This window comes from Nicotiana tabacum, chromosome 19, assembly GCF_000715075.1.
Source record: "Nicotiana tabacum cultivar K326 chromosome 19, ASM71507v2, whole genome shotgun sequence".
In the NCBI taxonomy this organism is placed as follows: Eukaryota; Viridiplantae; Streptophyta; class Magnoliopsida; order Solanales; family Solanaceae; genus Nicotiana; species Nicotiana tabacum.
Window position 1 is genome coordinate 48,200,176 of NC_134098.1, and position 72,089 is coordinate 48,272,264.

The 72,089-nt window shown below is 38.7% G+C and overlaps 2 protein-coding genes across 3 annotated transcripts; one reads left to right on the forward strand and one right to left on the reverse strand.

Annotated features, from left to right (window-relative positions):
• Window positions 1-37,864: 37,864 nt before the first annotated feature.
• LOC107784910 (tetraspanin-20) lies at window positions 37,865-41,720 on the forward strand. Its single transcript, XM_016606108.2, has 6 exons — window positions 37,865-38,215; window positions 38,298-38,397; window positions 39,205-39,285; window positions 39,388-39,492; window positions 40,230-40,433; window positions 41,297-41,720. The coding sequence occupies exons 1-6, from the start codon at window positions 38,004-38,006 to the stop codon at window positions 41,348-41,350; spliced, it is 756 nt and encodes a 251-aa protein (XP_016461594.1). The 5' UTR covers window positions 37,865-38,003; the 3' UTR covers window positions 41,351-41,720.
• A 1,949-nt stretch (window positions 41,721-43,669) lies between these two features.
• On the reverse strand, window positions 43,670-49,002 carry LOC107784909 (uncharacterized). 2 transcript variants are annotated; one of them, XM_016606107.2, is made up of 6 exons: window positions 48,399-49,002; window positions 47,439-47,585; window positions 47,046-47,116; window positions 45,124-46,962; window positions 44,680-44,827; window positions 43,670-44,572 (listed from the first exon to the last, which is right to left on the reverse strand). In XM_016606107.2, the coding sequence occupies exons 2-6, from the start codon at window positions 47,575-47,577 to the stop codon at window positions 43,851-43,853; spliced, it is 2,919 nt and encodes a 972-aa protein (XP_016461593.1). In that variant the 5' UTR covers window positions 47,578-47,585; window positions 48,399-49,002; the 3' UTR covers window positions 43,670-43,850. The 2 variants fall into 2 exon arrangements, with proteins under 2 accessions (XP_016461593.1, XP_016461592.1); XM_016606106.2 differs by having other exon boundaries at window positions 43,670-44,575; window positions 48,399-48,954.
• Window positions 49,003-72,089: the final 23,087 nt, after the last annotated feature.

A 72,089-nucleotide genomic window follows, 5' to 3' on the forward strand; every position in this document is an offset into this window, starting at 1 on the left:
GCGTCGTTGTGCGGTAACAGCAATCTGGCTGCGTCCTCCTCCGTGAAAGTGATATCATCTTCCCGGAGTCTTTTACTATGAGTTATCGATACTTTCATCTTCTTCACTGCCGAAGAGGTGACCCCGTTAATCTCATTCCCCTCGAAGATCATATTGATCGTTTGGCGTGGGGGTTCTTCTCCTGCTTTCGAAAGTTCCGTGTTGTCTCTATTACAACCATAATTGTTATTAGCTCGGTCACTCAAGAATTATCTGAGGTGAGCATTCTTCAATAGTATTGCCACCTCCTCTCGGAGGTATCGGCAGTCCCCTGTCCGGTGACCGTTCGTCCCATGGTACTCGCACCATAAGTTGGGATCTTTCTCGCTGGAATCGGATATCATAGGTCTCGGGAATCGTGTATCTTTAATGTCTCTCATAACTGACACCAACTCCACTATTCTGACGTTGAAGTTATATTCCAATAACTTGGGGTAAGATGGATCTCGAAACCCCGACGTCTCTTTATCCTGGAGTGATCTATTGTTTTGACCATGATCGGTCCTTCTGTCAATGATGAACTTTTTTGCTGCCCGGAAGTTTCTGCCACGGCCTTCGGTCCGCTCGTAGGGCAAAAATCGGTGCCTCGAAGTCCGTTTGTCCGCGTCGTAGTCGTCCTTTGATTTTTCTTTGTTTTTCTACCGTCCTTTGGCCGATGATATGGAACCGACCCGATCATCTTCGATCCTTATCTTTGACTCGTACCGGTTATGGACATATGCCCAAGTTGTTACTTGGAACTCAAGCAGAACTCTTGCAATAATTCGGATTCTCCCTGTGCGATCTTGAATATGTCGGCCTTCCGGGATTGTATTTTTCTGGCCCCGGCATGAGCCTTGATAAAAAGAATCCACGAGCATCTCAAAGGAATCTATGGAATGCTCGGGTAATAATGAATACCACATTAGGGCTCCCCTCGTGAGAGTTTCTCCAAATTACTTTAGCAGTACAGATTCAATTTCGTGAGGAGCTAGATCATTTCCTTTTACCACCGTTGTGTAGGTGGTAATATGGTCCTGTGGATCTGAAGTCCCGTCATACTTTGGCATTTCAGGCTTTTTGAACTGCTTCGGGATTAGTTTTGGTGTCGCGCTCAGCTTGTACGGAAATTGAGTATACTTCTTGAGTCTGGGCCTTTCAATATTGGTGGCGCACCCGGAATTTGGTCCATGCGGGCGTTTACTTCCCTCAAAAACCATAAAAGTTCATTCTTGAACGAGTCATTCTTGTTGTTGAGACAGGATCTACTCCCCCTAGACCTGTCGGAGCCAACTTCACCCCTGGGAGTGTTGTTTTCGACTCTCTGTGTTGTTTGGTTTGCGGGGACAACAGGAGGAATTGGATCTCGTCTGTTTGCATTATTCGAAGCCCCCGATAGCCTACATCAGTTCTATTATAACTTGATTTTGCCATGTGAGATGACCTAGAATGATTGCTTGTTGCTCTTGCAGGATCCTCACCGCATCCATGACATGCTCTTCATCAGCATCATCGGGAGTTATCTCTCGAACCTGTCGAGGGTTCTGCCTGTCATGTACCAACGTGGCGTCATTTCCCTCATTGCGGGTGTCACTGATTGAATCTTCGAAATGAGGTTGATCCCCTCAAATTTCTGGGTTATACGTGTTGTTAACAGTGTTATCTGCCATTATCTTATGATTTTTTCTAAGACAAAAATAATTAAATCGCGTAAGTAAAAAAGATAAGGATCAATTTAATTGCACGGCTGTCTAGGCCCCACGGTGGGCGCCAAACTGTTTACCCGTAAAACGGTATAGTTGAATTTATACATGATTTCTAGACAAGTAAACTAATTTGATCCTAAAATAATGCAATAATTAAAAAATGTATAATACTTGGACTTGAAATATAGACGAAATAATAGAGATGACAGTTCCGGGAATGAGGTTTCCGAGCACAGCAATGATGAGATCAAAAACCAAAAAAGTAAGATTGTATTAGGATTTGTATAGAATGTAATATATGTTTAGCCAGAAAATTCGTATCCCTTACAATGATAACTGAGCTCACTATTTATAGCTATGTCTAGGGAAGGAGGTCCTAGGATTGTGCCCTCCTTTAATGTCAATTATGGGGGTCATTGATGAAGACGTAACGGTAAGCATAAATGCTAAATTTTCTGTAACGGACTTTTGCTCTTAAAGCTGCAGAATATTCCCTATTAAATGCTACCGGGCGTAGAGCATTTAACACACCTTTATATACGTTATCCTTTTCGGTGACAAGCGAAATGGCTGCGTTCGGTTTTCGACCATCCCCGTCTTGGGTTCTACGTGTCCTCCTTTAGACGACCACGTGTAATATCATATTTCACCCTATACACATAGATTTCTTTCTCTTTAAGAGAGAAGTTTATTGTCTTCACCGAATTTAGTGGAAATTTTCTACTATCCTCATTATATTTGTTCAGTATTCTTCATAAAATGGTGACTAGATGCATTGATTTTCACTCTATCAATTTTCCTCTGGTCTCTTCATTCTTTAAACTAAAGCACCAACTTCCTCAGGAAATTTTGGCATATGCAGGAGTCCTAGTGGACTTGATGTGAAACCATATGATTTTAAAGTTTTATAATGAATGCCTCAAGTATATTTTATGCTCATGCTTTCCAAGTCACAAACGTTGGAGAGATTCAAGTTATGGTTGTTACTAGTGCTACCTTCTTATATTGTGATACATTTAACCCAAATCCTTAACATGAATCTAATGATTTCCTGTGACTCTCTTGATGCTGGTAGAGTTGCAAGAAGTTTTCAACTTATACCTACAGTTATTTACATAGTTTATGTTACTATTTGATATTCGGCTAAAGGCATGTGCATTTGTATGTGTATCGCCTCACATTTTATTTGAATATCATGTATTTTCATAAGTTGTGATTAATTGAGCTTAATTTCGGTGTTGATATGCATAGGAATCAATCAGAGGCGAAACAGAACGAATGTGTACGAGTTGAAGGAGAAAAAGAAGAAAATCGAATGGAGTGCAATATCAACGCCCAAGCTAGCGCTAGGCGCTGCCTGTACACTAGAAATAAATGACCAAAAAGTAGAGGGAGGGTCCAGTGAGCTGAGCGTAACGTGCTGGTCTGGACCCTAGACCTCCTTAATCTTATTCACAACATTTAGTTATTTAGTGATAATTATTTTTGCATTTTATTACTTTCTATTAGTTAGTAAAACAATCAAGAAATTGTTATTTGCTACTTTGAAAGTTGACCGCGCGAATTCTTGTTATAAAAATAATCGTGATTAATAGGTTAATTCTCTATGTGATTTGACTCTAGACTCTTAGACCGGATTATATTTACAACGACCGCTAATTATTTTATTAGGCATAGTTGGGCGTGATCAAATTTTGACGTTGTTATCAGAAAATTAACGGTGTTATTAGTTACAGTTAGAAGAATTTCTAGGATTCTTAGTTTAGTCAATTTTCTTAATTTATTTTTTATCACATTGAAATTCTAATGTTTGAACTCTTATGTATCGTAGGTGTATGCCTAGAAACTCCCCGAGAACTGGTGAAATTATTCAAAGTATTACATGAATTTGAGAAGGCATTCAGGGCATAGAACCGAGCAAAAAAAAAAAGATAAGAAAGTACCTAATCAACAAGAGAAATTCGAAAGTAAAATCAACATGGGTAATAACCTGAACAATAACGATCTGAACAATCAAAACAATTGGGTTGTAGCAGCTCTTGTGCGAGAAGCTTCTCTTTATGACTGGGCACTGCCCACCGTGAATAATCTAGCAACTGCTACTGCAATCCCTCAAATACAAGCGGAGACCTTTCAAGTTGTAAACTACATGTTGCATTTATTGTAGAACAAGGGACTGTTCTTCGGATCTTACTCCGGATCTTACATCGAAGATCCAACGACATTTAAAAAAATTTCTGCCAATTTGTGTCACCTAGAAGCAACCAAATTTAACTCCAGAAGTTATTCAACTACTATTGTTTCCCTTCTCGGTGATTGGAGAAGCACAGACTTAGCTAAATTCTCTTCTCATTAACTCCATAAATACTTGGGAGGAATTAATCAATCAATAGTAAGTTCTATCTACCTAATAAGACTGCAGAGTAAATTGATAAGATATTGGCAAAAACTGATTGATATTTTGCAGGAAACTTGGAAAAGGTTCAAGGGAATGTTAGTAAAGTATTCGCACCATGGTATTCAGTATCAGATATTGGGACAGATATTCTATATGGGGTTGGCTGATAGTCTGAAGGCTAATGTTGATGCTCTAGCAGGTACAGAATTCTTGAGCAAATCATTCACATATTGCAAGATTTTTCTTGATAAAATGGCTCAAAATTCAGGATGGATGAGAGACACCACACTCACTCATGTCGTCCACTCAGTGGCTCTGGATCCAAATAATTTGATAGTTGAGAATATGGTGACCTTGATGACTCAGATGTGCATTCTTACAAAAATAATTGATGAATCAGGCCAGAAACAAGTTCATATGCTAATACTATGAATGGAGGGCTATGCACATCTTGTGTCAACCAACCATATATTTTCTCATGGATCAGTGAACATTACAACTAGAACTATCAAGAGTATATGAACTATGTGAGTAACATTTTCAGAGACAGGTTGGATAGCAATAGGGGCAACAAAATTAACAGTATAGGCCACCCCAACAACAATACAATAAATCATCTTGGGGAGCACGACCACAAGGTCCGATGGTGAAATATCAAAGATAACCTAGTAACTATCAATATCCGCAATAATATATGACTTATCAACAACCGCAGCAACAACAAGTGTCTAGACTGGAAGATAGCAATATGGCAGAAATTAAGGGTATGTACCATCAGATTATTGGAGCAAATAAAAAATTACAAAAAAAAAGATAGCTTCACATGACTTTGACTATTAATGGCATAGAAACTCAACTGGTCCAACTGTCTATGGTCCTAAGCTATTGTCATGATCCAATTCCCATAATAAGTCTTGATGGCGCCCAATGTCGCCGTTAGGAAAGCCAAACAGTGAACTATCAACTTAATTATTCATTTTATTACTTTTAAAATCGTGATATTTTATTAAATAAAGATATTTATGTATTGAAAATCATGGATACATACAGTATTAGTAAGATATAAAATAGAATAGTGATAATATTATGCAAGTCCATAAACATCTACTAGAATATCCCAAAAATCCGGTGTCATAAGTACATAAGCATCTACTAACATATACAGTACTATTACACAACTGTCTGAATAGAATATAGATATAATAGATTAAATGGATAAGACTGGGAATATGTTTGTTGCGGATCGTAACATAAGGAGCATCTCACCACAAAGTCTCCTCAACAACTGCGCTTGCGCGCCCAATTGACCGCCAAATATACCTGTCTCAGTACATGCACAATCAGTACACAAGTGCAGCATTAGTACGTAAATCAACGTGTACCAAGTAAGTATCTAGCCTAACCCCGAAGAAGTAGTGACGAGGAGTCAACATTGACACTTACTAGTGGTCCAATAAATCAAGCACAATAGAAAGTAAACAAGTATGATGCATGGTAAATAAATAGTGTAAGCAAATATAGGTACATGGTACGATCCTCCTCTTAGCGGTAAACATTAGCTCTCCATTATCGGATACCTCCTCTCCCGGAGTATATATATTAAACACCAAATCAACAGTTACATCTCAAGTCAGGAGAACTCATAAGTAAGCTGACTCCTTATCCAATATTTTCCATGATTCTGTCGTGGCGAGCGACCCGATCCCATAAGAGTCAAGGCATGAATTCCTGTCGTGGCGTATGGCCCGATTCCATAATAATGTATATAAAATATCGAGGTCGTACGTCCCGATCCATGGATGCATCCCAAATATACTGCCGAGGCGAATGACCTGATCCCATAATGATACTGCTGAGGCGTTCAGCCCGATCCTATAGGAATAGTGAAGACTTGACAGGTCACTGGCCCTACTCACGAATATATGTATGAGTTGTGAATTCAAGAAACTTTCGGACAAATACGTTCAACACGGGAGAAATCTGTATAAGGAAGTGTAATCTCTACTGCTACTCAAGTAGCTCACCATATATCACAAATCGCAAATCCGATATTTTACGCAAGTATAGTCTCAGGCAAAAACATAAATTAAAGCAATTAAACAGGTGAGAATAACTCAAATATTACAATTAAGGCATGGCGTAAGCCTAAATCTACCCGGACCTAATCAGGAATTCAAGCATACGCACGGACACTCGTCACCTCATACGTGCGTAGCTCCCACAACATGTAGCACATAGCAAATATAACAACTATGTGGTAATTTTCCCCTCACAACGTTAGATAGGAGACTTTCCTCGCTTCAAAATCCGATAACCAGCTTCCAACGCCTCTCCAGTGCCTCAAACAGATGCCAAACGATCTGAAGCTAATCAAACAACGTGCAAACTAATTAAATATACTCCAATACTTGTAATTTAACAATTTATAACAATTCCCAACTCCGCTAGAAAAGTCAACAAAGTCAACCCCCGAGCATATGCGCCCAGATTCCGTAACTTTTAGAAGATAAATACTAACCCATAATACCATGAAATTAAATATATAATTTATTCCTAATTCTATGTCCAATTTCGTGGTCAAAATTCTAGATTACCATGTTTAGGTTTTCTTCAAAAGTTTCACAATTTTCATGTTCAAATCCATGTATAATTCATGTATTTAACTCACAAAGTGTAGAAATTACTTACCTTGTGATGGATGATGAAAAAACTCCTTCAAATTCGCCCCAAAACCGGCTCCAATGGAGGAAATGAGGTGAAATGAACCAAACTCCGATTTGCTAACATATATTCTGCGCCGACAACCCTTCTTTGCGATCGCGAAAGCCAATTAGCCTCGCCCATGAAATTACTCTACGCAAACGTGAGGGCCTTCTCGCGATCACGAAGCATAGCTTGCCCAAGCCTTCGCGAACGCGAGCCCATCTACGCGAACGCGAAGGTCAAACTTAGCCTTAGCAAATTCCTCTTTTGTGATCGCACGATCCCTTCTGCGATCGCATAGAACAACTCTCCCACAACAGGCCAGCTTCAATAACACATCGCGTTCGCGACTCCTCCCACGCGAACGCAAAGAACAACCTGCTCTAACTCCAAAATCGCAACACCTTCACCGCGATCGCGATGAACAAAATCTCTATTAGCTCAGCTAACCCTTTGCGATCGCGATGCACACCAAGCACACCAGAAACCAGCAGCTGCAAAACATAGAGAAATGATCTGAAACCATCCCGAAAAGCACCCGAGGTCCCCAGGACCCTGTCCAATCCTGTCAACTAGTCCTAATACCTTATCTAAACTTATCCAAAGACTCGAAACGCCACGAATAACATCAAAACCAGGAATCGACGATCAAAACCTTCTCTTAACTTTCAATTATTCAAACTTCACTGAATGCGTGCGAATCATACTTAGACATTCCGGATCACAACCAAACTTCATGCACAAGTTCCAATCAATAAAATAAACCTATCCAAGGTCCAGGAACACCGTCCAGAGTTCGATAACACCAAAGTACACGGTAATTCAAACTTAGCAAATTTCAAACCTTCAAAAATGCAAACTTCCAATAATAAATATTGAATTGCTCCCGGTCCATCCGATACTCAACCCGAACATATGTCTAAGTCCGAAATCACCTTACAAACCTATAGGAACCTTCAAATCTTGATACCGAGGTCGTTTACTGAAAAGTCAAACTTTGGTCAACTCTTCTTACTTAAAGCTTCTCAATTGAGAATTATTCTTCCAAATCAACTCCGAACTTCTCGAAAATCAAAACCAACCACACGTGTAATTCATAATACATGAAGGGAAGCAGCTCAAGGTCTCAAACGGCCGAACAATATGCTAGAGCTCATATTGACCGGTCAGGTCATTATATTCTCCCCTACTTAAACATGCGTTCATCCTCGAACGTGCCAAGAACCGTTTCCAAAGTTGCCCAAAATCATTGTTTAACACGTCGTGCACCTACTCGTGCCACCACAACCCATATGAGCACATTATCTCAAGCCATACTGAAGATCCTTCCTGCTACCTTAGCCCGCAAGCCATAGAAACAAATTCCAACATCCGAAATTCTCTACAAGGTCTGATTCCAGCATTCGTACACCATATCAATCTCAACAAGCCATACCCAAACATGATCATACATCCATGTTATAGTCACACCATGCGTCGCATAACTTATTTGCCCATAGTAACTTCCTCCAACCACAATAGCTGCAAATTCACGAATCCGATGCCCTTAATACACCTCATAACACATATCAACCATATTCCAACTCTCGCAATATTGCAACGATGAAAGAGATGTGTAGAAACTCATAACAACCCGCCAAATTAATAACTCAAGAAGTCTCTCTGCTCGACATGAACCCTTGTTGCATTCTAAACTGATTAGTGACATTTTTCTCCAATATACATAATATAAATTTGATTGCATCGATTCGGGTCCAACACCCTTGTCTCACCCAGTACAAGTTGCCCGGGTAATAAGCCACCTCAAATGCCGTCTAAAATCTCTTATGGCGCTATCAATGCGCCAACAAGCCACAACTCGAATATGACCAATAAGGAAAAATGAACTCGGGTAGAGAACTACCCCGCCCGCGTAACATTCAAATCAACCAGACAAACATTATGAACCTATCTCCAAGGTACCAAACATAACACACAAAATAAGTATAAGGGACCGTACTCAACATCTCACTATTACGGCGTGCAACCCGATCCAAGCATCATAACAATCAATATTGAAATATCCATCTAGCCAAAATGCCCATACCACAAAATGCCCGAATATTGACCACAAGCACGCCAAGTGCATAAACACAACCCTGAGGAGACAGATAGCGCCATGCTCTAGAAAATGCCAAGCAAGACCAAGGTGCAATAAACGACCTGCATCTCGTGAGACATCTCGCTCATATAACACTACAAGCTACACTGAATCACAACATACGTGTGAATAATCAAGTTGTCTCACCACTCGTGTGGCATAGAAGAGTAGCACCTGAGAATAGACGAAGGCAGGAATATCATCCATCACGCCCGAAGACCCATCCATAAGCGATGCTATGTCGAATAAACATATTTGATCTGGTATAAAATATACATTCATACTAGGCCTACCAACGGACCTCAAGCCTATTCCGATCATCCCAAAATGGGCCAATAACCTTCCAAAGATCCACAATGACCCTATTCATGACACATACGATCTATCGTCCAATACAGAACAAACTCCCACAGTTAGCAACCAAAGAAATAGAGCGTCCCTCTGACATAAAATCTTACATCAGCGATAGTACCAAAATCCCTACACCTGATTTCAATCTTTGCCCCTTAAATGACTGACACCCCACACTGATACGATCATCCTGTGGGAGATACTCCCACAGCCTTCCGCACCAGATAGCAAAGTTTGCACATCCATGTCCACTAACCGTACTATTTCTGTAATGCCAATCAAGAACCCAAAAATTAACACACAATGCCTTTTCCGCAAGACATCATTCTCAAGCGACACTAAGATAGTGCCAGCATACTCTGGACATCTGAAATTTCTCCCCTGCTCTTCTGAGCTCGTGACATTCTTGTCGAAACTGGACCGCAACCTTGATCCTCAAATTCCAATCTCCACACCGTTCACTATACCTATTATGCTATTACTTGAGAGTGCAAAAATCCCATTATATATACTGAACCACAAGTGGAATAGTCACTTCATCGGCCAAAACCCTTCAACATAACTCATTTCAGAAGAGGAATCGCAAACACTCAACCAATTCCCCATAACCGCAAAATACACAGAACTCAAGTTGTGGTCTAAAATGCCATAACTCTTTCGGGATTCATTCACACATAAAAAAACCATCAGAATTAAATACCTCCAAATCAATCAAACCACGAATACTGCCAAGACCATGAGTATAGCCACGAGCACATGTATAGCCTTACGACATCGAAGGAACCGATCATTTCCTTAACCATGCTGATCCAAACCACTACTAACTGACTCAACTTCTTTCGATTTACTCTTGTCTTGCCTTCGAAGTAATGCCTCTTTTCAAACACATAACGGACCGCATTCAACACTCATCCTAAGTGATCCCAAATCACGAGACCACGTTGTCTCAATACCCATAAGACATTTTATACCCCATTCATGCGCTCAATAGTACTTCTAGCTTCTACACTCATTCCAATGAGACCTTCTGCGAACCCAAAACTATTTCTCCCATTTCTCTAACACTGCACCATAGACCCAGTGAAATTCATAGAAATACTCCAAGTCTCTTACACACCCTGCTGCAAAAATAATTCCTTAGCCACACGACGGACCCGAAAATTCTTAGGCACCGCACTTAATTTCTTGAACCCACTAGAACTGTCATTGAGAGTCGCGCACTCTGACCTGGCCCCGAATATACAGCTAACAACCAATGCTCTGTTAGCACACGAATACTCCAGAAGAAGAAATCGAATGAATCTCTTCTTTGCACATCACCTTCATGGAAAAATATCATAACTGGGTCATTTCACAAGCTTCACACATCAATAAGGTGAAATTTAGTGCACATCCATCAAATTCCTTGCTCGACTTACCCCTGATGTTCCCTCTCTCAATTATAACTAATCCATCAACGTACCGACAACCAGAAACTGCAGAGGCACATAACTAAGTGACCCAATCATAGACGGTAGGCTCCCCCACTTAGCTTTAAACTACAATCACAGAACCCGAGGACCCACAATGACTTTTCCCCTTAGCTACCATGAACTCACACATCCCGAATTAGTAGTCCTAAATCCACACTCAACTTCATAACAGTCACACCATCTTCCTCAAGCGACCCCAACCTACATCGCAGTACATGCCTCATGTTGGATAGAAAGTAGAGCTCTTCATTGGAATTTCATCGGGATCACGCAACCCCTAACTTGCTCATAGGAGATAGCCCTCCTGTGTAATTCCATATCGACATCTTCCAACGACATTTTCATGGTTACAACCACCAAGAAATCAGTAAGTCCTCTTGAACCCATACTCGTCCACCAGTTGTAGGAGTCCGTTCATTTCCATTAACACCAACTGAAGGTCCCACAATGCACTCAACACTCGAGGCTATGTTGCATTCCAAAACGACAATCAAACGTTCTCATTCCTCTGCATTTCTAAGCGAACTCTTTTCGTCACATTCGGACTTCCTGAGTACAGAAGCCACCACCTCAAACAAAATACTAGACTTAGTCATTTGTCTATCATGACCCAAATCATTCTAAGTTTCCTCAAATCCTACCACAAAATTCAAATGATACGCTTCCACTCCCATTCCAGTTATCCCATTTTCCTAAGCAAACTACTCGATCTCTGCTGCTCGTACTTGACCTACTCAAAATTCAACCACCACGAGATATAACCCTCTATGTCCTTCCTCATTCTTCGCTACTAAAATACTGCCTCAAATCATAATCCACCTTTGTAGCATCCGAACTAATAAATTGCCACTAACTCTAAGCCTTCAAAAAGATCATCGTTCTCGAGCCATTAACCCTGGAATCACTGTTTTGACTCTGAAGCCGCCACATACCGTCGTCTCTGATAACTGCTTTGTAGGTACCATTTCACAACACCCTGCCCCGAAGGCAAACCAAACAAGACCATCACACTGATAAGACTTAATGCGTTCAAACAAGGACAATGACACCACATCACAGACATGGACTCCACCACGTTTGGAAATATCCAAGCTTGCGACTCCATCAACCAATGCCTGAACATCCATAGCCTTGTTGCCTCTCCTCCGCTGGAATTAAATGCCAAATCTCCCGATCATGAACCGATTAATCCTCTTCCCAAATCATTCATTGTCGCGACACATAAGCAAGTACCCTACCATTCACACCAACACTGTGGGATAACAACGCATAATCATCACAATACACTGTGTATAACCTTGAAACCATGGGCAACACTAACACTGGGCTGAAATGACATAACACCCCTCCACAAGATGACGATAATTAGCTGCCCTCACAATGCAGGGAAAAATATTATGCGCCACACCTGTAGCACCACCAAAACTTCTCGATGCCTAATTGACATCATATGCCCAAAATCATGTTCAAATGAGTAGGAAGGAACTGAAGACATAAGCTTCAACCGAAATCAAGTCGCACGACAAGGAATCAAGAAAGGGAAGTTCTCCTAAAAGCCATGTAGCAAAGATAAGAACAGACGTCTCTGTACCGGTCCACAAGACTCTACCAGACTTGCTCATGACTTGTGAGACCTAAGTGAACTTAGTGATGTGATACCAAGCTGTCATGACCCAATTTCCACTATAGGTCGCGATGGCGCCCAACGTCGTCGTTAGACAAGCCAACAATGAACTATCAACTTAATTATTCATTTTATTACTTTTAAAATCATGAATTTTTATTAAATAAAGAAACTTATGCATTGAAAATTATGGATACATACAGTATTAGTAAGGTATAAAATAAAAAGGTTACAATATTATGCAAGTCCATAAACATTTACTAGAATATCCCAAAAATCTGGTGTCACAAGTGCATGATCATCTACTAAAATATACAGCACTGTTACACAATTACCTGAACTAGAATATAGATAGAATACAATAAATGGATAAGACGGGGACTCTATGTGCTGCAAATCGTAACATAAGGAGCAGCTCACCACAAAGTCTCCTCAGCAATTGTGCCTGCGCGCCCAATTGACCACCAAATATACCTGTCTCAGTACCTGCACAACCAGTGCAGAAATGTAGCATGAGTACATAAATCAACGCATACCCAGTAAGTATTTAGCCTAACCCGAAGAAGTAGTGGGGTCGACATTGATACTTACTAGTGGTCTAATAAATCAAGTATAATAAAAGTAAACAGGTATGAAGCATGGTTAGTAAACATGAAAACAGATATAGGTACCTAATGCGATTCTCAACTGAACAGTAACACAAGGTCCGCATATACCAAAAACTTCCTCAAATAGAATACGTAATGGTCAACACTAAATCAACAGTTACATCTCAAGTCAAGAGAACTCATAAGTATGCTAACTCCTTATCCAATATTTCGCACGATTCTGCCGAGGCGAGGGGCCCGATCCCATAAGAGTAAAGGCATGAATTCTTGTCGCAGCGTACGGCCCGATCCCATAATAGTCATGTATATACATTGTCGAGGTCGTACGACCCGATCTATGGATGCATCCCAAATATATACTGCTGAGACGAACAACCCGATCCCATAATAATACTGCTGAGGCATTCAACCAGATCCCATAGGAATAGTGAAGACTTGACGAGTCACTGGCCTCACTCACGAATATATGTGTGAGTTGACAGGTCACTGGCCCCACTCACGAATCTACTGCTACTCAAGTAGCTCACCATATATCACAAATCATAAATCTGATACTTCACGCAAGTCTAGTCTGAGGAAAAAACATAAATTAAAGCAATTAAACACGCAGAATAACTCAAATATTACAATTAAGGCATGGCGTCATCCTAAATCTACCCGGACCTAATCAGAAATTCTGGCATACGCACAGACACTCGTCACCTCATACGTGTGTATCCCCCATAACATGTATCACAAACCAAATATAATACATACGGGGTAATTCCCCTCTCACAAGGTTAGACATGAGACTTACCTCACTCCGAAATTCGATAACCGGCTCCAACGTCCAAACCGATGCCAAACGATCTGAGCTAATCAAACAACATGAAAACTAATCAAAATATATTCCAATACTCATTATTTAATAATTTATAATAATTCTCAACTCGGCTAGAAAAGTCAACAAAGTCAACCCTCGAACTCATGCGCCCGGATTCCTAAACTTTTCGAAGATAAATACTAACCCATAACACCACAAACTCAAATATATAATTTATTCCTAATTTCATTTCCAATTTCATGGTCAAAATCCCAGATTACCATGTCTAGGTTTTTTTCAAAAATTCTATAATTGCCACCAATTGCAATGTTCAAATATATGTATAATTCATGTATTTAACTCACAAAGTGTAGAAATCACCTACCTTGCGATGGATGAAGAAAAAGCTCCTTCAAATTCTCCCCAAAATCGGCTCCAATGGAAGAAATAAAGTGAAATGAGCCAAACCTCGATTTGCTAAAATATATTCTGCCCAGATGACCCTTCTTCGCGATCGTGGAAAATACCTCGCGATCGCAAAAGCCAACCAGCCTTGCCCATGAAATTACTCTACTCGAACGCGAGGGCCTATTCGTGATCGCGAAGCATAGCGTGCCCAAGCCTTCGTGAACGCGAGTCCATCTACGCGAACGCGAAGGCCAAACTTAGCATCAGCAAATTCCTCTCCGCGATCGCTTGATCCCATCCGCGATCGCGTAGAACAACTTTCCCACCACATGCCAGCCGCAATAACACATCGTGTTCGCGACTCCTCCCATGCGAACGCGAAGAACAACATGCTCTAGATCCGCGATCGCGATAAACAAAATATCCACCCGCTCAGCTAACCCTTCGCGATCGCGACCCTACTTCCGCGATCGTGATGCACACCAGAAACCAGCAGCTGCAAAACATAGAGAAATGATCTGAAACCATCCCGAAATGTACCCGAGGTCCCGAGGACCCTGTCCATTCCTATCAATTAGTCCTAATACCTTATCTAAACTTATTCAAAGGCTCGAAACGCCACGAAAAATATCAAAATCGCGAATCAACAATCAAAACCTTCTCTTAACTTTCAAACTTCACCGAATGTGTCTGAATCATACTTAGACATTCCGGATCACAGCCAAACTTCACGCACAAGTTCCAATCAATAAAATAAACCTATCTAAGGTCCCGGAATACCGTCCGGAGTCCGATAATATCAAAGTACACTCTAAGTCAAACTTAGCAAATTTCAAACCTTCAAAAATTCTGATAATAAGCGTTGAATCGCTCCCGGTCCATACGATACTCAACCCGAACATGCGTAAGTCCGAAATCACCTTACGAACCTATATGAACCTTCAAATCTCAATTCCGAGGTCGTTTACTTAAAATTCAAACCTTGGTCAACTCTTCCAACTTAAAGCTTCTGAATTGAGAATTATTCTTCTAAATCAACTCTGAACTTCTTGAAAATTGAAACTAACCAAATGTGCAAGTCATAATACATGAAGTGAAGCTGCTCAAGGTTTCAAATCACCGAATGATATGCTAGAGCTCAGATCGACCGATTCGGTCGTTATAACTATCATCCTAAGGGACATTGCCCGCTGGTATAAATATCAACCCGAAGGAGCATGGTCAGAATCAGCTGTTGGGTTGTCAGTTTGAGAAATAGTAGAGATCTTGTTGAAGAGCAAGAAGTTGGTCGAACTAGCCGTCCAACTGCAACACTTGTGCCAACGCTGCTTGAAGTGAACGAATCAACTGATTAAATGAGGTAACAATGCAACAGGCTCAAGAGGAAACAAGTATAGAAAAAGAGGTTGCAAAAGAAACAGGAAAAGTAATTAACTATACCAAGTTCGAAATTGATCAAATATTTATAACTATGATCGAAAATTAACCTCTAAATCGAAATCCCTATTAAAAATAATGACACAAATTAAATAAATATAGCAATGTGCATTAACAATAATGGTATAGCGAATTGTAACTTACCATACACAAGGTCACAATAATAAGAGTTAAGCAAATAATAGTGATCAAGAGAAAATAGTTGTGCAAGAAAGAGAGACATGAAAGAAAACCAAATATCATGCCGTACAATACAAGATAATCAAGTTGTCATTGGAAAAACACTTAGTTGTTGGGCCTCGGAATTTCCTATTTATCAATATCCCCTGGAATATAAAAAACTACAACTCCCTTCGTTTTAATTTATTTGTCTTACTTTCTTTTTTAGTTTGTTTAAAAAAGAATGTTACTTTTTATACTTTGTAGTTCTTTAACTTCAACTCTCCATATGGTATATTTAAGGCCACATTTTTTAATTTAAGGGTGTGCTTGGTACGAAGAAAAATACTCTTCAGAAAAAATGAGTGACTTTATCACTTATTTTTCTATATTTGGTTGGTGAGTGAATTTTTTTTCTTAAAATATTTTTTAGTGTTTGGTTAATGAGTAAAAAATATTTTTCAATTCTTACTTATTTTCTGGTCTTTGGTTACGTAGCAGGAAATATTTTTTGAAAAATATATAATTTAGGCAAACACTAAGGGGTGAGGTGGAGGGGGCGGGATTGGGGGTGGGGAGTTGGGTAGGGGTAGGTTGGTAGGGGGAGGTAGGGGTAGAGGTGGGGCGGCAGGGTAAGGGGTAGAGGTGGGGGTAGGCGGGGGTTAGGGGTGGCATGAAGGGTGAGTGGTGGGGTGATGGGTAGGGGGTACGGTGGGAGTTAATGAGGGTAGAGAATAAGGTGGGGAAGGTTGAATAAGAATATTGAAAATAATTTTCCTCCTCTTAGTAGGGCGAATATTTACCTCCAAAGAAAAATGAGTTCATGAGAAAAATATTTTTCAAAATATTTAACTCAATCAAACATGGAAAAATTGGAAATCATTCATACCAAGCACACCCTAAGACCACAACAATTAAAAAAAAATTATTTTTATAAACTCCGTATCCGATCAAACTAAGATATATAAATTAAAATGGAGAGAGTAGTACGCATGAAAACAGGAAAAACTCAGAAAAGAGAGAGACCAAGATAGGAGATTTCAATAGAACTAAAATCTCACCTTTCAAGGGAGTATTATGCAACACGAAAATAATAGGAGGAAGAAATAATTAGTAGTAATAAATTTTGCATGTTGTCCTTTTTTCTTGTGCTTTTAATTACATCACGCCTCTTGAGAGATCATGGAAGTAATGTTCATGGTGCGCCTATCGCTTGTAGTTCGCTAAAGTTTTACCTAAGTTGGTCAACAAGCTGATCCTTGAGCATACTGGTTTGAAGTTTTCTTAACATGTATGAGTCGTTGTGGATTTTATATGACCACATATTAGAGACTACAATTAGCTAACGTAACGTCTCATTAAATCCACAAAGCCCCACGCAGTAAATAGTCATATTAAATCTACATAGTCCAAAGTAACTGTCAAACACTCATTGTGCTAAGCATAGACTATCAATTTAAACTTACTTCTTTATTCACATATATCAACAAATGCAGCTAGATAATTAGAACAAGAAATAAAGGGGGGAAAATAACCTTAATAGCTTGGCCGTAGAAAAGACATCTCGATCAGGTCCGCCAGTGGTGTTTGCTGCTTGGCCACTTGGTTTGTCCCCTTTTATAGGGGAAAACTTGTGAACTCAAATTTAAAGGAAAATGCTGGAATTTATAACGGCAAATAATTGATAGCATGCGAGCAGCAATTTTGAATGATAAGAGCAGCAATTGGACCGAAAATGTTGCCCAATTGGTGAAGCAACTTTCTGCGGTGTGTAAAAGCAAAATGGAAGAGTATAAAGAATTGAAAATAAAATTGAATGATAAGGTCAGATTTTGGTCAAAAGTGAATCGCTAAAACTTTTTTTAGGGGTTTTTTGTGTTATTTTTGCTTATGTTAAAAATTCTAGAATGAGATAACAATTTGTGATTCATCTACTGGGCTGATTGTTTTGAGCCTGATTGGGTTGATTTGGTCCTATTGTTAAAAATTCACAAATAACCCTGGAAGGACCTTTTTAAAATTACGCGCTCATATTTTCACCTCGGCTAAGAAATATTTTAACAGAATAGCCCCGCATCAGAATTTTAAAGCACATTCCCCAGAATTCTGAAACACCAAAATTTTTGAGGATTACTTAAATTTTTCAATGCCAGAATTTTGAAGCACCAGAAATTCTGACAATCATCAACCAAAATGCTGGAAAATTCTGGTGAACCATCAGAATGTGGTAAAATTCTGAAAATCACCATAATTACTAAAATTTTGTCTAGTATACTTTAAAATTCTGGCGATTGGAGAAAAAAATCTTCCATTGTGTTTTAATTTTGATATGATTTTTTTTTCTTAAAACTTGTTACTAGGGGTATAAAAATTACTAATGGCACAAAAGTATCATATTTTTGTCATTCTCCTAAATTTCACGTTGTACCCTACTTGGACACACCGTTATCTAATATCTAATCTTTTTAAAAAATTTGCACGTCTAACCATTTTGGAACAACTCAGATATGGCGGTGTTTGAAGCCTCTCACGATCCAAAATTCCTCCTTAGGAGTCATGATGGCACCTAGTCCCTAGGACTAGGTAAGCCTAACATATGGAGAGTTATTAATACATCTAAACCAATCAACCATTTAACGTGAACCAGTAATTTCTATACAAAGCCAACAATCATCAATAGATGTACAATATCTCAAAATCGGTATTACAAGTCATAAGTCTTTCTAAGAGTAACAAAGATTATCAAATACAACACTATTTGGAATAGTAATAAATAGTACAAAGTAAAACTTCAGTAGGTGACTCCAAGGCCTGTGAACGCGATGGCAGATATACCTTAAAGTCTCCACAATAATACACGATTAGCTATCTAATGACCAGCACGCTTCGAGATACCTGGATCTGCAAAAAAATGTGCAGTAAGTGTAGCATAAGTACACCACAGCGGTACCCAATAAGTATCAAGACTAACCTCGGTGGAGTAGTGACGAGGTACAGTTAAGATACCCACTAGATATAATAACATGTACACGTATGAATATAAAGTTAACTGAGGAATGAATATTAATACAAGGCTAAACATGGTAAAAACAACAATGAAACACTAGTAAACGGAAAGTAGAAGCAACGATTAGCAACAAGGAGTAAATAGGTGATGACGTCGCAAAGTAATCAGAACGCAGTTAAGGTACCAGTGAAATCAAGTAAGGAAAACAAGTAACAACCAAGTAATCAACTGTTCTTACAAAAGGTTTACACAGGAATCACCCCAAGGTACCACACCTCATAATCACGATCACGGGTCCCAAATCACGAATCACAATCATTTGGCATCTCGTGCCCACATTATCAATCACAACTGTACGGACATCTCATATGCCAATACCATTAATACCTCAGACCTGTACGAACAACTCACATGCCAACAGTAAAAATACCTCATATTCGCACGGACAACTCACGTGCCAACAGTCTAATCCACGCACAGAAGGAAGGTGTACGAGGATATGTGTACAGGATCAATAAACAACAAGATTCATACTCCTAGACTGATATAAGTGACATGCTACAGTGTATTCTTGTGCAAGTGTACTATCACAGCTTAAATCAACAGGTAAGATCAGAGACACTGAGTAGCACATTGCAAATAACACAACAAAACTTATAATATGCATGACACACACAAGAAAGTCATACCACCACACAATTATCATTAATAACATTGCCCCTAGGCCATCACAAATTATCCCCGTTATAGCCCCCTTGTCTCGTCGCGTGTGCAATAATAAAGTAAATGTCTGCATTATCTCGCCACACGCGCATAATAATTATCCCATCTTGTCTCGCCATATGCGCAAACCCAACATATATATCTCGTCTTGTCACGCAGCATGTGCAAATATCAATAATAACAATAACATGGACAACTCTCATGCAAATACCCCGAAAATCCTCTCAACAATCTCACATGTACCAAAAACATAACAACATAATATAACAACTCGCACTACATGTGTCACGATCTAAAATCCACTATAGGCCATGATAGCGCCCAACGTCGCCGTTAGGCAAGCCAATGGTGAACCATCCAAATTATTATCCATTTTAATTTTTTTTTAATTTAGGAATTTCATTAAATAAATAAAATAAAACCTGGCACTCGTAGAAACCAGTGCTTTTCTTTACCAAATTCTGAATATAAATAAATCATAAAATGAAATGATAATAATAACGTGAACTACAATAATGAACATCTACTAGAAAACTCCAAAATCCGGTATCACAAGTGCATGAGCATCTACAAAAAATACAATAACAATACAACATCTGTCTAGAATACAAGATAGACAGGATAAAGTAAATAATTATGATGGAGACTTTGTGTGCAGTGAATCGTGGCATAGAATGCAACTCACCTTAAAGTCCCCTCGGCAGCTGCGCCTACGTGCCCAAGTGACCACCAAATGAACTTGTTAGATCCTGCACATTTAGTGCAGAAGTGCAGTATGAGTACGTAAATCAACGCATACCCAGTAAGTATCTAGACTAACCCCGAAGAGGTAGTGACGAGAGATCGACATTGACACTTACTAGTGATCCATTAAATCAAATATAATAAAGTAGACAAGTATGAAACATGGTAAGTAAGCAATGAGTACAGATATAGGCAAATAATATAGTCTACAACTCAACAATGAACACAAAGTCCTCAACTACCGGATACCTACTCAATTGGAATACGTAATGGTCAATACCAAATCAACGGTCACATCTCAAGTCAGGAAACTCATGAGTACGCGGACTCCTTATCAAGTATTTCACATGATTCTGCCGAGGCGAGTGGCCCGATCCCATAAGAGTGTTTCATATAATTGCCGAGGCGAACGGACCGATCCCATAAGAATATGATGCATAATCCTACTGAGGCGAACATTCTGATCCCATAAGAATATGATACATGATACTGCCGAGGTCAATGGCCCGATCCCATAAGAGTGTGTTACAATATCCTACCGAGGCGAACGACCCGATCCTATAAGAGTGTATTACAATAATCCTGTTGAAGCGAATGGTCCATCCCATAAGAGTGTATTACAATAATACTGCCGAGGCGAACGGCTAAATCCCATTAGAATAAGAAATTTTAACGGGTCCTTGACCCCACTCACGAATATACATATGAGTTTTGAAATTTAAGAAATCTTTTCAATGAATACGCACAATGTGGAAGAAATTCGTAAGGGAAGCACAATTTTCCACGGCTAATCAAGTAGCTCATCAAATATCTAAAATAGCGAGTCCATTACTCTACGCAAGTCTAGTTTCAGGTCGTAATGCGAAATAAAGTAATTAAACATGCAAGAATAACTCAATTAGTACAATTGAAGCATGGCGTGAATCTAAGTCTACCCGGACATAATCAGGAACTCTAGTATACGCACAGACACTCGTCACCTCATACGTGCGTAGCTCCCATAACATGTAGCATGTAATAAATATAACACATACGGGGTAAATTTCCCCTCACAAGGTAAGACAGGAGACTTACCTCACTCCGAAATTTCAATAACCGGCTCCAAAGCCTCTCAAATTCCTCAATTCAAAATCAAACAATCCGAAACTAGTCAAACAACATACAAACCAATAAAAATATACTCCAACACTCATAATTAATATATAATGGCTCCCAACTCCGCTCAAAAAGTTAACAAAGTCAACCCTCAGGCCCGTGTGTCCGGATTTCGAAAATTTTCGAAGATAAACTTTACCAATAATGCCACTAACTCAAATATATGATCTATTCCTAATTCTGTGTCCAATTTCGTGGTCAAAATCCAAAAATATCATATCTACGTTTTCTTCCAAAAATCCCACAAATTCTATCAAACTCCATGTTAAAATATGTATATAATCCATGTATTTAACTCGAAACAAGTGGAAATAACTTGCCTCACAATAGATAGTGAAAATCTCCTCTTCAAGAGCTTCAAAAATCGCCCAACCAAGTAAAAATATGAGAGGAATGGGATAAGCCCCGAAATAAAAGTCTTAATAATAGCCTCAGAAGTCGCATTTGCGACATGAGGCTCGCAAATGCGATGGTGGCAAATGGGACAATGGCGTCGCAAATGAGAAGCCTTACCAACTCTACCTAAGTCGCAAATGCGACACAAGTCTCGCAAATACGAGCTCAGAGCTTCGCAAAAGCGACAGTTGTATCGCAAATGCGGAAGCTGCTTCAATCGCAAATGCGATTAAATTGTTCGCAAATGCAAACTCCCTTGTCCCTGCCCATCTTCACAAAAGCAAGAATGATCTCGCAAATGCGAGAACAGAGCACCAGAACCAGCTGAACCTCTACAACTCCTCCGGAACGCGTCCAAAACTCATCCGAGCCCTCGGGTTCTAAACCAAACATCTACACAAGTCTAAAAACATCTACACAAGTCTAAAAACATAACATGAACTTGCTCGCGTGATCAAAATATCAAAATAACCTCTAGAATCACGAATCGGATGCCAAAACGCATGAAAAATCACAATGAACTTCAAGAACTTTTAGAATTGCAACCAAGTGTCCGAACTACATCAAATCAACTCCAAATGACACCAAATTTTGCAGGTAAATTCCAAATGACGAAACGGAGCTATTCCAAGTTCTGAACCCAAAATCCGAACCCGATAGCCTTAAAGTCAAACCATGATCAAACTTAGGAAAATTCCAAACCTTTAAATTCCAACTTTTCACAACAAGCGCTGAAAGGCTCCCGGACCATCCGATTTAACCCTGGCATACGCCCAAGTCCAAAACCATCACACGAACCTATTGGAACCTTCAAATCCCGACTTCGAGGTTGTTTACTCAAAATTCAAACCTTGGTCAACTCTTTCAACTTAAAACTTCAGACTTGAGAACTTTCCTTTCAAATCAACTCTGAACTTCCCGAAATTCAAATCCGACTATACGTACAAGTCATAATACATTAAGTGAAGCTACTCAAGGTCTCAAACCACCGAACGACATGCTAGAGCTCAAAACGATCGGCTGGATCGATACATTCTCCCCCACTTAAACATACGTTCATCCTCGAACGTGCAAAGAACCGCTCCGGAACTATCCCAAACCATTTTTTAACACCTCGTGCACCTACTTGTGCCACCACGACCGATGTGAACACATTAGCTCAAGCCAGACTGAAGATCCTTCCTTTTACCTTAGCCCACAAGCCTTAGAACCAAATTCCAACATCTAGAATTCTCTACGAGACCTAATCCTAACATACGAACAACGTATCAATCTCCACCCATGTACCAAACATGATCATGCACCTATGCTGAACCCACACAATGCATCGCACAATTCGTATGCCGATAATAACATCCCCCAACCGTAGAAGCTGTAAATTCACTAACTCGATGCCTGTAGTACACCTTATAACACATATAAGCCTTGTTCCAACTCTCGCAATACTGTCACGACGAAAGAGATGTGTAGAAACTCCAATTACCTGCCACATCGACCACTCAGGGAGCCTCTCCGCTTGAAAGGACCACTGCCTCATTCCGAACTGAACAGTGACATTTTCTCTTTAATATACCTTGCATAAATCTGATCACACTGATCTCAAGTCCAATAACCTCATCTCACCCAGTGCAAGCAGCTCGGGCAATAAGCCACCTCAAACACCGTCTAAAATCTCATACAGCGCCACCAATGTGCTAACAAGCTATAACTCGAATATGACCCATAAGGAAGAATGACTTTTGGAAAAGAACTATCCGGCCCCCGTAACGAATAAAATGGTCAGGCAGATGGTATGAACCTACCTTAGAGAATGAGAAATAAGGCACACAAATAAGTAGAAGAACCATACTCAACATCTCAATGTTGCGGCATGCAACCCGATCCACACATGACATCGTTACGGCGTGCAACCCGATCCACACATGACATCGTTACGGCGTGCAACCCGATCCATACATAACAATCATTAAGGAAGTACCTACCTAGCCAAACTGCTCATGCCCACAAAATGGCCGAATATCGACCACAAGCACGCCAAGTGCATAAATACAACCCTGGGAGATGGATAGCGTCACGCGCTACAAAGCCAAGCACGACTAAGGTGCAATAAACAACCAGCATCTCGAGAGCCATATCGCTCATATAATACCACAACTACACAGGGTCATAACATATGTGTGAATAAATCAAGTCGTCTCACAACCCACATGGCATAAAAGTATAACACATGAAATAGACGGCAACAGGAACAACATCCAATGCGCCCGAAGACTCATCCATAAGCAATGCTATGTTGAATAAGCATATCTGATCTCGTGTAGAATATACACTCACATTAGGCCTACCAACGGACCTCAAGCCGATTTCGATCATCCCATAATGGGCCAATAACCTTCCAGAAATCCATAATGACCCTATTCATGACACATATGATCAACCATCACATCTGGAAACTTCCACAGTCCCCAACCAAGAAATAGAGCATCTCTCAGACATAAAACCTTCCATCAGCGACAGTACCAGAATCTCCATACCATTTTTCAATCTCTGCCCCTTAAATGGCTGACACACCACATTTATATGATCATTCTGTGGGAGATACTCCCACGACCTACCGTACCAGGTAGCAAAGTCTGCACGTCCATGCCATTAATCGTACTATTTCTATAATGCTAACTAAGATTCCACAGATCAACATAAAATGCCTCTTCCACAACATACCATTCTCAGGCGACTCAAAAATAGCGCCAGCATACTCTGAACATCTGGAATCTCTCCCCAGCTCTTCTGAGCTCGTGACATTCCTGTCAAAACTAGATCGCAACCTTGATCCTCAAAATTGCACTTCCATACTTCTCACTTCACCTATCATCCTATTGTGCGAGAGTACAAGAATTTCATCATAACCCCTAAACCACCAGTAGAATAAACACTTCATTGGCTAGAAACCTTACACTTAGCTCATTCCAGAAGAACAATTGCAACACGCAGTCAAATTCCCAAACCACAGAAAATGCAACCTCAAGTCGTGGTCTAAACTACCATAACTCTTCCAGGATCCATTTACACATAACAAAGCCATCAAAATCAAATAACTCCCAATCAATCAAATTACGAAGGCTGTCAAGCCCACACGTACAACTACGAATCACTTGTATAGCCTTACCACACCAAAGGAACCAATCATTTCCATAACCATGGTGATTCAAACCACTACTAATTGACTCAACTTCATCCGATTTACTCTTGACTTACCTTTGAAATAATAGATTTATGCAAACACATAATGGACCTCAAACAACACTCATCCCGAGTGACCCAAATCACGAGACCACATCGTCTCAATACATATAAGCCATCTCATACCCTCCTCATGCACTCAATAATATCTCCAACTGACACACCTATTCTAAAAGACCCTCTACAAATTCGAAGAAGTTTCCTTTCCATCTTCCTAACATTGCGCCGCAAACCCGATGATAACATAGAAATTCTCCAAGTACCCTTCACACTCTGCCGCAAAACCCAAATCCTCAGCCACATAATGAGCACAAAAATCCTTAAGCACCACACCTTAAATCTCGAGTCTACTAGTACCATTATTGAGAGTCGCCCACTCTAATCCAGTCTCGATTATATAACCAAACTCTAGTGCTCTACCAGCACACGAATATTTCTGAAGGAGCAACTGGATGAATTGTTTTCCTTGCAAATCACCATCCAGAAGAAGCATAAATTCTGAGTCATCCCAACATCTGCACATGAATCGATAAGATGAAATATAGCAAGCATTCATCAAGTCCTTTGCCTGAATTACCCTTGATGTTTTCTTTCCTTAGTCATAAAAAATCCCCCAACGTATAGATAACCCGATACCGCCAAGGCACACATCCACGTGACCCAATCGTAGATAGTAGACTCCCCCATATAGCTTTAAGCTACAATCACATAAATTCAGAACCCACAACTACTTCTTCTTCCCAGTTACCATGATCCCATACCGTTACTCGGCCAACTTCCCGCAAGCTCTTGTTGCTCCAATCATAACACATCCCGAATTATCGGCCACCATCGCACGCTCAACCTCTTAAGGGTCATACCGCCTTCTTCAAGTGACCCAAGCTCACATCGCAACACATGCATCCCATGTTGGACACAAAGTAGAATTCTTCGTAGAAACCTCCTCAAAACCACGCAACCACTAACCTGCTCACAGGAGATAGCCCACCTGTGTAACCCCATGTCGACCTCCTCCAACATCATCGCTATAGTTACATCCATCAATAAATCAATTAATCTCCCTGGGTTTACACTGATCCGCCAGCCGTAAGAATCCTTTCATTCACTAACATCACCCAAAGGTCCAACAATGTGTCTGAAACTCGAAGCCGTATTGCATCCAAAACAATATTCGAATACTCATTTTTCCTACATTCCAATCAAGCCCTTCTCGTCACATTCAAAATTCCTAAGCATAGAGACCACCTCAGGGATCATCTCCCTCGAACCATCAACACTAGAAATGCCAATTTGATCCTGAAGTTGCAACACATAGCCATCTTTGATAACTTCCTCTTAGGTTCCAACTCACAACATCGTGCCCAGAGGCAAACAAATGAAGACCAACATGCCGATGAGCCTCAATACAATCAATCAAGGACGGCGACACCACAATATTAACGAGAATTCCACCAAATTTGGAAATATCAAATCTCGACTATAAGCAATACTAATACTGGGCTGAAATGATAGAACACTCCTCCACAAGGTGATGATAATGGTTCGCCCGTATTCATAGGAAAAAGGATCATGCACCGCATCTGTAGCATCTTCACAACCCATCGGTGCTCAACGACAACAAATACCTAACGTCGCGTACGAATGAGTAGGAAGGAATTGAAAGCATAAGCTTCAACGAAATCAAATCGCACGATTAGGAATCAAGGAATGAAAGTTCCTAACAGCCAAGTAGCCTCTCGAAGATAAGTACGGACGTCTCTGTACTGATCCGCAAGACTCTACTAGACTTCCTCGTGACTCATGAGACCTAAGTGAACCTAGTGCTCTGATACCAAGCTGTCACGATCCAAAATCTACTATAGGCCATGATGGCGCCCAATGTCGCCGTTAGGCAAGACAATGGTGAACCATCCAAATATTTATCCATTTTAATTTTTTTTTTAATTCAGGAATTTTATTAAATAAATAGAATAAAAGTTGACACTCATAGAAACATGTGTTTTTCTTTACCAAATTCCGAATGTAAATGAATCATAAGGTGAAATGATAATAATAACGTGAACTACAATAATGAACATCCACTAGAAAATTCCAAAACCCGGTATCACAAGTGCATGAGAATCTACTAGAAAGTATAATAACAATACAACATCTATCTGGAATACAAGATAGACAAAATAAAGTAAATAATTATGATGGAGACTATATGTGCTCTAAATCGTGGCATGGAATGCAGCTTACCATAAAGTCCCCTCGGCAGCTACGCCTACACGCCCAAGTGACCACCAAATGAACTTGTCAGATTCCTACACATTTAGTGCAGAAGTGCAGCATGAGTACATAAATCAACGCGTACCCAATAAGTATCTAGCATAACCCTGAAGAGGTTGTGACAAGAGGTCGATATTGACACTTACTAGTGGTCCAGTAAATCAAAATATAATAAAGTAGATAAATATGAAACATGGTAAGTAAGCAATGAGTACAGATATAGGCAAATAATACGGTCTCAGCTGAACAATCAACACAAAGTCATCAATTATTAGATACCTCCTCAAATGGAATACATAATGATCAATACCAAATCAATGGTCACATCTCAAGTCAGGAAACTCATGAGTATGTTCGCACGATTCTACCGAGACGAGCGGACCGATCTTATAAGAGTGTTTCATAGAACTGCCGAGACTAACAACCCGATCCCATAAGAGTGTGATACATAATCTTGCCTAGGCGAACGACTCGATACCATAAGAATATGATATGTGATACTGTCGAGGCAAACGGCCCGATCCCATAAGAGTATGATACAATATCCTACCGAGGCGAACGGCTCGATCCTATAAGAGTGTATTACAATAATCCTGCCAAAGCGAACAGCCCGATCCAAGAGTGTATTACAATAATCCTGGCGAGGCGAACGGCCCGATCCCATTAGAATAAGAAGATTTAACAGGTCCTTGACCCCACTCATGAATATACGTATGAGTTATGAAATTTAAGGAATCTTTTCGATAAATACGCACAATGCGGAAGAAATTCGTAAGGGAAGCACAATTTTCCACGGCTAATCAAGTAGCTCGTCAAATATCTAAAATAGCAAGTCCATTACTATTTGCAAGTCTAGTCTCAGGTCGTAATGCGAAATAAAGTAATTAAACATGCAAGAATAACTCAATTAGTACAATTAAAGGATGGCTTGAATCTAAGTCCACCCGGACATTATCATGAACTCTAGTATACGCACGGATACTCGTCACCTCATACATGCATAGCTCCCATAACATATAGCATGTAATAAGTATAATACCTACGGGGTAAATTTTCCCTCACAAGATTAGACAGGAGACTTATCACGCTCCGAAATTCCAATAAACGGCTCCAAAACCTCTCAAACTCCTCAATTCAATGCCAAACGATCTGAAACTAGTCAAACAACATGCAAACCAATAACAATATACTCCAATACTCATAATTAATTAATTTATAACAATTCCCAACTCCGCTTGAAAAGTAAATAAAGTCAACCCTCGGGCCCACGTGCCTGGATTCCAAAAATTTTTGAAGATAAACTTTACCCATAATGCCACAAACTCAAATATATGATCTATTCTCAATTTCGTGTCCAATTTCGTGGTCAAAATCAAAAAAATACTATTTCTAGGTTTTCTTCCAAAAAAAGCCCAACCAAGTAAAAATATGAGAGGAATGGGCTAAGCCCCGAAATAAAAGTCTTAATACCAGCCTCAGAAGTTGCATTTGCGATATGAGGCTCACAAATGCGACAATGGCGTCGCAAATGCGAAGCCTGACCAATTCTGCCCAAGTCGCAAATGCGACACAAGTCTCGCAAATGCGAGCTCAGAGACTTCGCAAAAGTGACAACTGTATTGCAAATGCGGAAGCTGCTTCAATCGCAAATGCGATTAAATTGTTCACAAATGTGAACTCCTCTGTCCCAGCCCATCTTCGCAAAAGTGAGAATGATCTCGCAAATATGGACATCGCAAATGCGAGAACATAGCATCAGAACCTGTTGAACCTCTACCACTCCTCTGGAAGGTGTCCAAAACTCATCCGAGCCCTCGGGGCTCTAAATCAAACATCTACACAAGTTCAAAAGCATAACACGAACTTACTCGTGCAATCAAAACACCAAAATAACCTCTAGAATCACGAATCGGATGCCAAAACACATGAAAAATCACAATGAACTTCAAAAACTTCTAGAATTGCAGCCAAACGTCTGAACCACATTAAATCAACTCCAAATGATACCAAATTTTGTAGGCAAGTTTCAAATGATGAAACGGACCTATTCCAAGTCCCGAGCCCAAAATACGAACCTAGCCTTAAAGCCAAACCATGGTCAAACTTAGGAAAATTCCAAACCTTTAAATGCCAACTTTTCACAACAAGCGCCGAAATGCTTCTAGACTATCTGATTCTTAACCCGAGCATACGTCCAAGTCCAAAATTATCACACGAACCTATTGAAATCTTCAAATCCTAATTTTGAGGCCGTTTACTCAAAATTCAAACTTTGATCAACTTCTTCAACTTAAATCTTCCGACTTGAGAATTTTCCTTCCAAATCAACTTCGAACTTTCCGAAATTCAAATTCGACTATACGTACAAGTCATAATACATAAAGTGAAGATACTCAAGGCCTCAAACCGTCGAACGAAGCGCTAGAGCTCAATACGATCGGTCGGGTCGTTATAATATGTGCTCATATACCACACCGTTTCCATAGCAACAACTCCAATACTATAACCACACATAGCCCATGGATCAAGAACACCAAGTACAATGAGAAAAATAATAACACGAGGGTACAACAAGTAAATCAACACAAGAAGTACAACAATACAATGAAATAGAAGGATAAGCTCAACAATAAAAGACATAACAAGTAATAACGAATTCAAGTAAGAGTAGTTCAACAATAATAGAGATAACATGTAACATCGACTTCAAATAAGAATAATCAACTATGGAAGAGATAACATGTAACAACGATTTCAAATGAGCATAAATCAACTATGAAAGAGATAACATGTAACAATGATTTTAATTTAGAATAAATCAAGAATGAAAGAGATAACATGACAATAAATAGGCAACAACTCCAATTAATGAGTATATTTGGCAATAAAAGATAGAACATGAACCAACAACTTCAAATAAGGCATATAAGAGTGAATTTAACAATGGAGGACATAACATGATAGAGCAACTTCAATTTAGTGTGCATAAGAAACCTAAGAGTCTAAACCGGTCAAATTTCCACATATAAGACCGTGTACACACTCGTCACCTCGAGTACACGTCTTTCACGTAGTTCAAATAGTGCACACAAACCATTCCCTACGGGGTAATTTGCCCACACAAAGTTAGGCAAGATACTTACCTCAAAAGCCCTCAATCAATACTCAAAAATAGATTTTTCTTTACAATTAACCTCCGCTCAGATCAAATATAACCAAAATCGACTTAATAATATCAAATAATGCAAGAGAAATCAATTTCAATAAATAAAGCTATGACTTTGCACAATTCCTCAAAAGTCAACCCCGGGCTTGTCCAGTCAAAACCTGAGTTCAAGGGTAGATTCCGACTACCCATAACTCCACGAGTCCATATATGTATTTTATTTTAAAATCCGAGTCCAAATCGACTCTCAAAATTCAAATTCTTATTTTTCAAAACATAGACAAAATTTCTCAAAATTTCCCTTTAATTCTCACAAATTTGATGTTAAATCTCATATATAATCATGTAAAATAGTTTTAAATTGATCAAAATCACATACTCAATAATTGTATGTGAAAAGCCCTCTTTAAAATTTTCTCCTACCGAGTCTAGGTTTTAAAGCTATGAAAATGAGACTAAAATCACGTCCCGCAACTTTTATGTTCAGTCGCAGGTATCGCAAATGTGACCTGGCATTCGCAAATGCGAAGAATGATAACAAAAGTGACACTTCTCACACCCTTGTTGATGTCGCAAATGCGAAGGTTGAACATATCCCAAAAGTGACCTAATGATCGCAATTGCGATCACTGCCTAGCCCATATCCCCTTCGCAAAGTGAACAAAATGTTCGCAAATGCGAATCTAGTAGACCCCATCCATTATTGCAAATGCGAGTGTCACAAACGGGAACAAATTCTCGCATTTGCGAGACCTGCAACACTTGTTCAAAACCAACAAAACTAAAATTCTTTCAAACACTCTGAAATGCGTCTGAAACTCACATGAGCCTTCGGGGCTTCAAAACAAATATCAACACAAATCTAAAAATATAATACGAACTCACTCGCACGATTAAAATACAAAAATAACATTCAAAACCAAGAATCGGACCTCAAAACACATGAAATCTACAATGAAACTCAAAAACTTCTAAAAATACAATCGCATGTTCGATTCCTATCAAATCAACTCGGAATGACGCCAAACTTTGCATACAAGTTTAAAATAGCAAAATGGACCTATTCCAAGTCCCGAAAAAAAATCCAAACACGATAGCTATGAAGTCAATTTACGGTCAAACTTATTATAATTCTAAGCCTTTAAATTGCCAACTTTCGGCAAAATAAACCAAATCAACCTAGGGACCTCCGAATTCAATTTCAGGCATACGTCCAAGTCTATAATTATGATACGAACCTACCAGAGTTGTCAAAATACCATTTCGATGTCATTTTCACAAATATCAAATCTCGGTTAACATTTTTAACTTAAACTTCTAAAGTGAGAATAACTCATCCAAATACACTCAGAAACATCCGAAAATCAAATCCGATCATGCACGCAAGTCATAATATACAATATGAATCCACTCAAGACCTGGAACCACTGAACAAAACCTTAAAGCTCAAAACGACTGGTCGGATTATTACATAGCCTAACTCCAAGCAAAAATGCATGAACTTCAAAGAAAATAACAGAAGTCGAAAAAAATGATTGAACCACATATCATTAAAGTTGAGAAAAAAATGACTGAATTTCAGCCATATGTGCCTGAACTTCTGGTAAAAGGTTGTAATCATCAAATATGTACCTTCTAGCTTCATAATTACAAGTCAGTTTTTCATTACTTTTGTCTTTTATTTTCTACTTTTATTATTGTTGTTGATGGAAGAGGCACATATTATACAAAGATGGCAGACATACTTCCATAAACAGTTGAACGAGGAAGGGGGTAGAAATATTGTGCTGGGTAAGTTAGAGCACTCTGAGAGTCAGCGTGAATTTGGGTTTTGTAGGCATATTAAGGTAGAGGAGGTGAAGGGAGCGGTAGGTAAGATGAGTAGGGGCAGAGCGATGGAGCCAGATGAAATTTTGGTAGAATTTTGAAAGAATGCAAGCTGAGCAGGCTTGGAGTGGATCACTGGGTTGTTTAATGTCATTTTTAAGATGAAAAAGATGCTCGAAGAATGAAGGTGGAGTACGATGGTCGTGCTGTACAAGAACAATGGTGATATCTAAAATTGCAACAACTATAGGTGTATAAAGCTATTGAGTCACACTATGAGAGTTTGGGAGAGGGCGGTGGAAGTCAGGGTGAGGGAGGAGCGTGTCTATTTCCGAGAACCAGTTCGGATTTATGCCGAGGCATTCGACTACGGAAGATATTCATTTGGTGAGGAGATTAGTAGAGCAGTATATGAAGGAAGAAGGAATTGCATATGGTATTCATTGACCTTGCAAAAACGTACGATAAAGTCTCGATGGAGGTTCAGTAGAGGTTTTTAGAGGTCACCGGCATTCCAGTAGTGTACACTAGGATGAGTAAGGATATGTATAATTGTGTTAAGACTCCAGTAATGACCATGGGAGGTGACTCGAAATACTTCCTAGTTATGATGGGGATACACCAGGGATCGACTCTTAGTCCATTTTTATTTGTCTTGGCGATGGACATGCTGACGCAACACATCCAAGGGGAGGTACATTTTATTTGTTGATGACATAGTGTTTATCGACGAGACACCAGGCAGGGTTAACGTAAGGTTGGAGGTTTGTAGACAGACCTTGGAGTCTAAAGGTTTCAAGTTGAGTAGAACAAAAATAGAATTCTTGGAGTGCAAATTCAGTGACCGGACTCATGAAGCAGGTGTGGATGTGAAGCTTGATACTCAATTTATCCCCAAGAGAGGTAGTTTCAAGTATCTCGGGTCTATAATCTAAGGTAACGTGGAGGTTGACGAGAATGTCGCACATTACATTAGAGCGGGATGGATGAAATGGAGGCTTGCATCATGTATTCTATATGATAAGAATATGCCGCCAAGACTTAAGGATAAATTCTATAAAGTAGTGGTTAGACCGACGATGTTGTATGGGACTGAGTGTTGGTCAGTCAAGAACTTTCACGTGCAGAAGATGAAAGTAGCGAAAATGAGAATGTTGAGATAGATGAGTGGATGTACCATGAGAGATAAGATTAGGAATAAAGTTATTCAGGACACAGTATGAGTGGCTTCTATGGAGGACAAGAGCGGGAGTCAAGGTTGAGATGGTTCGGGCACGTTAAGAGGAGAAGCATTGATGCTCCTGTTAGGAGGTATGAAAGATTGGCCATGGCGGGTCAGAGAAGAGGTCGAGGTAGGACAAACAAGTAGTGGAGAGAGGTGATTAGGTAGGACATAGTGCTGCTCCAGCTTACTGAGAACATAGCCCTTGATAGGAGGGTGTGGAGATCGAGAATTAGGGTAGATGGTTAGTAGGGACGTATTTCTTTTCCATACCAGTAGTATTAGTATTATTCTTGTATTCTCCAATTTCACTCTGGCTGTCCTATATTCTCATATTTTCTGATTCATAGATTTCTACTACTCCATGTTGTCTCTTATTCTTTTCTTCCTCTTTTTCTTCTCTCTTCCTTTTCTTTCTTTCTTCTTCTTCTTCACCTTTCTGAGTCGAGGGTGTATAGGAAATAATCTCTCTATTTTTACTAGGTAGGAGTAAGATATGCATATATGCTACCCTCCCCAGACCCCACTTATGGAAATATATTGGGACTATTGCTATTGTTGTATTAGGACTTCGATGAATGAGTTTCATTTTTTAATAAAATTGTTGGTCATAATTATGTAAAGCTTTAAGTGAATTCATATGGATTGAGCTAATTACTATGTACGAATTATGTTTTATATTCACGAGGGATCTTGGTCCTTTTATTTTCTGGCATAAGTAATCTTTCATGCAAGAAATATAGACTTGGTTTCAATTTTGAAAGGATCGGATAAAATATAAAATTCTATGGGCCGCCTTATTTGGTCCCTTCCCCGGCTTCCCCCAAATTTAATTTGTAATCACTTCTAAAATATATTCCTATGTTGAGATTTTTTCGTTTCTATACGATATTTAAAATTTATTTATCAAAATTATTTTAATTTTGTATATTACCCGTCCTAAATAAGGATTACTTACAAATTATATACATTTCACCTTAAAAGGCTCTCAATCCATTATTAGTGCCTTCAATCAAAGGATTTAGTTACACTCTTTTCCTTTTTTCTCTCCTCTCGTTATGCTTGTTCTTCATCACTCAGCCTATATTTTCTCTCTTCTCCAATCGATGGTTGTGACATAATCCGGTGCTTCAGTTCCTATTGGAGTCTTCCTAGAGGTGTTTAGCCCAATATTTGAATAGTTAAGAAGTCTGGGAGCTTTGGAGTGCTATCTCCAAATCTACCCAACAGTCATCTGCTAATATAGCTTCTCCCCTACTTCAAATGCAAACTTCCAGACCTATCTTATGCTAAAGAAAAAGAATACGAGAATAGTAACAAAGAATGTGGCAAATTTTGTGGCTACAGTGTATATGATATTTATACCAAGAGACACCTTATCATAGACCTTAGTAATGTGGTTGTAATCTTGTTAATAAATACTTAAACTTGAACTATATATCCCACAACTTTGCCTAAAAATTAAAATTGGCTTTAATGAAGATTTGTCGCATTCCCATTCTTGGTGTCTCCTGGAACAGGTAGAAGCCAGCAATTCATTCTCTACTTTTCTTTCCTTAATAAATCAACTGAGAAAAGAACAATATACGATACATAAATATACAAATTAAAAATAAATTTCGTACAAATTTAATGTAAATTTGAATATCTACAACAACATACATAGTAAAAATAAATTTCATACAACTAATTATATATTATACAATTTATTTACAACTTATCTACAACTTTCATACATTGTTTCTACCCAATTAAATACAACTACAATATCATACAACCTAAATACAATTTTTATATAAATTTTATACAGTATGTATTTTGTATCTGATTTGTATATATTTTATATCTGATTTGTATATATTTTGTATGTGGTGTGTGCTTCTTACTCTCTAAAATTACAATCAAAACTTACTCTCTTAATACAATTTTGATACATATCAACAACTTTATGTAAAAAGATAGTAACTTAAATATAAATTTTATACAACGATTCATACATTATACAACTATTTTTCAACTTTCATACAACATTCAAATAAAATATATATATAACTACTACAGAATATAATTTAAATACAATTATAATACAATTTTACTACAATTTCGTAGGTATATTGTATGTCATGTGTTCTTCTTCTTCTTCTTCTTCTTCTTCTTCTTCTTCTTCTTCTTCTTCTTCTTCTTCTTCTTCTTCTTCTTCTTCGACGACGAGTTTCAATCTGAAATTCAGGCAAAATCAAGTCTAATCTTCACCAAAACACCCTCAAAATTGAGATATAAACTCCAAACAATATTTCCAATTGTTTGCAACAACACCCAATCCAAACAAATAATGATTTTTGAAAACTCAAATTCGATTTTAAAGTTTTAAAGCTTTTTAATGGCTATCAATGGTGGAGAGTCAAACATCTTCAAAATTTATTGATTGACAATTTCAATTTGAACACCGATTGTGCAACATAAAAGAAAATTGCTAAAGTTAAAATGATTGAAATCCATTGATGAATTCCATTAAAACTCTATACAACAAGAAAGCATAAAAAACAGAGAACATCAAATGAAGAAAATTTGTGGGGGAAAATAGAGAGGGAGAGTAGAGAGACGAAGAGAGAGAATGAGAGATAGAGACAGAGAGAGAGACGGAGAGAGAGAGTGGGCAAGTATAAAAAAAATAAGGAAATAACTGATATTCTTTATTTAATTCCTAATATAAAGGGATACTCATTTAAAACTTATTTGTATATAATTGGTAAATTATATATGACCATGTAATTAAATTGAAACTTGAGTAGGGAGAGTAATAAGGTTTCAAATAATGTATAGGAAGGTAAAAATCCCAAAAAAATAATTAGTACCCAACGTAAGATAACTTCAGACAAACTGCTTCTTTTCACGTGTTCCTCTTCCTCCTCGTTCTCTTCATCCACCTCCTTAGTTGTTGTAAAAATAGAGGTGACAGTAGATTTACATGATATTTGTAAGCATGTTTTAAGATGTTTTAACGGTAGTGAGCTGCTATGGTGCCCCTTTTTGGTTGCTGCTTAGGGTTTCTTCTCCTTCTTCTCGTTAGTTGCAATAGATTTTTTGTTATTTTGATAGATTAATAATTGGAGTTTATTCTTTATGATATTTGAAAGTTATGTTTCAAATTTGAGTTCATTTGGAGTAAATTTGATTTTATATTATTTGTTGAATTGTTGAAATTCGAAAAATAAATTTTTATTTTTGGGCAATTTGTGCCTTAGACTAATTAGTCTTAAGTGCATGTAAATATTTACCTTGACTTTAACTAATTAGTCTTAAGTATAATTTTTGCACTTCAAACTATTTCGCCCTAAAGTTCATGCAAAAATTTGACCGTAAAGTCTAATTAGTCTTAGTTTACATTTTCAAGACGCAATTGTTTAAAGTTTGTATTGCAAAGGAAGAAATTCATATGCGAACATTACCCAAAATGTAACTCCACATCTGAAGTTTGTATTGTTAGGAGGAGATCTTCAAATATGAACATTATCCAAAATTTGTAACATCGCGTCTAAACCTGGCACTGCTAGGAGGAGAACTTCATATGTGAAATTTACCGGAATTTTTTTACTTCAGACGCGAATTTTTAGTGGGCGTTTGGACATAAGAATTGTAAAATTCTAAAATAGGGGGAAAAAAATTTTCAAAGTGAAAATGGTATTTGAAATTTAGAGTTGTATTTGGACATGAATACAATTTTGAGTTGTTTTTAAAATTTTGTGAGTGAAAATTTTGAAAAATATTTTTTTGAAGTTTTTAAAATTTTCGCAAATTTTCAATTTTCTCAAACGTTGATTTTGAAAAAAAAATAAAAAAAATTTGGTAAAAAGAGAAAAATTTCTTGCGTCCAAACGGGCTCTTAGAATGTCTTAAGTCTATTCCAAAGTAAAAAAATTATACTCCCTCAGTTTCAATTTATGTGAACATATTTGACTCGGTACGGAATTTAAGAAAAGAGAGAAGATTTTTGAACTTGTGGTATAGAATGAGGCACATATATTTTGTGTGGTTGTAAATCATTAGATAAAGGTAAATTATTTTTAAATAAGGAAAAATGTCATTCTTTTTTATACGGATTAAAAAAAAAATAGGTTCACATAAATTGAAACGGATGGAGTAAATTTTTATGGGTACGAATATAAATTTAAATGTGACCCAAATATCGAGTATATCTGCATTGTTTGCAAGCACTAGCCCAATTATTTTATTTTGCTTCCCTGAAAAGAAAGAAACAAAAAGTAAAAAACAAAGAAGGTTTTGCCAGCTCAATCATCATCATCCACAGTTTTTGCTTGACCAAAAATACACAGAAGCAGAATAGATCACAGAGCACAATTCTACAATTGTTTTGAGAAAAAATATGAGGGTTTTCTGTGTAGAATCATAGAAGAAAAATCTCGGAATGGGAACGCCATGTTGTCAAGGCTTGGTAGCATTTCTGCTGAAATTCCTCAATTTCTTACAAACCTTCATAGGTGTCTCCATTATTATTTACTCTGCTTATATGCTTAACCATTGGCAACACCACAATAATTTCCTTCCTCCTAATCTTGACTCCGAGTCCTCCAATTTCGGCTCAATTATGTTGAATAAACATTCGCTTCCAACTCCATGGTATTGTTTCTTTTCGTATTTTCATTTTTTTCTTTTGGCGATATGATTAGTTATTGAGATGTTGCTATTTTTGTTTGTTCAGGTTTTTATATGCATTCATGGGAATTGGTGTAATCTTATGTTGTATCACTTGTATTGGGCATGTTGGTGCTGAAGCTGTTAATGGATGTTTCCTTTGCTTTGTATCCTTCTTTGTCTTTTCTGTTCTACTGCTTCCTTTGTTTATGTTTCTACTATATAATGACTGTTATGTTGTTGTCTGGAATGCTTAATAAGGAAAATGATAAGTTACCTAGAAGTGTAAAGTAAACACATTCAGCTCTGTTAGGGTTGCTGTCTATTAATATGTTTATATGTTGCCTCAGAGTATATGATGAAAGGGATCAATCAATCAGTCGATTGGATAACCAACTATGTCTCAATTTTAATTCAGTAGGGGATATGATGAAAGGGATATTTTTGCAAAAATAGAAAACTAAAGTTGTGAATCATTTAAATGTATAATGTGATCTCTGTAAATGGAGCTGTTGGGTTGTCAGTTCTAACTATCGCAGGAATTTCTGCCTTCTCACTTACTGTTAAAATCTGTTTGGTTTGGATTTGTTGATATTGTCTGCTTGCTTCAAAAAACAAATCAAAAGGGAAGGGCACTGAATAAACTCACACCAAAAGCTTTCCTTTACCTTATTATTTGAAGGAAAGGAACTTGAATCACTCTTTAGGAAAAAGCGGATTGGTAGACTCACTGGAAGTAAATAATATGATAATCGTGAAGTTTGTTTCCTAATTTCTAGTATGTCGTGTTGTCGTCCTGCTTCATACAGTGAGCAAATGAAAAATGAAAAGGAAAAAAATAAAGGTTTTTCACTGCACATCATTATATATCTTCTCATTGCCAGTTTCATATCTTGAATTAAGTGATAATTGATGAATTGATATAAACAGCTATTACTGATTGACTGTTAGCCTTGACTACTTAAAAATACTAGTACTCTCTGCTTATGACGGCTTTTGTGCTCGTGGAAATAAGTCTGGTTGTATTTATTGCACTTGATCGTCAATGGGAGAAGGTAAACCTTTTTTTCAGATCTGCTCTTTTCATGGTTTCGAGGTTCTATCCTAGTTTACCTGTTAAAAGTTCAAATTAGGACACCTGTTTACTCTCTTCCTAGGATCTTCCAAGGGACCCAACTGGAGAACTACACAACGTGCGCACCTTTATTGAACAAAATATGGATGTTTGCAAGTGGATTGGCATTGCTGTCATTATAATTCAGGCAAGTTTTCTTTTAACGTGAAGGTCTTGTAAGATTTTGTGATTCCTTGTTTGTTTTGAATACCCTTAATCCATATTAGGTGACGCTTCTCATAAGTGTTTAAAGTTTGGATTTACCAGTGTGTAAGTTATTTGAAGACATGTTTTGATATAGCTAGAATGTGAATTGTGACTGTTGAAACTGTAAGTTAACATTCAAGATGTTATATTGAATACCCTTAATCCATATTAGGTGACGCTTCTCATAAGTGTTTAAAGTTTGGATTTACCAGTGTGTAAGTTATTTGAAGACATGTTTTGATATAGCTAGAATGTGAATTGTGACTGTTGAAACTGTAAGTTAACATTCATGATGTTATATTTATCTGGAGAAACTATGCATTTTGTGAAAGGGGCATCTAAATTTGGCAGAGCAACTAGGAAAGAAGATAAAAGAATCTGGTGGGGGCTCTACGGATTGTATGATTTCTGTAATACTGGGCAAGAGTGTGAAACTCTCTGGTAAATAGCCCTCTTTTTGTATGATACATTCTGAAATTCGTATGTTATCAACTTATGAGCATGAGTGGTGGAAAAGAATGAAAACATGGCCAATACAAATACTATAGAAGGTGAGGCCACGTGTGGTTTTCGGCTTGTCCTCTTGCGATTGGTCTAATATTGAAAAGTTTCTTCTAACCTTTTGTTTGGTCTATGGTCCATGTTGTGCTAAAATCTTATTGTTACCATCATTTCCAGGCATCCTCCTTACTTCTCGCAATTGTTCTCAGAGCTTTGGTTAGTGATCATAGAATAAACCATGATATTGAGGGAGATTATGATGCTATTGGAAGGACAAGGGAGCCATTGCTTGATCCACGTTTAAGCCAAACATCTGGTTTAGCTAAAGCAGATGCGAGGGTTGGCCATTCTGACATCTGGAGTTCACGGATGAGGGAAAAGGTATGTTTTATAGATGTATAATATATGTGAGTCATCTTGCATTCATTTCTAATGGAATATATTAAAGGGTAACACTTAGGCGGGCATCTTAATTTGCGTAATAGCTTAATGTCTGGTCAAATAAGCTCTAGGCTTCGAGGTTTAAATGGTTAAAATGCATTTTTTGGGGGGGTTGAATTAGAAAAGGTGCACTCTGTGGGTGGAGCCCTAATAGGCGAAGGTCAGGGTTGCTTATGTTCTGTTTCATTTTACCTGTTTTTCGAGGGTGTTGAAGAGATTGGTCTGGCACATAATATTGATTTCACTGAAGAGATCACCTTATCATGTCATGTTGGTAGTTTGCTTGCTTTTGAGAGTTCGTAAGGACTCTCATTTCAGTTAATCTGCACTTTAAATTCTTTTTAGTTTTTTGCTTGTATGACAAGAGATGCTTGTGCTACAAACTTGTTGCATTGCACCTGAATTGCAAATTTAGTCAAGGTAGTTTGGCAGAATTTTTGGACGTATTATACGATTAAAGTCTGCAGTTAGATGTGGTTGAGTAATATTCCCTTCAACATGTGCAACTTATGATTGTGTGGTCCTCCTCTTGGCCAAAGCAGTATGTGGTCCAACTATCCACTTTGTGCCCTTTGTCTTGTTTGTGTTTTGAAGTAATAAATGAGATTCTTAATATTGGAACATGTGAACTTAAGTTGATTTGTTGCAAGCTGAATCCTTTATTTGAACTTTTTCTGCTTTCTTCAAGACGGTTGTTATGTGGGACAAGGCTGGTTATGAATTTTCAACTGATTCCCTCTGTAGTTATTGCTGTCACTAGACCAATCTATATTTCTGAAACATTGTTGACATTTGACATCCAGTATCATTTGGATGGAGAGGCTAGGCATCATATACCAAACCAAAACCCATCATGAAGATAATCAAAAAACAGACGACGCCGAATCTCATGGAGCAGAGAAACTAGCAACGTGCGCAGAGTGTGTAGACTTGATCTGTGATTGTGTTCCATAATTTTGGACCTTTCTTTTCTTTTCTGTTTAATATGTAAAGGCAGTCTACATATGTTTGCAGAAAAGATACAGATTTAGATATTGCAAAGCTGGAATGTGAAGTATGTAAATTTAAGTACATTGTGTTCTTTCTTTTATTGAGAAACACTTCGCCAGTGTGAACTTTCAGTCCGAGTCACTGAAATTTGATCTCTTTCTAATCCTAATGTAGCAACAATTGTGTAAGAGACTCATGCATATGGTTTTTCAAGACAGAGTGATACGCTTATTTTTCTACTCTGGATATCACTAATCTGAATTCAGTTGGAGCAACGCCTTTTTTTGTTTTATTTTTGACATTTTAATCATTTTTTTCACATGGTAGTAAGGAAGGAAATACATTTTTATTTTCTGTGCTAACCAAATACACATTCGTCCTCAGAAAACCTGAGAGGAAGTAATTGAAAAACCAAATATAAAATTATGGTTCAGACTTTTATCTAGTTTAGCACATTTGTTTACAAATGTTACTTTTCTGTAGTAGGATACGGTTTTGACGAACTAAATCTAAGAAAAAGCACACTAAAAATAAAATAATGATAAGAATCTCACCTTTTGCTAACAAATGTTGTTTTGGGTGCGTATCTCTTTTTATAGAAAAAATTATTCCATGTAAAATTCATAGGCATTTCTGAAAATGATTATCTGATAAACGATATGTGTCACGTACAAAATATTGAGTTCAATTGAACCATATATTTATATGCTTTCATTCGCCTATGTAATAGTAAGATATATTCGTTTTGAATCTTACTAACTCTAAATTGTGACTCTTTGAATCCTGCTTTTGAACATGGCTGTGCATAGTAGTCAGTAAAAAAAGTGCACGAGAGGCATATGCCACGTGTCCATTAATTTGATTTAAATGTCGGATTAAGGTATGGGAAGGAGAAAAAAAAAAAGAATCAGACGTAGGTTTATGTTTTCCGCCGCTTCAATATGCATCTAAATGGTGCAACGGTCAAGTCTCAACCCTCCCATTCCCCAATTTCCAGAACCACCCCACCCAGGTAAAAAATGAAAAAGGAAAAGAGTAAAAATATTTGGTAGTTGGTATGCATGTGACCATTTTAACTTTGCTTGTTTACTGTCATTTTCATAAAACTGTTCATACCATGGGAAAAAAAATCTTTTTGTTGCTCATATCTTGTCCGTGTTTGCTTTCGTTTTACTTTCTAGTTTTGGGGATTTCAAAAGAAGAAATAATTCATATGTGTACGAGTAGTCAATAGAGTTGTTCAGCTGCCAGTCACGAGATTGTTTCACTCTTTTCGCTTCGGTTTTGGCTGCTAGTAAAAAATTTCCATCAAGCTGGTTATAAATTGTACTGTAATACGAACAAGCAACTTTTCATTTCCAGCTAAGAATATTCGAGTGGCTTACAAAGAAAACACCTTTTTTGTGTCTCGACTCCAAAACTTACAACACCAATATCTACCACTAGGGTGTTCATAGAAAATCGAATCAAATCGACTAAAAAAATCGATACTTTTTAGGTTTGGTTTGATTTTGATTTTAATAAAAAAATTGAACCAAACCGACTATAAAAGTAGCTATAAAAATTTATTATTACACCTATATATATATGTATATTTTTATATAAAGTTTCTAAAATTTTATGATACATATTAGTCATTTGTATTTTTGGTCTAGTTCTTTGCTATTATAATAATCTAATTCTTTGTCTTCTAGTTTGATTGGTAGTTTTCTTTTGCTAAGCACAAGAATTTATTTCATGTTAAAAATAATCGATTTTTAATTGAGTACTTAAATTATTCATCACTATTTGAGTCAATTATCATCAATATATCTTGGTAAATGATAGATTTCTCAAAGAGAAATTAGTTTGATAGTGTTACGTTGAAAATGTAGTCGCCAGAATATGCGTTTTGTAGTGTATGTCTCATATTTAAGAAAAAACCGAAAAACTAACAAAAACTGAATCGATAAAAAACCGATTTAATTGGTTTGGTTCCAATAATTGAAAAACCGACTTACTTAATTTGGTTTCTTTTTAGGCAAAAATCGACCCAAACCGAACCATGAACAAATCTATCTACCACAAAGATAGGATTCTTTCTGTGCGAAGAGTTAAAGTGCTCTGGAGTTGTGTCTCAGGTACATATGGTTAACCATAGGACCGCTTGCATTCTATTTCTATAATCGGGTCAAAGCAAAAATGTACAAAACAATTCCAGATATAGAAGTTAGTAAAGATTTGCAGACACTTGACAAAATTAAACAATTAGCGGTGGGCAAGGTTGTTGGGAAATACAATAAAACACAAACAATAATGTTATATAATTGCGCGAGGAAAAAAAAACTTAAAAGAAAGAAGAATTAAGTGGACAAGATTCATCACAATCTACCTGCCTGCCAATTCAATGACAGATTCATGCACAAGCTCTTCAAGCAACTTTCCTTCAATTTCCATCCCTACATTGTCTAATTCTAATATAAAACTTTTAAGCCATCGTTTCCCCATCACCTCCTTCGTCACCATTCCCTCCATCACCAGGCTGTTTATGTCCTCAGCATCACAAGAGAGATATTTCACCTCACTAGAAAACCATTCCTTCATCCGGTCCCACACTTGGTCCACCAATATCAATCTAGTTCCCTCTGGCTGATTATTATGGACCCCAATATAAGGTATGGCTCTTTGGCAGTTGTCAGGCCCATATCCTGCAATATCTAATAAAGCTGCATTTACACAATCGAACACGAGCTTTTGGGTTGATCTCCTTTGCCTTCGCTTAGCCTCATGTAATGTCTCCTTCTCATTCAGATCAATGTATTTTTCTCTGAGTGATGGGTCCAAAGGGCTTTCAGGAGAATGCCACATGGTCGAGAAAGCAACAGATTGCACTTCATCAAGGCCGGCCATGGTTAGTAGTGTTTGAACAAAAGAGAACCATTCACGTTCTACTTCCTCCGTCCGCTGAGTGGACGATGATGGTCTTACACAAGCTGAACTGGCTGTATCTGCACAGGAATCATCCCATGACAATGTACGAGCAATTGATCCTATTGGAGGAGATTTATCGATCAAATTGGACCTTACAGGGTGAAGAGACAACTCGGTACCTGCTAATTTGATTTAAACAAGGGATATGGGAGGGGGTGGGGGTTAGAATTAGTTTTATATTAAGGAAAGAAACTAGAGAACATGTTGGATTGTTGATGACATTTACCATGACGGTCCGGCTTGATACCGGCTGATATATGTGCTGGATGTTTATCCTCTTCAAATGGTGTTTCCAAAACTGATATAGGACTTGGTTGGTCCTGGTTTTCACATGGGTGTCCAGCGCGCAAAGATCTTGCTTCAGAGAGTGCAACCTACAAAATTATTATACCATAAATCCACCTTGAACAACTTCTTAAGCAGTCATATTGACGCTATTTGAGTTCTCCAGTGTCGGACAGTTCTCACACATCGGAAAAAAAGTTGTTTACAGAAGTCACAGAATCTAATAAAATATTCAAGAAATTGTAAATGCACTCCACTAAAGGTGTGCAGATGGCTACCACAAAAAAATAGAAAAGAAAAGTCATAGTGATGTAAAATGCAAATGAACCATTTTCTAACAACTTGCAACAATGTAGTAGGGAGAAACATCAGATAACTGCTTTACCTCAGGGGAGGTTGCGGCTTGCTTCCCAACCACATCTTCGCAAGTCAGTGTGAATGATGATTGGCGAAGATCGGTTGCTGAAGACTCAACCCCGGGATCATCATGGAATTCACTACTATATTTGTCAACTTTTGATAGAGAATGTAAAGGTTTTGCACCTGACTGCAATTCATCATTGGACTGCGAACACTTAGCTTCGTCTTTGTTTGGCTTTTTGTTCCTAGAGAAAAAAAGATTTGAGACCTTCCCTTTCAGTGATGATTTTGTACTTCTAGGCTTTGTTGTCTGCTTGGGAAGGTCATTTTCTCCAGTCACATGATCTGGGGCACCCACATTCAACTGTGCACCGAATGCAGTGGAGGATACAGGGACAGACTTGGACCTCAAAAGATTCCTTGGCGACTTGTTGATACATTCATCTTTGGAATTACTCACTGAGTTGGAATTAGGAATCTGGGGATCTTCTTTGCTACTTTCCTGCTCTATTCTTCCTGCCGTCTTAATATCAGAGAGAGCAAGCATCTCGCCTAAAGTGCTGGAGCTTCTCCTCATTGGTCTTCGTTCTTGACAGCTCCCGTTAGATGCCACCATCGCCCATCTCTCAGAAAGTCGCTTCTTGGCTTCTCTGGAAACTGAAGATTCAGGAGAATAAGAAGCACGGCTCATGGAAGAGCAAGAATAAGGACTGCCAAACCTATTTATGTATTCCCATGAGTGTCTAGAAGCTGGTGATATGACTTCAGAATCACTAAGATTTCCAGCTGCATACTCTTTTTCAGACTTATTAAATGAACTTTCGTCACCAATGTAGCCATTTGAAAATACAGAAGAAAGTAATGTTTCATCCCTTTGATGTCCACCTATGTTTACTCGCATCTGCTGTGTGATAGCCTTTGCCACTTCTCTTGATTCTTGAGCTTCATCAGCCTCCATGTTCACAAAACTTGTTTCAGCTTGTGATACTCTTGGTGATGCAGACGGTGAAGAGTTTGCAGCCCTTAAGTTGTGAGTCTTACCGATGCTTGGTTTTAACACGACTATCCGTGTAGGTTGAGCATGATTTTCATCAATATTCCAACTTGCTGTAGGAGGGGTAAATGCCATATGGTTTTTGGCTCTGTTTCCCTTACCTACATGGGTGGCTCTGTTTATCTCCTTCTCATTTTTCTTCACTGATCCACCAAATTTGCAATCAACCATCTTCGATGGTCTTAGAACAGTTATTCGCTTTGTCTCAGGAGGAGGAGGTATAGACTGCAAATTATATAAATGCTGAGAGAACTTTGGATTCGGTTCTTGCAAAAACTTGAGAAACAGATCTGTGTTGGAACTTAAGACATCCAATGCATCTTGGAATTCCTTAGACTGGCGAAGTTGTTCATCTATGGATAAACATTTTGCTTCAATAAACTTCTGTCGAACAAAAGCCGACTTCTTGTCAAAACTAGTTTCATTGTGTCTTGCCTTTTGTGGGGATTTACTTCTCACACAGTTCATTTTTGGGGAGTGCTGCCAAACTTCATAAACATCTTTATATTCATTCTGCTCAGGATATTGATGAAATTCTTGCTGCATTTCATCCACCAAGGATTCATTTTCGTGCTGGCAATAGCTGAAGGAGGAATCTGTATGACACCGTGAATGACCTCCAAAATGACTTCTTATAGCTGGAATAGATTTCTGAGTAGGAAGAGCATCAAGCCCCATCAGCTTGGCAACAACACTAGGTGGATTATGACTAGAGTCTATTTCCTTGGACATTTCTTGGGCTATAAGCATCTTTATTGGTGTTCCATTTGATTTCCTGTTTGAACTAGTCCTCTTCAAATCTGAGACAATCTGCATGCACCATATATAAGCATTAGTATTAAGCCAAACTCTGCGGAAAACCAGCACAAATGTCATCTAGATAGAATATGTACCTTTTTTTCTTCTACTTGATCCTCAGAAAGCGACAACCTCACCACATCTGATTGGCTCCTCAACAGAGTACCTGCAATAAGCTGGACCAGCTCAACATGCAGATTCAACCTTATAGTTGTATGGCATAAACTACTGGACCAAAAACCAAAGGTAGCATAAAATCAAATGAGATCAAGGCATGCCCGCGGGCAGTTTGAAGAATCAAGCTCATGTGCTCTCAAATTGAAATCAAGATGTTTTTCCTATAAACTAATTATTATAGCTGTTTATGTTGTTTTCAATGCTCAATAATTTCATGGGACAGAGAATTTGAGACAATATTCCACGGAAACAGCATCCATGCCAATGATAACGGGAGACGGAAGAAAAAGGAAATTAGCATAGAGTTTCACCATCACGATGTGGTTTATCTGTAAGCAGCCTGTTTCCTGGCACCCCTGAATTTAAATCAAAAAGGTTCACCATTCGTCCCAAGCATCCTGGAGAAGGTTTATCGTGATTGCGACTCTTGCCACTCTGAAACCCATTCATCTTAATTCCTGAGACCATGCAATGAAGAGTATAAATCCCGAAGGGCGCATCAATCATCCCCTCACACAAAGAGATAGGCATGCCATATATGTTCAATATGAATAAAAGTATGTTTTTACAGGTATATACCTGTCTATGCAAATAGAAAAAAGAGGGAAGATTTGGCCAGAAAACAATTTAAGAAACAAAAGGCATGATCAGACAAAGCAACCGCATGAAACTATGAAAGGTAAAATTGAAATAACACAGGAAAAACAAAAATAAAGCTACTATAACACATAAGTGACCAATGATCAGACAAATTAACCTAGAGAAAAAAAAACATTAGGAAACATGCTGAACAGATCAGGAGAAGGTCAAAACTCAAAGTGCACCCCTTCAGCTATAGTGCAGAAGTCTCTCAAGTGATTAAGTTGATTGTCGTAGTGGCATTTCGTTCAAAAATTTGTTAGAAGAGTTTTTTCAAAGAAAATTTCACTTTCTGCAAAAATGTTCTTCAACCAAATGCCATGAAATAAAAAGCACTCAATTTTTGCAAAGACTGGAAGAGTACTCAACAGTAGTTTTACTCAACAATACAGATCAGTCGCAGCAAATACGCATAAACATCTATTGCAGAAATTCTAGAATAAAGAGCCTATACGCTACTCTATTTTGCAGCAGTAAGTTTCTGTACAAAGACGTGAATCATAGAATTAAACACAGATAATGAAGAATTAAATCAAAAAAATTAAAGCTACAAAAGGTCTCCTCTGAAAAGGTAAAATACGCCAAAAAGGAAAAAGAAGGAAAAAATAAAGAGAAAGTAATATTGGATTTACCTCAGAAAAAGGAGATCGGGAGAAAGTGCAGGAAGCCGAAACAGAAAAATCACTTGGAGCTCCACTAGAAGCTTCACTGTATCAAAATATATGAGCGTAGAAAGCTCAACGGTACAACTTGAGTGTTAGCTGAAGGTGTTTTACCCACCGCAGAGTGGTCGCCGGAAACGTAAAACTAACATTCCGGAGCAAATGATGCCGGAGATTCGGCTTTTACGTTGAGTGTTAGGCGCAGATATTTTCACGGCAGAGTATTCGCCGGTAACGGAAAACTGACATTCCGGTGGAAATGTGGCCGGAGATTCAGCTTCGACCTGAGTCTTAGATGAAGGTGTTGTGGTCGCCGCCTCGCCGGTAACGGAAAACTAACTTCCGGAGGAAATGTGGCCGGAGATTCGGGTTCGAAGAGAGCCACCGACTAAACTTGACTAGCTTTTGTTTATTCTGATTTATTAAATGAGGATTCAATTACAGAGATAGAGAAAGTAGAGGAGAAGTGAAGTGAAATGAAAATTTTCTACATCAATAAGGACAGAATAATAGATTGTGCATCAGTACAAAAAGTAAAATTATTTGACAATGTGAGGTCCTTATTCTTTAGGATAAGTGTATTCTGACCCCAATTTCTTTTTGTTTCATTGATATTTCCCCCACACCCAAGCCGCTCTTTTAGGCCTTGTTTGTCCATAAAAGAAATTACAAAAATGGGTTTGTCCATGAAATTTTGCAAGTTTTTGAAAAAATTTTAAAAATGGGTTTTTCAAAAACCAAGAAGTGGTTTTGACCATTTTTTTAAAATTTTCAGAAAAACTTTTTTTCTCACTCACAAAACTGTAATATTTTTTCAAGTGAAATTCATGTCCAATATAAATTTAAATTTCAAATACCATTTTTCAACTTAACTTTAAATACTTCTTTTTTTCAAAAATTATAATTTTTATGTCCAAATGCCTACCTAGGACCTGCCATGATTTTCCTGGTGATTAAAAACATATAGGCGTATTCAGATGAATTACTAGATGCATAATATGTGTTTTTATATAAATTTTTATCATTCAATTATAAATAAATAATATATATTCTCATCTTATTAAATTAATTAATTAATCATGATAAGTAGTAGCGAAGTCACACGTATTCAATGGGTATCAATTCTTTCATCAGAAAATTACACTATATATATATATATATATATATATATATATATATATATATATATATATATATATATATATACACTAGTATCTATAAACGTGCATTGCACGTTAATAATGGCACGTGATGATTTAAATATTTATTTATATGAAGGGACAATAAAATTTAATTAATGAGAGAAATTTTATGTATAATAATACAACAATCATCTAAATGCCGAAAAATATTATTACATTAGCATAATACATGAATTTAAAATAAAATAACATCATCAAAACTTACACAAATGATCAATTTTGTCATGTTAGCTAGACAATTATATATTATAGCTTAAAAGTATTTAATGTGATGGTATCTTAACGGACACTTCTTTGAGGACAATATTTTTTAATGCGTTGGTTGCTCTGCCTTAACCAGAACTATTGTTATCGATCTTGATATCCCTCTCTGAAAGTGCAACATACAGTTGTTCGTGCAAGAAAATATATTGCGGTAAATATAGTTCAATATTTAGGATGTTTGTCCTTGTACTTTATTTATTATATTTGTAAAATATAAACATACTAAAAATTATTTTCACACAAATTTAAAAGGATATTCCTTAGTTTCAAAAGACGGAAGTTGAATTCAGGGATAAGAACATACTTAGAAGCACATTGACCAGTATCATAATTTTTGCATGTATGCGTTATTGCCGGTCCGGTTACGGTTAAACCCGGCCCGTTAGACACCCTTAATCTAAGTTTTTCAATAGCATGATGAGCATATTTTTCTTCAAAATTAACCTATATACAATGGAAGATCAATTTTAACTTAAGTCTATTATATATACTGTGACACTAACATACGTAAGAAATAAGTAACTAGACAACAAATATGTATGGTGGAAGGCCATTTGGTATTAAAGTATTTAAGTATTCTTCTTGGTAGTAATTATTGGTATCATTTTCTGCTGAGTCAAAAACTGAAAATATTTTGTTTTTAGTATAAAATTTTGCAACCAATATTTTATTTAGTTGATCAACATATTCATTTATGCTAACTAATATATCCCTTTAATTCTATCATGCGATTTGCACAAATTGCGTTTTAATCTAATGATAAAAATAGTTCTCTTATTAAATACACTACTATTACCATTGGGATTGATAACCAAGTATTCAGGAAGAACCAAATCATCTTTTATTGGATGCTCTTCTTCGTTTCCGACACGAAGCAAAAAGACACTGAATACTGGATCTGTTCTTACTTTATGTTTCTTATCAGATGAATCTATTTCATTTGAAGCAGAAGTATAACTTTGGCAAGCTAGCTTTAACAATCTCTGCTTTGTCGATTTTGGAACTACTGGTAGTACTTGACATAATTCACCTCTCAAACCATTAATTTTTTACCAAACGGTTCATTAATATCCAATATATCTCTAGATTTTCATGCAATTATTTCGATCGTTTGACACTTAGCCATAAGTTCTTCATCACATATTATCAATTTTTCTTTTCTTATAAATTTAGCAACATTGCTCTGCTTTGATATATTTGTGATGGTTATTTAAGTTATTTGAATAGGTATATCAAATCTAAAATATGTAGCCTCACAATAAAATCGTTGTTGGAACACCACTTGCTATTATTGCTAACCGTGTCATGCCTTTTGATATAATATTTGCATGTAATGTATGACTGTCACGACCTGAAATTTCCACATTCGGGACCGTGATGACGCATAACATTTCACTCGCTAGGCAAGCCAACGTTAGAGAAATTCTTAAGCCATTTTTTTAAAATAATTCAAATAATTAAACCAATTAAACTGGAATGAAACTAAAATAAAGTACGAAGTGGCATAATAACCAACATATCTAAGTACAACCAGGATCTGGAGTCACAAGTGTACGAACTACTAGAAGTTCTACCAATAGAGTTTGAAATAAATACAATTATTTTGAATGAAATGAACAGTAAATGAGGAAAGAGGAAGGGGACTTCAAGGTTTGTGGACGCCAGCAGATCTACCTCGAGTCTCCAAATATGATAATCATAGCTGATGCACCTCACGTACAGCTGGGACCAGTACCAAAAACTGCACAAGAAGTGCAGGGTGTAGTATGAGTACAACCGACCCAATATACTCCGTAAGTGCCGAGCCTAGCCTCGACGAGGTAGTGACGAGGCTATGACAGGACACTCACGTAATTAAACTTGTACAAATGTAGATATATGTGCAACATAGTAACAAATATAAATTTAATATGTACGATTAGGAGGGGACATGCGTAAGGGGAACAAGATACGATAACTACAATAGGAATACAACATAAAACAGTCAAATAATCATCAACCAATGAAAACGGATAAACATAATGAATAAAGATGACACGACATCATCCATCGTGCTTTTACTCTCAACCTTACCATGAAATGATAACAATGGCATGACATCACCCTTCGTGATTTTACTCTCAACCTCATCATGAAACGATAAATACGGTACGACATCGCCCTTCGTGTGTTTACTCTCTTTTTCACTATGTATTAATTAATAAATGAAGCAATAAATGAAACGACATCACCCTTCATGCTTTTACACTCTCCCTTATCATGTAATAATGACTATAAAATTTTGGGAGATAGATAATGCAGTAATAAACCTTACATCAATAATGGATCTAAGATTCCAAACCTCAACTTCCAAATATACTCGACCATCACAATTAATTCATAATGCGGAAAGAACGATCAACTAAGAAATAAACTAATTTAAGCATGGGTATCATAAGTAAAATAGGCAATAAGTTACAAGGAAACAAGTCTCACCTGCATACTTTAACCCAATAACAACGCATAAGTACTCGTCACCTCACATATACATTGTACCCAAATATTTAAACACGTAGCAAATATGCAAACAAGTCCTAGTCTCTCAAGTCAAGATTAACCACGATACTTACCTCACTGCACAATCAACTCAGAGCTTTACCGGAGCCTTTCCTCTAGAATCCGCCTCCAAACCATAGATATCAAACCAAAATCGACTCGATATCATCAAATAATGCTAAGGGAATCAATTACCACACATAAAGTTAGGATTTTTATACTTTTTCAAAAAGTCAAAAAAAGTCAACCCCGAGATCGCTTGGTCAAAACCCGAGATTCGGACCAAATATATTTACCCATTTACCCCTGAGCCCGATTATGTAATTAGTTTCAAAATCCGGCCCCAAATTGAGGTCTAAATCCCGAATTTGCAAAAAACCTCAATTCTTCCTAAATCCCTAGTTTTCTACCATGGAAGAATAAAGATTAAGGCTGCAAATTAATGGGCGATGTTAGAAATGGAAGAAAATGAGTTAAAGTATACACACCTATGAATTAGTGATGAATTTTCTCTTCAAAATCGCCTCTAGGCCGAGCTAAAATGGAAAGATGGTGAAAATGGGTGAAATCTCGTTTTTGAAATGTTTTAAGGTCTGTGCGTCAGGTCTTCATCGCATTCGTGATGTGCAGCGGCCAAAATGACCTATGCGTTCGCAAGTTCTCCCACGCGTTCGCGAAGGCTGTTGCCCCCAGCCCTTCGCGTTCGCGAGCTAGTGCTCACGTTCGCGTAAAAGAAAGCACTGATCCCCTTCCCAGGTCCAAAGCCTAAGCATTCACGAGAAGCAGGTCGTGTTCGCGAAGGGTAAGTCCCCCATTGCTCCGCATTCGTGACCTAGATATCACGTTCGCGATTAAGGAAATCCAACCCCAACCCAGTTTACCCTTCGCGATCGCCAGAGTACCTTCGCGATCGCGAAGAATAAAACACCAGATGACAGCAGAAGCTAAAGAAAACCAGAATTTTCTAAGTCCGAAACACCTGTAGTCTATCAGAAACTCACCCGAGCCCTCGGGGCTCCAAACCAACTATACTCGCGCGATCAAAACACCAAAATAATACCTAGAACTATGAATCAGATAATAAAACAAATAAAATTTTCAATAAAACTTAAGAACTTTCATTTTAACAACCGAACGTCCGAATCACGTCAAATCAACTCCGTTTTGCGCCAAATTTTGCAGACAAGTCATAAATACAGTAACGAACCTATACCAAGCTCTGGAACTAAAATCCGGACCTGGTATCAATAAAGTCAAACTTCGGTCAAATTTATAAATTCTTTAAATTTCAAATTTTCAACAACTTGCGATAAATCAAGTTAGGGATCTCCGAATTCGATTTCGGGCATACGCCTAAGTCCCAAATCAAGATACGGACCCACTGATACCGTTAAAATACAGATCCGGGTCTGTTTGCTTAGAACATTGATCGAAATCAACTCAAGTGAGTTTTAAGGCATGATTTCACACTTTAATAAGTTTTTCACATAAGAACCATTCGAAAAAAGACACAGACAGCGCACACAAATCGAGGAAGGCAAAAAAAGAGTTATTTGGAGTTTCGAAATGCAGAATTTAGGGTTAATGCTCTAGATGACCTATCGGGTCATCACAATGATATAGAAATATTATTTTGATTTCGCCGGAGACATCTATAAAGAATAATCCCGTTATACCAGAGTCGACTCTTTATAATATAGTCTTGAAAGTTGGTTCTTGTTTAAGATTTAGCTTTGATTGTGTTTTCTCAGACACTTGTATAGAATTTTGATTCTTAATAATATACTAACATTTTTACTTTGTGTTCTAACACTCTTTTTATGGAATAAATTTATGTACCCTAAGCATTTTTAAAACTTGAATAAGAATTTTACTCATATGATGAATTTAAAAAATAATTGACCGGAGTTCATAAGTGCTTCATCACAGGCAATTATAAGAGCATAGGAGTATTCTCTTAATATTAATTCATCTCTTGTTTTGAATATTTAATCTTAATTATAATTTTATCCACCATAAATTTTATTTTCAAAGAGTAAAAGATTGATATGATATTTCACTTTTAGATCTTTACGTTTGTAGAATCATTAGTGGTATTGATTCTTACCAATTATTTTTTTTCTCTTTCTCACACATTTATATTCTTAAATATTTTCTTAGTTATTGTTTAATAATTGAGTATTTTTCAATATTACACGAAAAATTGATAAAAGAATATTATTTCGAGTAGAAAAATAGTTCAAATATAATATAAAAATATATTACCGTGGAGGTATATTTTTTCTCAATTTCAACTCTTTATGCAGTCCATTTAATATTACATATTAAAAATTATGGAGTGATAATGTATTGCCAATATGGAGGATTCTTATGAAATTGATTTTATCAAACCTTCCTACATATTTTTAGTAAGAATTTAATAGACAAAATTTTATTAATTTTAAAATTTTAAATATTAAAAATTAGCATAGAAGGTATTGTAGTATAAAAAAATAGGTTATTGCAGTTATGTCCTTTCCCTATGTGTTCTTCCGTTTAATATTTTAGTACTATTTTGATATATTAATATTGTATTTATGCTTTTATAGTAATATAGGCTCTCCTTTTTCTAAATGGATTTGGACAATATAATACATTCTCAAATTAAATTAGTAATAGGATATTATAATATATTTTTAAATTAAATTAGTAATAGAAATTTTTAAGAAGTATATTTGTTCAATTTTATATGAATTAGACAACACGAAAGTAATTATACTAATAGGATTCCTATAGGTAATCATGTAGAATTCCTAACGTGTAATTTCATGCCCTAAAACTAATAGGATTATAAGGCTAATATCTTGAATTCCGATTATGTCCTTATATTATGAGTTATTATACTTAATATTATAAGATTATTTTTGTAAACCGATATTTTATATATATATATATATATATATATATATATATATATATATATATATATATATATATATATATATATATATATATATATATATATATATATGACTGAAAATTAGTAGCACCAACAGATGGTCGTTGAAGTTATAATAATAGTGATTATAAGTTATTTTATGTAGTATTGCAAATTTAAATCATAATATTACGAATTTGAATTTAACAATGATGTTTTGATAATTGATATGTTTTTGGATTTTTTCTTTTCCACAATAATATTTCAATTTAAGATGGTGACCTACATATTATAAATTTATAATCAGTGATTTTTTAGGAAGTAAGTTCTTTTATTTAATGTCATACCATCCAGTATAAAGTTAGGTGTATCGATAATTGTGGATGGCTTCCACATTTTATCTTCAGGAATGCATGATTTAATTTCAAATTTGTAATGAGACTGTACAAAAGGTCATTACTAGTTACTACAATGATTATTTCTTTTCTTTTGAGTTCCTTTATGTTCTAAAATTGTTATAAATGAATCAGAAATGATGAACCTATCTTGTCAAATAGTAGTTGAAATACACTTTTAATACATTTCCGTATATTTACCATTTAGAACGTTTCTTTTTTCTATGGGCATGGCTTCTATCTACTCATCATCAGTTACTGCAACTAAGAGCGGTCCTCCCAAATCCATATCAAAGCTCGACTTTTCTGGCAAAAAGTTGTGAAAATCTCGTGCCATATCTGTCAATAACTGTTACTTAATACAGTGTACATTTTATTTTAATTATTTTTGAGATTTCACAGCTCTTTATCCTTAATGCTCTTTCTTTTCCTTTTTAATCGATTCAAAAAATAGATTACGCTTTTCATTTACTTTATTGATCATTAAGGCATATTCTTATGTTTATCCTAATTGGTCTTTCTAAAAAGGAGAATATGAAAGTTTTCAATGATTATAGTGTTTTAAATTACCCTTAGTAAGATAATGATGGTTATTGTAAGTTACCTTCTACGTTTGGGTTGAATTATCTGTCTCATCTTCCTCTAAATTTCTTATCTTAACCGGAAAGAAGACAAGCAGCGGCAAGCCGGCGCAACTCGATGGATGTCATATTTATCTAACACAAAAATGTTAAATAATTACAATGTAATTGTTGGGTATCTAACAGTTGTACCACTGTAATAAAGTATTGATACATCTGGACATATTTATACAGAAAAAAACATACAATAATGTATACGATCGGAATCGAGCTCGCCTACGACATGGCAAGTTAGACTCGGAACATGACAACCAAAGACTGAAGATCGACTCCGAGTCCCACCAAGCTAGATCCCGGGGTCAGAACGCCTGTCTTCGAGAACATTGAGTCCGTAATTTCGGAGTCGACCTTAACCCCGAACGAGGTCGAAGAAATATTGTTAGCATAACCAACAGAAGACCGAAATATCCGTGACCGGTCGGGTATTACAGCGGAAATCTCGGCGCGTATCAGTAAGGAACCGACAATCAGCTAATCAAGGGATTTTTACCTTTTATAGAATTGTACCTAAAGTAGAACTCCTCTACTATATAAAGGGGGTCTGATAATTCATTTAACACATTGTAACACGTATCCCAAAGCAATACATTATTATTATTTCTCTTTAAGCTCTTGTTTCTTCTATATCCTGACACCGATCGAAGCGTACCTGGCTCGAGGGTGGCTAACCTTCCAAGGCTGATATTATTCAATTCGTGTGGTTTGCATTTATTTTGTTATTATTTATTTCAATTGCAATCTAATTTATCATTTTGTATCAAGTTAGTCCACGTATCCTTAAAACCACTTACAAATTCAATTATTATCCGATTTTGAGGGTAAACAGTTTGGCGCCCACCGTGGGGCTAAGGATAATAGTGGTTATTTGATACAAATATCCATAACACACATTACTTTACACTTGTTCTTTGAAGTGTCTCTAATTTCAGGTTAAAACTCGAAATGTCGAACTCTCAATCAGCACCCCTACATGTTGACAACGAGTCCGGCCATCAAGATGAAAATAACAACATAGCGCCCGGTGACGAGGTACCACCCGTTGATCCCATCGGAATTCCGGCCGTGGGCCCGATTGACGCTAATTCACATGTGGCTATCGACGTAAACTTGCCTACCGACCCCGAGAATAGCGTCCGTGGTGGAGCCTGATCGGCAACTCAAAACACACAAAATAATAGAGGAGACGGGATTAATTTACGGGTGATCTTCGAAATGTTGCAGGCTCAACAAGCGGCGCAAGCTCAGTTACAGAGCCAAAGCCGTGCACCGAGCAGAGTTGAACTCGATCCGCCCTGGGAAGTCACTCGCATGGATGAACCAGTTGCAGAAAGATCAAATGAAAACGAATCAGGGGCTAACCACGAGATCATAAAGATGCTCGAAGAGCTGACAAAACGGATAGAATTAGGGGAGAAGAAAATCGAAGCCAATGACAAAAAGGTAGAAACTTACAATTCCAGGGTAGACCAAATCCGAGGAGCACCGCCAATATTGAAAGGTCTGGATTCCAAGAAGCTCGTGAAAAAACTTTTTCCTCCAAGCGCGGCTCCAAAGCCGATCCCTAAGAAATTCCGCATACCCGAGATTGCTAAGTATAACGGAACGACCGACCCAAATGAGCATGTAATTACACATGTGCCATCAAAGGGAACGACTTGGAGGATGATGAGATCGAGTCTGTCCTGTTGAAGAATTTCGGAGAGACCCTGTCAAAAAGGGCTATGATATGGTATCACAACTTGTCTCCTAATTCTATTGACTCATTTGCTATGCTTGTGGATTCTTTCGTAAAAGTACATGCCGGGGACATCAAGGCCGAGACCAGGAAATCAGACCTTTTCAAAGTAAAACAGAAGGATAACGAGATGATCAAAGAGTTCGTGTCCTGGTTTCAAATGGAATGAATGGACTTGCCACCGGTCGCTGATGATTGGGCTGTTCAGGCTTTCACCCAAGGGCTCAATGCTCGAAGCCCGGTGGCTTCACAATAGTTGAAACAAAACCTGATAGAATATCCGGCCGTTACTTGGGCCGACGTGCATAACCGGTATCAATCAAAGATCAGAGTGGAAGATGATCAACTCGGGGCCCCTTCGGGGTCTGTTTATCTCGTCAGAACCATCGACAGAGTCAAGAAAGACATCGATTGTGAACCGAGACCAATCATGGATTGGTATCAGCCGTATAATGGAGACCAAAGAAGCAGTGGGTCCGGGCGGAACTCTATGAGAAACGAAAGGAGAAGTGACCGAGGTCAGATTGACCGAGGACTCGCTAGCAAAAACAGCTACGACAGGCCCATCGGGCCTAAAGAAGCACCGAGGTTATCGGAATACAACTTTAATAAAGAAGCACCGAGGTTATCAGCAATCAGACGCATCAAAAATACCAAATGGCCTCGACCTCTACAATCCGATCCAACCCAAAGGGATCCTAACCAGATATGTAAATATCACGGCACTCACGACCACAGAACGGAGGATTGCCGACAGTTGAGAGAGGATATAGCCCGACTATTCAACAACGAGCATCTTCGAGAATTCATGAGCGACCGAGCCAAGAATCACTTCAGGAATAGGGATTCTAACAAACATACCGAACAAGAAAAACCTCAACACATCATTAACATGATCATTGGTGGGGTCGATGTCCCTCATAGGCCGATGTTGAAGCGCACCAAAGTGTCCATCTTGAGGGAGAAACGAACCCGAGATTACATACCGGAAGGAACCTTGTCTTTCAACGACGAGGACGCGGAAGGGATCGTGCAATCCCACAATGATGCACTGGTAATATATGTACTCGTAAATAAAATTCGAGTTAAACGTGTGTTAATCGATCCAGGTAGCTCGGCCAACATCATTCGATCGAAAGTCGTGGAGCAGCTCGGTCTACAAGACCAAATCGTGCCTGCGGTCCGAGTTCTAAACGGATTCAACATGGCATGTGAAACCACCAAGGGTGAGATAATGTTACCGGTAAACACCACTGGGACCATACAGGAAGCTAAGTTTTATGTAATCGAAAGGAGACATGAGGTACAACGCTTTGTTCGGGAGGCCTTGGATCCACAACATGAGAGTAGTGCCCTCGACACTACACCAGGTGCAGAAATTCCCAACACCCAGTAGAGTCAAAACAGTTTATGGGAAACAACCGTCCTCCAAGGAAATGTTCGCGGTATCCACAACATCGAAGGATCCGAACCAGATGGTCAAAGACGGGGCCAAATAGCTATCACTAATACTAGCCTTGATGGAATCGGAGAAACGAGGGGTAGACGAGGACGATGACTACGGGGTCCCCAGATCTTTTATAGCCCCCGATGACTCCGATGCTACAAAATCAACGGTCGAGGAACTGGAACAAGTCGTATTGAGTGAACACCTACCCGATCGAAAGGTATACCTGGGCACGGGGTTAAGCCCCGAGCTCAGGAAAAAACTCATTTAATTTCTTATAGCTAATTAAAATTGTTTCGCTTGGTCCCACCTTGATATGACAGGGATCCCGCCGGAGATAACCACTCACAAACTAAGCCTGGACCCGAAGTTCCATCCGGTCAAGCAGAAGAGGAGACCCCAGTTTGAGGTCAAACATTCTTTCATCACGGACGAGGTATCTAAACTCCTTAAAATAGGGGCCATTCGGAAAGTTAAATACCCGGATTGGTTAGGAAATATTGTAGTAGTCCCTAAAAAAGGAAAAAAAATAAGAATATGTGTAGACTATAAGGATTTTTGAATAAGGCGTGTCCCAAGGACTCTTTCCATTTGCCCAACATCGATCTCATGATCGACGCCATGGCCGACCACGAGATCCTCAGTTTTCTCGATGCCTACTCCGGGTACAACCAAATACGAATGAACCCGGGTGATCGGGAAAAAATCTCCTTCATCACTAAATACGTCACATACTGCTATAACGTGATTTCATTCGGGTTAAAAAACGTTGGTGCCACTTACCAACGCCTAGTAAACCAGATGTTCGAGGAACAAATAGGAAAATCAATGGAGTGTTACATTGACGATATATGGTTAAGTCCTTGCGAGAAGAGGACCATTTAAAATATTTACAAGAAACCTTCAGCATATTGAAAAAATACAATATGAAGCTGAACCCGGAGAAATATGCGTTTGGAGTTGGGTCAGGTAAATTCCTCGGATTCATGGTATCCAACTGGGAATCGAGATCAACCCCGACAAGATCAAAGCCATCGAAGATATCATGGTTGTGGACAACGTGAAGGTCGTGCAAAGATTAAACGGGTGCATAGCCACCCTGGGGCGATTCATCTCGAGGTCATCCGACAAGAGCCACCGATTCTTCACACTATTGAAGAAGAATAACTTCTCATGGACCTCGGAGTGCCAACGGGCCTTGGAGGAACTCAAGCGGTATCTATCGATCCCACCGTTGCGTCACACGCCGAAGATAGACAAAATTATACTTGTACTTGGCAGTATCGGAGATAGCAGTAAGTGGAGTCCTGGTCTGGGAAGAGCAAGGTATGCAATTTCCAATTTACTATGTTAACAGGACCCTAGGTGAGGCCGAAACTAGGTACTCTCACCTAGAAAAGCTGGCGCTCGCTTTGCTAAGCGCCTCTAGAAAGCTAAAGCCATACTTCTAGTGTCACCCCATATGTGTCATGACTACTTACCCAGTGAAGAATGTCATGCATAAGCCCGAGCTCTCGGGCCGGTTGGCCAAATGGGCCGGGGAAATAAGTGGGTACGATATTGAATATTGACCCCGGACCGCCATTAAATCCCAAATTTTGGGATACTTTGTGGCCGACTTTATGCCGGCCCTAATACCCGAGGTCAAAAGAGAGTTATTAATCAACTCAGGAACCTCCTCGGGGATCTTGACCCTCTTTACGAACGGTGCCTCGAACGCAAAAGGGTCTAAACTTGGCATCGTATTGAAGCCACCAACATGCAATGTAGTTAGACAATCTGTTAGGACTGTGAAATTGACTAACAACGAGGCCGAATATGAGGCAATGATTACAGGTCTCGAACTAGCTAAAAGCTTGGGGGCAGAGGTGATCGAAGCCAAGTGTGACTCCCTCCTTGTGGTAAACCAAGTTAATGGGACGTTCGAGGTCAGAGAAGATCGAATAAAAAGGTACCTGGATAAGTTGCAGGTAACATTACATCGGTTCAAAGATTGGACTTTGCAACACGTACCTCGGGATCAAAACAGTGAGGCCGATGTCCTTGCTAACTTAGGGTCATCGGTCGAGGACGACGAGTTCAAATCGGGGGCAGTCATACAACTTATGAGATCGATAGTAGAGGAAGGACATGCCGAGATTAACTCAACGAGTCTAACTTGGGACTGGGGAAATAAATATATAGAATATCTGAAGACCGAAAAACTGCCCTCGGATACAAAAGAATCGAGGGCCCTATGTACAAAGGTAGCCCCGTTTAGTCTGTCCGAAGACGGAACCCTGTTCAGAAGAACATTCGGTGGCCCACTCGCGATATGTCTAGGACTAGGGGATATCGAGTATATTTTGAGGGAAATTCATGAAGGCACATGTAAAAATCATTCAGGCGTCGAATCATTGGTTTAAAAAGTGATTAGAGACGACTACTACTGGATTTATATGCAAAAAGGACGCGAAGGAGTTCGTACGAAAATGTGATGAGTGTCAAAGACACGCTCCGATGATTCATCATCCCGGGGAGCTGCTGCATTCGGTTTTGTCACCATGGTTATTCATGAAGTGGGGAATGGATATCGTTGGCTCCCTTCTGTGGACACCTGGTAAGGCTCAATTTATGTTGTTTATGACTGAATATTTTTCTAAGTGGGTGGAATCCCAGGCTTACGAAAAGGTCAGGGAGAAGGAAGTCATCGATTTCATTTGGGACCACGTCATATGCCGGTTCGGAATGCCGACCGAGATCGTGTGCGATAACGCGAAACAATTCATCGACAACAAAGTTAGCAAGTTTCTTGAAGATCATAAGATCAAAAGGATCCTATCAACACCTTACCACCCTAGGGGGAACGGACAAGAAAAATCGACCAACAAAACCATACTCCAAAACCTCAAGAAGAGGTTGACCGACGCCAAAGGAAAATGGAAAGAAATCCTGCCCGAAATCTTATGGGCATACTGTACGACCTCAAAGTCCAGTACCGGGGCCACCCCGTTCTCACTGGTTTACAGCGCCGAAGCTCTAATACCAGTCGGAGAACCAAGTCTCAGGTTCCGATATGCAAACAATGAATCGAACGATGAAGCTATGAACATGAGCCTAGATCCATTAGATGAAAGGCGTGAAACGGGAAAGCTGTGGACTTAGTGTTAAGGAAGGTCACACTAAACACCCGGAACCCAAACGAAGGAAAGCTGGGGACGAACTGGGAATGACCTTACCAAATTATCGAGATCACCGGTAAAGGATCATACAAGCTCGGAATAATGAACGGTGAGAAACTATCAAACAACTGGAACATAACACACTTGAAAAGATACTACTGTTAAGGTACAACCCCATTCATTTCCTTTTATTTATTTACATTATGAACTAACACTTGCAGGCAATCATCAAAGAACGATACAATCTTTAGGCCTGAAAGCACGCATTGCACTCTTTTTTCCTTGAACCGATTTTGTCCCAAATGGGTTTTCTGGCAAGGTTTTTAATGAGGCGACAGTAAATCGTGCTAACATAGAATTAAAGGCCGGTTACGAACCGGTATCAAAGATCACGATAACAGTATTCGAGGCCTCTCTACGCTCGGCCCCGAACACTGGGGGCCATCACCCTCGGATAATGACTTTAGCAAGGAAGAAAACTTTATGATTGAATGGTCTCGGCTCGATCGATAGGATTTACTATAAGGGCCAAACGGTCAAATAAACCATGCCAGCATAGACTACTCAAGACCTGGAACAAAACTTGAACACATGTGTAACTATTACGCACAAGAATAAAAAGAAGTTATCTACCTTGCAGATAAATATCGTGTCCCTTAAGAATTTCTCTTTTTTCTTTTCATCTTAAGGAATTTCTTACATTCGATCCCCTAAAGGTATCGAGCCCAAGGGCCTCCTTTATTCGGGTTCAAATGATCACTCCTAATCGGGGGCTGCATCCAAAAATAAACTCGGACGGCTCGGGCTATCGGAGCCCGGGGGCACGAGACCTATTAGGCAGCGCTCGAACCTTAAAGGCTACGGCCATTCCCATTCGGGAACAGTTATCTTAGGCAATCCCGGATAACTCGGAGTAACAAGCCCACTGGGCAACACCCGAACTAAAGGCTACAACCATATTAAAATGGCTCAGAGATGTCCGAGACCCGTAACAAAAAATAAGGCCTTCAAAATTTCATAACCGGTTCTAAAGGCTACCTTTGGCAAACTATAATCTAAAAAATCATAAATACTTTGGGGAAAAAAGGTTTCTGGTCATACCGAACCCCCACGATGCCTTAAATAAAATAATGTCGAAGGCAAGGCTTGTTCGAACCTCCGAACATGACCTAACTATTTTATGCTAAGGCATTTTGATCTTTGCAAATATAAAGAATAAAGCAAAGGAAAACACAATTCTTAAATTGTCGAAGGGAAAAACAAGCCTTGTATAGTCTTTACAAAGGCCAAATAGCCTTAACAAAAAGTACAAAAGTGCACAAGTACAAAAAAAAACAAAAACATCTACAAAGGCGTCTAAATAGCCTGGTCTTTTTCGCCCCCGGTTCCATCGAAACCCTCCGAGTCTTCTTCTTCTTCTTCTTCTTCTTCTTCTTCTTCTTCTTCTTCTTCTTCTTCTTCTTCTTCTTCTTCTTCTTCTTCTTCTTCTTCTTCCTCAGGGTAAGCCAATTTATTGGACCCCTTAGCGATTTCGATCTCGACCGATAGATCAAAATCCTGAGCATGAACCTCCTCGAAGGCCTCTCTTCGTGACTGCCGCTTCTCGTATTCAATAATATCTTTCAAACGGTCCTGGGTTGCCTCGTCATCAGGCTTATATTAGGCCACTATCTCGTGGACATTGGCTTTAACCACCGCAGTTGCTGACTTGGCCGTTTCAAGTACCTTGGCCATAATATTTCGATAACAGGCAGTCGAACTTAGCTGAGACTGGAGCTCTTCAACCTTTTTGTCCTGCACCTCGACCTTTTATTTTGCTGCTCAAAGCTGGACCTCAACCGAAGTCAATTGCGCCTGAGCAACCTCTTTTTTCGAAGCTAGACGATCCATCCTGCCCCTTCATTCATCGGTCTCGGCCTTGACAACATCCATCTCAGCTCGCAGTTGATCGATTTGATCGATTTTTTATTGGACCTGCAGATTCTGACCGTTAGTCACCGAGCCTAGATTTTCGTCATTAACCTCAAATATTTTTACCCGCTCGACCAAGTCGGCATGCTCCTTCTGAGCCACCTCCAGCTCAGTTCGGAGGCTCTTAACCTCCCCCTAGCGTTGTTCACTGAGAAGTTTGTACTTGCCTCTATTCTCAGTAAGCTCTTTGGCTTTGGCCTCGAGGAGACTCAACTCTTCTCGATGTTGGAAGAAGGTCTTGTGGTGAAGCACCGAGTCCTGCGAATACAAGGGAAAATATTAAGATCATTAAGTAACCAAAGATGGAAAATGAAAAGGTTTGGTAACACCTTACCCAATTCAATGTCTGTTGTGCTTCATTGAACAAGCATGGAGATTCCACCTCGTTCATCTTTGACTGGTCTTCTTCAGTCACCAGGCATCGGAGGTAACTTGCTACCCCAACAGGCGCGGAAAGGACCCGGGCGTCCTCCGAAACAGAGATAACGATCGACCGCTTTCGACTGGGATCGACACTCGGGGCACGAAATTGGTTGACCAATCTTGGGCTCGAGCTAGACCCACCTGTCCCCGAGGGAGGACTTATTCTTGGTACTTCTAAATCACCCAATCCGGTGACATCCTCCGTGGCAATAGAGTCCACGCCATCAAAACACTTAGGAGGGGATCGTTCGCTCCTTGGACCCCCTCATTTGAACGTTCCTTCGCCGCTTGAGATTCACCGAACATTGAGTCCGTGAACAAAGGCGATCCCGTTATATCGATGACACCGGGTGGAGTAGAACCGATGTCTTGAGGGTTCTCGACCCTCACTGATGCATCGGCCTCTTGAGTTTAGGAGGGATTGGCCTCTATCGCCCCCTCCCCCCTTCGGTTGATACCCATTCTTTAGGGGCCGATGGCTCCCGGGCCACTAAAATTTCATCCTCTTCAGGCTCGTCCCTGAGCCGGTAGAGGGAGTCCAAATCAAGTATTCGGGAGCTGGAGGTTTCTTTTGGCTTGTAGATCAGCCTCCTCCTTGGTTTCTTTTTCTCCGAACTCGGAGCAATTTTTCTCTTCTTCTCTTCACCCTGTTTTGGAGCAGGGGACTCAGTGAGGAAATCGTCACTACCGGATGGGGGCCTCATTTGGACATCCTTGGGTAAAACTGCAAAAAGAAATAAAACAAGGACTTAATCATGCATAAGGGAAACCAAATATTACTCATGAAAGAGATCTCACCATGCGAACAGGCCTCCCATCGGCCCTTTGCAAGCCTGCGCCACGAGCGCTCGGAATAAGGCCTTTGTGAAACGATGCCCTCGACCCACTCCTTGAGTCGAGGAACTGCGTTCGGTATCCGAGCAACACGTGCACCATCACAGAACACCGATAAGAAGGAAGGAAAAGGGCAATAAATAAAATCTTGGAAGCAAAAATATTATACTTACGTTTCATGTTCCACTTTTCAGGGAACGGCATGTGCTCGGCCGGGATCAAGTCCGAGGTCCTCACTCGGACGAAACGGCCTAGCCAACCTCAATCCCTATCTTCATCGATACTCGAGAACCTGACTTTACTGGCCCGGCAGGCGAGCTTGATCAGTCTCCCCGGTAGAGTCGGGGACTGTATAAACGCATAAAGTGGTCGATTGTGAAAGGGTACCCTTCGATCTTGCTTACAAAGAAACGGAGGAGGATTACGATCCTCTAGAAAGAAGGGTGAATTTGACCGAGGGTTACCTCGTATCCTTTGCAAAAGTCGACGTTAACCGGGTCCAAGGGGCCCAACGTGAAGGGATAAGTATAAAAACTTAAAGATCCCTCGATGTGGGTGGTGATGGCTTCAGGAACCACCACATGTTGGTCAACCCAGTTACAATCCTTCTTGACTTCGGAGAGAATATCCTCGGTGATCGAGCAGATGTACCTCGAGACCTCCTCACACCGGCCTATTACGGAGGATGGCTTTTCGACTTTAAAATCAGCATTGACCGGGCACCCCCCCGGGATGAACATTTTTAGAGGAGGTTCCAGTGCTGGTTCCTCAACAGCAGTACGTGAAGTGGTCTCTTCAGTAGCCGACCACGAGGTAGAAAGAGTTTTTTTTGGGGAACGGTTATGGAAGTTTTCGCCATTTCTTTATGGAGGGGAAATAAGGAAAAATAGGAAGTTAAAAGAGTACACTTAATGGTTTGGGATGAAGACGGAACAAAAATTCTTATAAAAAGACCTCAAATATAAGTGCTTGAAACTATTGAGATTTCTAAGGTACGAGGGCAGAAGCTTTGAATGTAAAGTTTGAATGAGCAAATGAGGGGGTATTTATAGTTTTTCAACGATGATTCACATCCAGGAGTGGCCGACCAGCAATTAACAAACATTTAATGCCATTAAGACTTGACTGTCGTGTGGTGTCGAAGAAAGAATCGAAAGTCGTTTCTTGTCGTCTACACTCCGAAAAATGAGGGGACTATCTGTATACGGCCGGAATCGAGTTCGCCTATGACATGGCAAGTTAGGCTCGGACCATGACAACCAAAGACTGAAGATCGACCCCGAGTCCCACCGAGCTAGAACCCGGGGTTAGAACACATGTCTTCGAGAAAATTGAGTCTGTAATCCGGGAGTCGACCTTAGCCCCGATCGAGCTCGAAAAAATATTGTTAGCATAACCAACAGAAGACCGAAATATCCGTCACCGGTCGGGTATTACTGTCACGACCTGAAATTCTCACCTTCGGACCATGATGGCGCCTAACATTTCACTTGCTAGTCAAGCCAACGTTAGAATAACATTATCCATTTTTAAAATAATTTTAAATTTATTAACAACAAGGAAGCAAATGCAGAATTAGTTTTGAAATAATCCATAATAACAACGGTGTCTAAATACCATCCCAGAATTGGTATCACAAGTGCACGAGCTTCTAGAATAAATACAAATAAAGGTCTGAATAAAATAAAGCTATCTCGAAATAAACACACAGCTAAAGTACAATAGACGGGGACTTCAGAACTGCGGACGCCATGCAGTTATACCTCAAGTCTCCTCTGGTAGCTGAAATTCGAGCAAATCTTTGGTACGCTGCTGGGACCAACTCCAAAATCTACACAAGAAGTGCAGAGTGTAGTATCAGTACAACCGACCCCATGTACTGGTAAGTGTTGAGCCTAACCTCGACGAAGTAATGACGAGGCTAAGGCGGTTCACTTACATTAACCTGTACGCAATATTAGCAAAAACAACAATAATAGAAATAAATTAGGTAATTCATTTATAATAATTGAAGACAACTCAGCAGTCATAACCAATTATCATTTTCATCAATTCTGTTGCAGCGTGCAACCCGCTCTTACCATATATTCACATTCAATTCTATTGCAGTGTGCAACCCGCTCTCATAACCTATTCACATTCGGTTATGTTGCGGTGTGCAACCTGCTCCTCCAATATATTTATTTTAATCAAGTCTGCTATATATTTATTTCAATCAAGTATATAAATAGACTTTTTAATAAGTCTATTGCGGTGTGCAACCCGATCCTCCAATATTAACTTTTAACAAGTTTGTTGCGGCGTGCAACCCGATCCTCCAATATAGACTTTTAATAAGTCTGTTGCGGCGTGCAACCCGATCCTCCAATATATTCATTATAATTAATCATGTTGCGGCGTGCAACCCGTTCCTCCAACATTTTAATTTACCAATTCTTATAGAACTTTTTTTTCTAATAAATGTAACAATTAATATAAAATTACAAGACAACAATCATACAATCATTATGGTTTAATTATGAAGCAAACAATAACAAATAGCAAATTATTATGGAAATCGAGGAGCAAATAGGCAGTTTAATATTTATTATGCTAAATATCAAATAACAATTAAGGCACATAATTCAAATAGCATGTAACAATTAATAAAGGAATTCAAGAATTTATATTTGCAAAGAATAAGAGAGAAACAATTATTATAATAATTAATTTATGATTAAAAATAATTTGTGATTTTTCAAGTAAGCAGGCAAACAATTAATTTGACGACGTATAGACACTCATCACCTCGCCTATACGTCGTTTACGTGCAATTCACATAACAAATAAATTAAGGGCTCTATTCCTTTAACTCAAGGTTAACCCTGACACTTACCTCGCTTTGCAAATTCCAATCAATTATTCAACCACAACTTTTTCTTTTAAATTTGCCTCCGAAAGCTTCAAATCTATTCACAAATAATTCAATATATTCAATACTAATCATAGGAATTAATTCCATATGAATTTACAAATTTTCCGAATAAAAATTCGAAATTCATTAAAATATTCGGCAGTGGGACCCACATCTCAAATCCTTGAAAAACTCGCAAAATCCGATCATCCGTTCCGATACGTGTTCAACCATACCAAATTTGTCCAATTCCGATATCAAATGGACCTTCAAATCTTAAATCTTCGTTTTTGGAAGATTTTATAAAAATTTAATTTTTCTTCCATAAATTCACGGATTCATGATATAAATGAGTATGAAATCAAGAAATATAATCAATATAGGATAAGGAACACTTACCTCAATGTTTTCCCGTAAAAACCGCCCAAAAATCGCCTTACCCGAGCTCAAAAATGGGAAAGAATTAAAAATGGGTCGAAACCCCAATTCCAGAACTTAAGTTCTGTTTCTGGGATTTTTACCCTTCGCGAACGCGATCAATGCCTCGCGTTCACGAAGCAAATTTTTGTGGTGCCAAAACATTGCTCTTCGCGAACGTGAAAACAATTTCATGAACGTGAAGCCTTGCCAAATTTGGCCTTCGCGAATGCGATACACCCTACGCGAACGCGAAGCTTTAACGCTTGGTGCCCGGCCAGGCCTTGCCTTCTATGCGAACACGAATGCTTCCACGCGTTCGCGATGAACACTGCTATCTTCCCTTCACAAATGCGTCCCCCTCTTCGCGAACGCGAAGAGTAAATTTCACCTGCCTCCAGTTTCTTCTTCGCGAACGCGAGCCACCTCTCGCGAACGCGAAGAAGGATACGAGAAGCAGATTTCTCCAGTTTTTCCCAAGTCCAAAAATAGTTTGTTAACCACTCGAAATCAACCCGAGCCCTCAGGGCTCCAAACCAAACATGCAACCAAGTCCTAAAATATCATACGAACTTGCTCGCGTGATCGAATCGCCAAAATAACACATAGAACTACGAATCAGACATCAAATCAAAGGAAGTTTTCAAGAAAACTTTAAAACTTATATTTTTACAACCGGACGTCCGAATCACGTCAAATCAACTCTGATTCTCACCAAATTCGGCAGACACGTCATAAATATTATAGTGGACATATACCGGGCTCCGAAACCAAAATACAGACCCGCGGTCAATAAATCCAATATCAGTAATTTCTTAAAAATCATTAAGTTTTCAAGCTTTTAATTTTTCATCAAAAATTCCATAACTCGGGCTAGGGACCTTGGAATTCGATTCTGGGCATACGCCCAAGTCCTAAATCACGATACGGACCTACCGGAATTTTCAAAACACTGATCCAGATCCGTTTGCTCAAAATGTTGATCAAAGTCAACTTAGTTGAGTTTTAAAGCTCTATTTCTCATTTTAATCTATTTTTCACATAAAAGCTTTTCTGGAAAATTGTACGGACTGCGCACGCAAGTCGATGAATGATAAATGGTGCTTTTTCTAGGTCTTAGAACATAGAATTACTTATTAAATTTAAAGATGACATTTTGGGTCATCACATTCTCCACCTCTAAAACAAACGTTCGTCCTCGAACGTAGTTAGAAAGAAGTACCTGAGCTTTTGAATAAGTATGGATATTTACTCCGCATGTCTGACTCGGACTCCCAGGTAGCTGCCTCTACCGGCTGACCTCTCCATTGCACCCGAACTGAAGGATAACTCTTTGACCTCAACTGTCGGACCTGCCGGGCTAGAATAGCCACCGACTCCTCCTCGTAAGTCAAATCTTTATCCAATTGGACTGAGCTAAAATCTAACACATGGGATGGATCACCATGATATTTCTGGAGCATAGACACATGGAATACCAGATGAACCGCTGATAAACTAGGTGGTAATGCAAGCTTGTAGGCTACTTCACCCACCCTTTCAAGAATTTCAAAGGGTCCGATATACCTAGGGCTCAACTTGCCTTTATTTCCGAACCTCCTCACACCTTTCATAGGTGAAACCCAGAGCAATATTCGTTCTCCAACCATGAATGCAATATCACAAACTTTACGGTCGGCATAACTCTTTTGCCTAGACTGAGCTGTGCGAAGTCGATCCTGAATAATCTTGACCTTATCCAAGGCATCCTGTACCAAATCGGTACCCAACAACCGAGCCTCTCCCGGTTCAAACCAACCAACTGGCGATCGGCATCGCCTTCCGTATAATGCCTCATATGGAGCCATCTGAATGCTCGACTGGTAGCTATTATTATAAGCACACTCCGCAAGTGGCAAGAAATGATCCCAAGAACCTCCAAAGTCTATAACACAAGCGCCGATCATATCTTCCAATATATGAATAGTGTGCTTTGACTGTCCGTCTGTCTGTGGATGAAATGATGTACTCAACTCCACCCGCGTGCCTAACTCACGCTGTACAGCCCTCCAAAAATATGAGGTAAACTGCGTACCTCGATCTGAAATAATAAACACGGGCACACCATGAAGGCGGACAATCTCACGAATGTAAATTTCAGCTAACCTCTCTGAAGAATAGGTAACTGCCACTGGAATGAAATGGGCTGACATGGTCAACCTATCCACAATGACCCAAACTGCGTTAAATTTTCTCTGAGTCCGTGGGAGCCCAACAACAAAGTCCATAGTGATACGCTCTCACTCCCACTCAGGAATTTCTAACTTCTGAAGCAAACTATCAGGTCTCTGATGCTCGTACTTAACTTGCTGACAATTCAGACACCGAGCTACATGTGCAACTATATCCTTTTTCATTCTCCTCCACCAATGATGTTGCCGCAAATCTTGATATATTTTTGCGGTACCTGGATGAATAGAATACTTGAAACTGTGTGCCTCTTCAAGAATTAACTCACGAAACCTATCCACATTAGGCACACAAATACGACCCTGCATTCACAGAACTCCATCTTCCCCCACAACAACCTTTTTGGCATCACCGTGCCGCACCGTGTCCTTAAGGACAAGTAAATGAGGATCATAATACTGCCTCTCTCTGATGCGCTCATATAAAGAAGACCGAGCGGCTGTGCAAGCTAGAACCCGATTGGGTTCTGAAACATCTAACCTCACGAACTGATTAACCAAAGTCTGAACATCTGCAGCTAATGGCCTCTCACCAACCGGAATATATGCAAGACTGCCCATACTCACAGCCTTTCCACTCAAAGCATCGGCCACTACA

Bases quoted from the DNA above. Each gene is read 5' to 3' on its own strand.
- LOC107784909 (XM_016606106.2), bottom strand. From the start codon at position 47,577: ATGAATGGGTTTCAGAGTGGCAAGAGTCGCAATCACGATAAACCTTCT. The intron at 47,117-47,438 runs GTGAAACTCTAT...AGCTTATTGCAG, and splicing joins AGATAAACCACATCGTGATG to GTACTCTGTTGAGGAGCCAA. The intron at 44,576-44,679 runs GTAAATGTCATC...AAATCAAATTAG, and splicing joins TATCAAGCCGGACCGTCATG to CAGGTACCGAGTTGTCTCTT.
- LOC107784910 (XM_016606108.2), top strand. From the start codon at position 38,004: ATGGGAACGCCATGTTGTCAAGGCTTGGTAGCATTTCTGCTGAAATTC. The intron at 38,216-38,297 runs GTATTGTTTCTT...TTGTTTGTTCAG, and splicing joins CATTCGCTTCCAACTCCATG to GTTTTTATATGCATTCATGG. The intron at 39,493-40,229 runs GCAAGTTTTCTT...CATCATTTCCAG, and splicing joins TTGCTGTCATTATAATTCAG to GCATCCTCCTTACTTCTCGC.